The sequence below is a fragment of the Saimiri boliviensis genome, chromosome 9, assembly GCF_048565385.1.
Source record: "Saimiri boliviensis isolate mSaiBol1 chromosome 9, mSaiBol1.pri, whole genome shotgun sequence".
In the NCBI taxonomy this organism is placed as follows: Eukaryota; Metazoa; Chordata; class Mammalia; order Primates; family Cebidae; genus Saimiri; species Saimiri boliviensis.
In genome coordinates this window covers 122,617,235-122,689,151 of record NC_133457.1, presented here as the reverse complement: position 1 = coordinate 122,689,151, position 71,917 = coordinate 122,617,235, and the positions used below count along the sequence as shown (strand labels likewise).

At 49.1% G+C, this 71,917-nt stretch overlaps 1 protein-coding gene across 1 annotated transcript; it reads right to left on the bottom strand.

Moving 5' to 3' along the window:
* Nucleotides 1–35,265: 35,265 nt before the first annotated feature.
* Nucleotides 35,266–59,418, bottom strand: EDN3 (endothelin 3). Its single transcript, XM_074406721.1, is given in 6 exon segments — nt 35,266–36,042; nt 37,677–37,740; nt 37,743–37,756; nt 38,926–39,105; nt 58,182–58,470; nt 58,986–59,418. Coding segments are annotated over 6 exon segments (732 nt in total). The 5' UTR covers nt 59,038–59,418; the 3' UTR covers nt 35,266–35,909.
* Nucleotides 59,419–71,917: the final 12,499 nt, after the last annotated feature.

Here is a 71,917-nt window from a genome sequence, read left to right as displayed (position 1 = left end):
GGGGGTCTATGAGAACTCTCTATCCTATTTTTGCAACTCTTTTGTGAATATGAAATAAGCTATAAATAAGACGTTAATAAAAATAACCCAAATACGTGCTTCCTCGGCTTCCTGAGGACTGGAGCTGACAAACGTGCAGTCCCTGGCACAGACTAGGTGTTCACCAGCTTGGACGTGGCGGAGGGACACCACCCGACCATCGCCCCAGCCTGCAGCCTGTGCCCCAGATTAGGAAAACACATTGAAGCAACGCTGAAAGGGCGCTGGGAATGGAAGGAGGTTACCGGGTATGAAAGAGTACCCTTGACACGACGGGGAGGGGAGTGTTTCTTCCCTTGGAATAACCATCACAACCTTAAACACAAGTTTTGCCCGCTGGCTGCCTGCTGCATCCCTCTCTCGCCAAGGGCTGGAGCCACCACAGAGCGAGACAAGGTGGGTTTGGCACGAGACCCATCCTAAATCCAGCGAGAACAAAGAAGGCTCGGCGTCCTCCCCTGCGGCTGATCCCGCTAATGCTCCCTGGCAAGCTCAACGCTTTGTGTCGTTCTGGGAAGGTGAAAAATACCGTGCATCCATTTTAGCTATTGAAGCAGGAGGAGGCCCTGAGCGTATTTACAGGGGGAGTTGGCAAGAGAAAGGCAATTCAATTAAACAAAGGCAGAACACAGAGGAAGTGAGGAAGAAGGGTCGATGGCTGAAACGCTTCATCCAAATACAATTCTGTTCCCCACCTGGAGGCTGCAGAAAAGCTGTGTCCAGCAAGAGATTTACAGCCCTAAGCGTTGCCTCCACTGGGTAATAAACTGTGCTCTCTAATCAATATCGGCACTGGGCTGTCTGTCTGCAGCATGGATGCCCATTTAGCAAAGTCACCAAGTAATGGAAAACGCAATTGAGTTGCATAATGAGTCTGGGTAATTGCATGGACTGGGCAGAATTGTCCCGCTAAGTATATTCAGTCCAGCATATTAATTAAAAACTTGACACTTCAAGCGCCACCCAAAATGCCCCATTAATTATTCTGTGAATTCTAAGGTCAGATGTAGTGGATGAGTTACAAGACGATAACAAAATTGCTCAGCTCTGGGGCCATCACAAGAGCGTGTGTTGCACTGAGGCCTGGACTCACCTGTAGCTTCCGTGGGCGTTGAACAGGAGGCCCTCTGGTCACTGGTGCCCTGCTGGTGCGAGATCCAGGAAGAAGGACCGAGGCTGTCCCAGGTGCTGACACCAGCAGCCCCGCTAGTGACTGAGCTCCTGCGTCTCCGCTTCTGTCTTGAAGATCTGCAGGCACAGACAGGTAAAGGGATTTGCCCACAGTCAGAAGTCAGCAGATGAGGATTCAAACCCAGGCTGCGAAGCATCAGAGCCACAGCAAGGTGATTTCATGCAAGGAGAAACAAATGTTGTGCTTAAGGTAAAAAGCAGCAGTGGCATCTCTTCTGTAATGTAACCAGCTGTGTGACTTTGGGCAGGTTGCTTCACCTCTCTGTGCCCATTTGCTTGTCTGTAATAAACAGATCACCTCATCTCTGCTACTTCAAAAGAGAGGATGGTCAGCAGAACTGTCCTTTCTTCCTCATTCTGAGAGTTCTGACCTGCTCAAAATGCCCATACTTCGTCCCCAGCACCCCTCAACAACTCCAAGGGCAATGCCACCCCAGACCTCACTGCCAGGCCCTCTAGAGTCCAACAAACTCACATCCCATGACCACAGCTTGTTCCCTAGACCTATGTGCACTTGGGCATGCTGGTGGCTGGAAGGTGAGTTCATGAGGCCTCAGATCCGTCCCTGAAGTCAGTACTGTCATTCACCCATCCCACAGATGAGGACACAGAGGCCTGGGAAAAGTCAGCAAGGACAGAAGCTGGGTTCACAGCCTCCCAGGCCAGCTCCAGAGGCCTCGATCTTCACCAGTTCTGTTCTGTGCCTCTGAGTCTGAGAAGATGGGACGGGAAGAACACAAGAAGCTTCGAGAAAAAACAATTGAAACTGCACCAGGAGTCAAGGATCCGCTGCCTGCTCAGACGTGCAGCAACCTGACAACATCCATCACAATTAAAAGCACCTGCACCCTTTGACGTCACAAGGCCCTTCCAGGAATGTACCCTCCCAGCGCACTAGTGCGCACGTCTAAGATACAAGGCTCTGCTGTAACAGAACTGGTTACGGCCGCCCACACCCCAGCCTCGAGCGAGGAGGCTCCAACTCCACAGGAGGTGGGCAGGGGCTGAGCTGTGCCCTCCACTCGATGGAAATATTTCCTGGACAAAAACAGAACTGTGCCAGGGACCAAGACAGACAGACCTCCTCCACCCCGTGGAAGCTAACGTGGGGAGAGGTCCCGTGGATCTACCAGGGAAAACACTGTCTTATCTTTCAACTAGAGCAGGATCCAGTGCAAACCGGCACACACGGGAGGATCCGCTGTAGTTGCTGGAACGTAAGACCAACGTACCATATGTGTATACGTGGGAAAGTTCTGGAAAGTGCAATGTGGGGGTGAAGGAGGTAGGAGGCTTTTTCTTCCTATTGTCATATCCTTCAGTCATGATTCATTTGGTTACGCACTATCATGAGCATATATTATTTTATGCTTAAAAACAAAGTGTTTGAATTTCAAAACTTCCATGTCCAGCTCTGAAGTCAGTGGATCAGAGGGAGTTCCTGGCTCACTCCTGGAACAGACCCACTCCCCGACCTCCCTGGGCTCTGTGGGAACCACACCAGCACCAAGTTCAGAAGCTGACAGATGCCAGTCAGTGACCCCCAAGTCCGTGCTCTGAACCTGGCTGGCACTCAAGCTTAGGACAGCATAACTATTTAACTGATGGCTGCTGTCTTCATTGAAATGATGCTTACCATGTTAGAAATGAATGCCCATTGACACTGACTCTGTCACTGTGACAAAGTGCACCTGTGTTTATCCTTCTGCTGCCAAGGCTGAGAGTTCAATATTTTGTCCATTTATTTGTAACGCTTTTTTAAAGGCAGGATTTAGGTGAGGGAATGAAGAGGCCATCACTTTCCCAGGACATAGCCTTTCTGCCTCTGCCCTCTCCTGGGATCCTGCTGGAAGCCTGGTAGAGCCATGCCCCCATAGGCCTTGCCACTCAGAGGCCATGCTCTCCCAAAGCCCTGGCTTTCTAACAGCCAGGGGACACTCCTGCTTGTGCCCGGACATGTACAGCTCTAGTAGGAATGTCCCTCTGAACTTAGCAAATGCCCAAAACTTGCCACAGCTTCCAGGCTGCCTACTGCACCCCTCACTCAGCCTTCTTGGGCCGCCAGGTGCCCATTTAATGCCATGCTTTGTCCCCTCAACAAAGGTGCTCTGGTTGAACCAGTTAATTCTGTCTCCAGGAGGCTCTGTCATGGCTTTGTCTTCTACAAACTCATGCCCTGTAGGGAAGGAGAGAGTGACTCTGACATAGCCCATTCATTCATCAACTCTAACAATTTCCTGCTGAGTGTCAGGTACTGGACTGGATTTCCTAGTGGGGAACCTGGTGATGAACGCATCAGATGGGGCCGGGCACAGTGGATCACACTTGTAATCACAGCACTTTGGGAGGCTGAAGCAGGAGGATCACTTGAGTCCATAAGTTCGGGACCAGCCTAGCTAACATGGTGAAACTCCATCTCTACTAAAAATAATTAGCTGGGTGTGGTGGTGCATGCTTGTAATCCCAGCTACTCAGGAGGCTGAGGCAGGAGAATCGTGTCAACACGGGAGGCAGAGGTTGCAGTGAGCCGAGATTGAGATTGTGCCACTGCACTCCAGCCTGGGTGACAGTGTGAGACTCTGTCTCAAAAAAACAAAAAACAAACAAATAAAAACACTTCAGATGGAGCCCTCCCCACAGGGCTCAGCTCAGTGATGGTGTTGGAACAGTGGGAAGCAGGAGGGTTTCCCCAGTGCAACCAGAGCTTCAGGTGGACACCCCTGCCCTGCTTCCCGGCCCACCTCCACTGTGGTGCTAGAAGCAAAATGGTGCCCAGCACAATAGGCAGACAGCGGGCCAGAGGGAAGGGAGGGCCGCCAAGGAGCTGCAGGCACTGAGCAGCTTCCCAGGGCTGCAGCCCGGCTCCGGGGCTGCACTCACACCCATGCAGCTGCTGTTTCCTGTCTCGTATCCACACTGCCAGGGCTTAGGGGCACTCCCTTGGGGAAGTGCTCCCTGACTCCAGTCCCCCAGGCCTGGACCTTGTTTGCCCTTAACCTCTCGGGCCTCCACTTCCTTCTGTGAATGACCGGATGAAAACAGCTGCCATTTTGAATGTCTCCTTGTGCCTGGCTGTCTGCTAAGCCATCTCTGCACCTTGTCCCTGTGGGTCAGTCACCCCAGCAGCCTGTGTGGCCGGCTACACCTTTGCCCCCACAGCACAATGGGGAAACAACGTCCTGCCTGATCCCTCCACCAGGATGGGATGAGGACTGGCTGAGATGCTGTGGGGGAAAGCCTGGGCTTGCCCTGGAAAGGCCCAGTGACACTGCCTTCCTTCCCTCCGCTGGATCCGCTGGAGGGGACATGCCCGCCCCGTCTGGTTAGTGTGAAATACACCACCGACGACCTGACCCCACAGCTCCCACCGCATCTAGGATGTGGCCTTGGAGGAGTGCCGAGAGGGCTCCCCTCTAGAATTCCAGCACTGTGCCATATGTAACCCCCAGATGGAGGTCCCCTGGATTTTCACAGAGCAGCTCCAAGCCCACCCCCAGGACACCATGTGGCAGCCGCAGGGGCCACCTCCACCCTCTGGAGGAAACTCCCTGGTATTTCATGGCCTTTTGGTTCCTTGCAGTGTGAGCCCTGGTTCCTGTGAGCAGAAGGAAACAGGGAGACAGAGAGACAGGAGAGGGGAGAGAGGGGAAGAGGGAGAGAGGCAGGTGGGAGAGAGGGAGGTGGGGGAGAGGGAGGTGGGGGAGAGGGAGGTGGGGGAGAGGGAGGTGGGGGAGAGGGAGGTGGGGGAGAGGCAGGTGGGGGAGAGGCAGGTGGGGGAGAGGGGAGGGAAAGAGGAGAGGAGGGCAGAGAGGAGGGGGAGGGAGGGGAGGCAAGGGGAGAAAAGAAGGTAGGGTGGAGAGGAGGGAGGGAGAGAGGAGGGAGGAAAAGAGAAGGGGAGGGGGACGGGGACGGGGAGGGGGACGGGGAGGGGGACGGGGACGGGGAGAGGGTTGCATTCATCACAAAGACAACGGTAAGCAGAGAAGAGGAAGCCAGGCCCAGCTTGAACTCCCGCCTTCCGCAGTAGCTGAGTGTGGCGGGGGAGACAGGCAGGGGTCGTTGGAAAAGCCGAGCAGTATGCCCTCTTGCTTTCCTGGATCCCAGCAGCTCCTTGGCAAATGTTCCTGCGGTTCTTGAAGCCATCCCCAAGGCCCAGTGATAACGCCGGTGACAAGGAGGGTCCCTTGAGACCGCCCCTGCCCCGACTCCTGTGCACCACCAGTGACGCTACTTCTAAGCGAATTAGAACTGGCACCGTCCCTGTGGCTCCTGTCCTGCCTAAGGCACGGTGATGGTTCCACGGAGTGCTCACCTCAGCCCCACGGGAGAGGCTGCGTGGTCGCGTGCATTTTTGAGATGAGCAAGCTGAGGCTCGGTGAGTTCGGTGGCTGCTGCCCAAGGTTGCAGAGTGAGGAGAGGCAGGGCCAGCGTCGTGGCAGCGTGGGAGCCCATGCCTTAACGCCCCCGAGCCGCGCTCACCATCTCATTGACCGTATTCCCTCGGCCCTCGGTGGTGCCAGGCCTGAGAGTGCTGGCGTCTGTGCTCTCCGCGCGGTGACTGTCCACTGGGAGGAGCCGCAGCAGCCCCAGGATGGATGGATGGATGTGCGGGGAAAGGCAGCAGGTGGGGCCCATCTTCTGAGAAGGGGCCTCTAGAGCAGCTGCACCTGAAGCAGGAACCCGCCGGCTCCTGAGGCCCAGGCCTCGTGCAAAGGAGTTACAGGAGCCAAAACCCAGGCTGTTCGGATCGGGCTTAGCTTTACCAGGTGATCCAATCAATGCCTTGGTATAATTATGCTTAATTGAGGAGGAAATGGGCTTTTATCGCAAAAGGCAAAGATCTGATTTTGCTTTTTAATTTAAAAAGTTTTCTTCATCTAAAAGAGCAAAACAAAATCCTACAGGGGGCTATTTAGACTAAGGCAGGAGGTGGTGAGCTAGAGTGGAGGGTGTGCTCTCCAGGCACAGAGAAGAGCAGGCCGGGCCTTACCCGCTGGGTGCACACACGCAGGCCTGCCCCATGCCGGCCCTGGGCACACAGGGCAAACGAGGCACCATGGTACCGCAGAAAATGCCCAGCATCGAGGCCACGCTGTTCCAAAGTGGGCATGATTCAGGCCTGGCCTGCCCTAGGCCTGAATCCTGTGACCCGAATCCTGTGACCTGGGAAGGTCCCTGAGACCTGCTGTCCTCATCCCTCAAGTAGGGCGGCCGCAAGGATTCCACGAGGCACTGTGGGCCCAGAGGAAGAGTGGAGGGAGCCGCATGAGGGAGGGGAGCCGTCTCCTCTCCAGGCTTCCCTCCCTTCTGGCCCCACCTGCCTCCCCAGGCCTCACATGTCACTGACAGTAAGAAGAAGACACACACACACCAGGGACGTGCACTGGGTTAGATTCAGTGATGAGAAAATTGCTGCCACCTTGATCAATAAATGAGGCCATGGCTGCCAGGTACAGAGCCTGGGCAACGCAGAGCAGGAGAAAAGGGCCCGTTCCCCGGGCTCTTGAGCTCCTCACAGCCAGGGAGCATCTCGGGCCACATCTCAGAGGGGAAGAACTAAGCAGGCTCCTGCCTCTCCCCGTCTGCCAGCTGGATGGCACCATGGGGCTCCCCCAGGACTGTGCTGAGGTCCAAGCCAGCCCCAAAGCACAGGAGACATCCTTATGGCGGGGGCCACCTGTCCACATGGCTCACCAAAGAGGTGCCCATTGCCCCAGTGTTAAGACCAGTCTGTTATAGCTCCTACAAGCATCTGACCTCTCTCAGCCAGCCTGTCATGGTCCCTGAGTGAGGAATGAATGGCCTTCCGTATTCCCCATCTTTTTCCCATCTCTGCCAAATTGCCCCCAGGACGCCCCACTTTAGTTCTGTAAATGCCCACAGCTAGGTGGGGAGAGTGGCAAGCACGCAGAAACATGCCCCCTGAAGGCGCCAGCCAGTCCCCAGCACCAGGCTATTGTTGTCAGGTGAAGACACAGGACCAGACTACCCAGTTCCTTGGGAAAGTCAGGAATCCTGGGTTTTACGTAAAAACTGTGAAATGCACATGGCCAATTCAGTACAGGTTTGTTTTTCTGGAAGGGAAGAAGTTTCGGCAAGTGGCTTCCACCCGGACTCCTGTAACACACCTGCCTGGAGCTGTGGGGATGCAGAGGGGCCCAGTGAGCTGCCGGAAATGGGAGAAGCAAAAATATTTGGTAAACCAACTTGAATGACTAAAGAAATAACCTGTCACGCTGTCAGGGGAGGCAAGCCACCAAGGGGAGCAGAGGAGGGTATGTCACGGTTTGGGCTGGAGACCCTGAAAGTCTGTGAACCATCACTGGAAAGAAATAGAGCTGTCCAGGGGTACAGGGTGAACTGTGCTCTGGGACAGGGTAAGAGGGAAAACTTCCACCAAGCAAGATGCTATCAGTTCCACCATCTCCTGGGAACTAATTACTAATTACTCAGGTTAATTCCAGGGATATCAGCCCCAGAGTCCTCTGAGATCCACACCGATGTCAAGACTCAGGTGGATAAATAGCTCTGCCTCGAGAGGAAGGAGTCAGTGTCCGTTTCACTTTGGATGAAAGTTTTCCAGAGTAGCGCCCACGGTGTTATATCCATGCTCTGTTAGATAAAGCAAATTTAAACTCTCCCAAGCCCTCAGGATCATGAAGAGCTGCTGCAGTTTCAGAGGAAGATAAAGTCACCTTTTATCTTTTAGTTTTTGGGGGATAGGCTCTTGTTGTGTCTCGCAGGCTGGAGTGCAGTGGTATGATCAGAGTTCACTGCAGCCTCAAAATCCTGAACTTGAATAATCCTCCCACCTTAGCCTCTGAAGTAGCTAGGACTACAGGCATGTACCACCTTTGCTTGGCTGACCTTTTTTTTTTTTTTTTTTTTTTGAGACCAGATCTTGTTATGATGCCCAGGCTGGTCTTGAACTCCTGGGCTCAAGCAATTCTTTTACCTTGGCCTCCCAAAGTGCTGGAATTACAGGCATGAGCCACCACACCCAGCTCATTTTTCTTTTCTTTGTTTCTTTTTTACTCTTAAAGCTTCATTTTGCTTTCTATAGCCTTTTCTTGAGCTAACAAGTTGGGTCCAAGCTCAACGATCTGGCACATGAGACTCATCCAATATGCTTCTCCTGCCTGCTTCCCTCTAGCCAGCTACCGCCTCCCCTCAGGACAACAGACCCCTCCCTCTCCTGGACTCCAAGATCTCTGTTAGCACCCTTAATCCGACGGGGTTGAAATACAGGTATTTATTTGATTATCTTTTCCCACTATGATTAGCTAAGGATCTCCTGAAGGGGGTCACTGTTGTGTTCCCAAGAGCCTCATACGCAGCCTTCCATCATAAAATGCTTAGTGATTGTTGGGTGGATGGATGGTTTGATGGCTGGATGGAAGGAAGGGAGGGAGGAAGAAAAGATAAATTAATGGATAGACGAATGATTTAGGGGTAACTTGATGACTTGGCAATAATTCAGTTGGGTGGTTATCACATTTAGAGTGCAAATTCCTCATCTCTAAAAGAAAAATAGTAAGAACACCTCTGAGTTGGGGACTAATTAGCCCCACTTTGCAGATGAGAAGATGTGAAGTAACACTATCTAAGGTCCCACAGGGACTGTCTCCTGGAAACCTTCCCAGAGCCCTCATCTCTCTATGTACTGAATGAATCCGTGTCCCAAGAAGTTCAAGTCTCATAGGGAAGGAGATGGGCGGTAAAGATGGGCAGTAAGGCACATGAGTCATTTGTTTACGATCTGCCGCTGGGGTAAGGTTACGAAGGAGCAGTGCAAGATGCAACGATGGGTTTAAGGTGAGAATCACTCTAATGACTGTTTCTTTTGCTTTGCAGAAGCTGTCGAGTTTGATTAGGTCCCATTTGTTTATGTTGGCTTTTGTTGCCAATGCTTTTGGTGTTTTGGTCATGAAGTCCTTGCCTACGCCTATGTCCTGAATGATTTGGCCTAGATTCTCTTCTAGGGTTTTTATGGTGTTAGGTTTTATGTTTAAGTCTTTAATCCAAAAAATCTGGAGACAACAGATGCTGGAGAGGATGTGGAGAAATAGGAACACTTTTACACTGTTGGTGGGAATGTAAATTATTTCAACCATTGTGGAAGACAGTGTGGCGATTCCTCAAGGACCTAGAAATAGAAATTCCATTTGACCCAGCAATCCCGTTACTGGGTATATATCCAAAGGGTTATAAATCATTCTACTATAAGGACACATGCACACGAATGTTCATTGCAGCACAGTTTACAATAGCAAAGACCTGAAACCAACCCAAATGCCCATTGATGATAGACTGGACAGGGAACATATGGCACATATACACCATGAAATATCATGTAGCCATGAAAAACGATGAGTTCATGTCCTTTGTAGGGACATGGATGAACCTGGAAACCATCATCCTCAGCAAACTGACACAAGAGCAGAGAATCAAACACTGCATGGTCTCACTCATAGGCGGGTGTCAAACAATGAGAACACATGGACACAGGGAAGGGAGCATCACACATTGGGGTCTGTTGGGGGGAAACAGAGGAGGGACAGCAGGGGATGGGAAGTTGGGGAGAGACAGCATGGGGAGAAATACCAGATATAGGTGAAAGGGAGGAAGGCAGCAAATCACACTGCCATGTGTGTACCTATGTAACGATCTTGCATGTTCTTCGCATGTACCCCAAAGCCTAAAATGCAGTAAAACAACAACACCAACACACACACACACACACACACACGATGAGAACATGGTGGGGCAGGGACGGGGTGGGTGTGGGGATGACCCAGATGGTTCTTGGACTCCACTGCCAAGGTGTTCATGTACTTTGCTTTGATTGGCTCAGAGTCACCCTGATAACTGTAAAACAGTGACCTGGTCCAGTGAATTTTGTCCACAGGATCATGCCCTGAAAGGAAAGGGTACAGGGAGGAATTTCTATAAAAGAGCCAGAGGCCAACTCTGAAATTGCCCTTTTTTGAGTCTCTGTGTCTTCACTAACATCTCCAAGGGCTGTGTTGCCTCCTGGGTGGCCCACAGACCCGTATCTTTTCTGGAATGTTGAATGGTTTCCCTGTTAAAGGGGCCTGCTTGGCCAAAGATCCTTGGGGGAGGAGAGGAGAGAGACATTCATGAACCCATTGTGAAGCTGTGCTTCTTCAAGGACAGTGATAAATCATCCAGGGCCTCGAGCATGCTACATTAAGCTCTCATCTCACCATTTCTGTCTCTTGCTTCTTACATATTTGTTTAGATTACAACATAATCCCTGGAAAAGGTAAAAGGCCCTTCCGGAGTTTGTTTTTAAGATCCACAAGGAAAAACCTTCAGCATTCAAATGGAAAAATAGAACCTGGGGTTAATCAACTGCTTGACTCATGTTTGTTTTAACTCAGTGTCCTAGAAAGTCAGTGCTAGAAGCAGCTTTGTCGATCTGTCAATCCAAGCCCTGAGCTTTACAGACAGGGGAGCCGAGGCTCCTGGACCACGGAGTCCTATGGTAAACTTGGTGTAACCATGTTCTGGCAAGGTGCAAGAAGATGTTACTCAAGAAATGGCAACGTGTGTGAAGATTCACTTTTTCAAATGAATTAGAATAGGCTCAGGACTACCTGTCTAAGCAAAATCATTTCCTGGAATTCCAATAGGTTCCCTTGTGAAGGAGAGGACCCGGGGCTCCAGGCGGTTCTCCAGTGTCACACACCTGACAGCTGTCAGTCAGCTGCACATGCTGGACGTCCAGCTTCCAAGGAGTCCCATCCACTATGCTTGGCATGGAGTCAGTGTCTGAAAACATGAAGTGTCTTGCTCGAGATCACACGCCAGTCACTGGAAGAGTGGATATGAACTCCGTGACGCACAGACACATTAGTGCTCCACCCACATGCCTCCCATCCCCCTGCTGTGTGTCCCCCTGCCCCCCCACCCCTGGCTTCTGTGTGTTTACTCCTAACAGCTCACAGTGTCAGTCTCCTCTAGAGGATGATGCCTGAGCTACTGGAATGGCTCACTTGGACTGAGAGCCAAAGTGCTGGAATTATAGGCATGCATCATCTTTGCTTGGTACACACCCTCATCCCCTCATCCCCCAGGAAAGGTCAGAGCCAAGGATAGATTGATGCAGGAATGCAGAAGCCCAGCTCCTTTGTCTTGAGCCAGACGAACCTCAAGAAAAAATCTGTAAGCCAGAGTTCCCCATAGGCTCAGGCAGAGGCTGGGACTCAGGTGAAGCCTCACTCTTCCTTGGTCTCTTCCCCTTCCCACTCCAGTTTCTGTCTCTATCTTCTATCTCTACTTGACCAGTGTTTTGGGGGAGTGCCCCTTTAATGAATCACTTATACGCAAATCCTCATCTCAAGGGTTGCTTCTCGGACCTAAAACGAGCTTCAAGTTCTCAATTTCTAGTTCTATACATGCTTCCTGGCCCACTCAGCAATAGCATGTGAGCCGAATAAATACTCCCAAGGTGAAAATTATGAATTTCTTCCGAATGTAACTCTAATACCGTAGGCCTCAGTAGACTGAGATGATGATTGTAATCATCACTGTCATCATCATCTTCATCATCATCATCAATCATCACCATAATCATCTTCCATCATGTCCTCATTATCATCCTCACCATCATCCTCACCATCATCATCATCTTCATTATCAACATCAATCATCACCATTATCATTGTCATAGTCATCACCAATCATCACTATAATCATCACCCTTCATTATCATCATCAATATCTTCATCCTCCTCCTCATCACCAATCATCACCATAATCATAATCCATCGCTGTCATCATCATCATTATCAATATCATCATTGTTGACATTCCACAGGGCTCTTACTATGTGCCAATCATGGTTATAATGAAATGAATTAATTTATTGATCCTCAACAAAACCCTTTAAGGCAGGTACTATGATTATTATTTCTCCAGACTTCAAAGATGAGCAAATTAATGCTTGAAGGAGTTACATGCTTGGCCCAAGGCCACAGGGCTAGCAGGCAGCAGAGCAGAAATAAGAACAGCTCTAATCTAGACCCTCTCCACTTTCCTGTGCCTCGTCAACCTGTAGTAGGCACCCATGGGGACACATGAACATTTATGCTGAGATGTGATGCTGGTTACGAATATCAATATGTACCCAGGACCCAGTCTAGTCCCTTACAAAGTCCCCAAGTATTTCTGGATGATCCTGGAGCCTGTCAGCTTCAGTTCTCTCAAAGGACCCTCCCTGCTCTGCCCTTCTGTCTCTGCCTTCTCATGTGCATGCCAATGTCTTCCCTCTCCAGGAGGTGCCCAAGGGACTCTCAATGCTGGCTGTGGTGATAGATACATTTGCCAAAGGAACTGCCTTCCAGGAACCCCAGCTCCACAAAGCCCGGAAAAGCAAGAGTTAGGATGGTTTCCTCTCCCCAACTTGGGATCATAATTTGTCAGCTGGGCAGAAAAATGGGGCTGCTTGAGCCCAGAGTCTTGCAAAAATCAATGTCTTTTGTCCTTGGCATTAAAACGTCTCACCATCCGGACTTTAAATCCAGGCCAGAGGGCTAGTGAGGCACCATCAAGGGTGATGTCATCCTCCTTCTCTCCTCTGCTAAGTGCTCCACACAGTTTCCATGTCCCTTCTACAGAAAGCCAGAGCCCCAATGCTTTACTCATAAAAAGAATCCCCCATCCCAGGAGGAAGTGCAGAATGTGATCAAACAATCTAAAAACATTGCAAATGTTTCAGATAACCACACAGAAAGGGAAAGGTACTGACCTTAGTAACTTTGAAAATGAGAGAAGTCAGTAAGACTAAAGATAAAAGGAACTGTACAGAAGCACTGGACTCTGGCTGATAAGGTTGCCTCCCACAGTGTCAAGGGAATAATTCTGACACTAATATCTATGTTTCTGGCAACTGAATAATGAAGTAAATGGACAGTAGGCGGTGAACACCAGCTTCTCACCATTGGAGTGAGATAAGCAAGGGGTGGAGGCCAAATGATCCATGTGGTAATGGATTAGAATTGGAGACATCAGCGTGAACTCATATTGAGCTTTACATGGATATGGGTGGTTCCACATAAAAATATTTATATATCTGTGCATATACATGAGTTAATGTGCACATGTAGATCCCCTGTCTCTGTTGGCTGAGTGGGCCTACAGGCAACAGCATTCCTGTAGCAATGAGCCCACCTGTACCCAGATCTTGGTTTATAATATTATTATACAGTAAAAGGAACAAAGACTCCTTGGGAAAGTAGCTTCATGTAGGACTGGTACAAGATGAACTTGGGATGTCCTATAATGCCAGAAAGTAAGGCGATGCTAAAGCAAAGAATAAAGACCCTGCTTACAACGATGACACTACATCAGAGGGACACAGGAGCCAGCTGAAAGAACGCCCCATGGCCAAAGCTGGGACAATCTGTGCAACAAAATACGTAAAATGTTATTAAATCGTAAACCAAAGTAAAAATAAATATCCGTGAGACCATAGTGATTAAATAAACGATTGAATAAGTAAACAAATTGGAGAGCACAGATAAATCTCTCATACAGAAGAATTCCAGATTGTTTATGTAGATACTGTGCCCTCAGGGACATGGAGGATGACCATTACTTCTTAAGTGTGGCTGGACAGTGACCTTCTTCCAAAGGGTGTCATGAAGGACCTGACCTAATGTTGGAGGATAAGAGGCTCTCTTGATACTTCAGACAAGATCTGAGGACAAGAAGGAATTAGCTGACTTGGTGCACGGTGGTGGAGACACGGGGAAGCGCATCCCAGGCACACAGAACGGCGTGCACTAAGACTCCGAGGCAGGGAGGAAGCATCCTTTGAAGGAACCGTGAGAAAATCAGGGATGGGATTCAAACTACAATGCACACACACACAGTGGGCACCATCCGTTAGAACAACACATGCGTAGGCTTTCATGGGGTTCCAGAGCTCTCGGACAGACAAGCTTTATCCATGGGTGGGAGAGGTCCTACAGGCTCCTGGGGAGGGTTGGAAGCAGGCCTTTGGGACCTCAGGGTGGTGGTTATTTAATAACCAGCAGGGGAGGCTGCACAATTCTAAATGGGGGTGGGGGAGACAGGAAATCTTTCTGTAGAAGGCCATATAGTATGTATCTTAGACTTTGTGAGTCACACGATTATTAAAACTACTCAACTCTGCCATTGTATCAAGAAAGCAGCCACCATCGGCAGATGAACAGGCATGAGTGTGCTACAACTGAGCTTCATTTGTGGACACCAGAATTCGAGTTGCATATCATTACTGTGTCAAAGAATAGTCTCCTTTTGACTTTTTAAAAATCAATATCACAAGCCTTATCAGAGCATTGGTCTTTTATCACAAAGGCAAGGGACGTAGAGAGCAATTCTGGAAGCAAGCTTTGGACCCAGGCCTTGGCACTTACTACTCCAGCCCTCTTGGTGCCAAGCCAGGGGAGTCTTTGCCCTAAATTGTCCCTTTGGACGTTCCAGAATCCCACAGAATGGCACACAGGAAGAGGGGGCTGTGCTTGTGGGTCCTGCTGCCCAGGGAGACTGGGAGAGCAGCAGGGGACCATTTGCTGCTGGCCTGGGAATTCTGACATTTGATTCTACTCTATTAGGTTGGTACAAAAGCAGTTGTGGTTTTTGCCATTAAAGGAGTGGCAAAAAATGTGGGTTTTTTTTTTTCCACTACTCAGGGTGAATTACAATTTGGTTGGCTCTGGAATGGAGCTGGGGTCTAAATTTACGTCTTTAACAGTCACCCTTCACTGCCCTCCGCACACAAACACAAACACACACACACACATCTGTTCTTGATCAATCTTGAAAGAATGAGAGAGGAGTTAATTTCCCCCCAGAAGGAAATCACCAGCCACAAAATATACTGTTTATAAAGCACATTTGTGGAAATGGTGTCATGGTATGGAAACGGCCTGCCTTTAGAATGTGAAGTGTGTGATGATAAGGGCCCCCCAAACCTGCTCCTTCTCTGCACATTTATGCGGTGGCCATGGCTGTTACCCAGCAGCACAAGCCAGAATCCAGCAGCCAGGCTGTGGTGCCAGTTGTCTGGCCACTCACTCACTGAAATGTTGCGGGGAAGATATTTTGTAGAAGTGACTCACCTTTGTAATCAGTTGACTTTAAGGAGGTTACCCTCAATAATGGGGATGATCCTCAGCCAATCAGTTGGAGGCCCTAAGAGCAAAACTGAGGCTTTTTGAATAAGAAGAAATTCTGCCTTGAGATTGTGACATAGAAATGCTACCTCAGTTTCCACCCTGCTGGCCTGCCTCACAGAGGTCAGACATGCCAACTCTCACAGTCGTGGGAGCCAGTTCATTATATGTGTGTATATAGCCTACTTGGTCTGTGATTTGATTTGGCTGTGTCCCCACCCAAATCTCATCTAGAATTGTAATAATCCCCACATGTCAAGGGCAGGACCAGGTGGAGATAATTGAATCATGGGCGTGATTTCCCCCATACAGTAATAAGTGAGATCGGATAGTTTCATAAGGGGCTTCCCCCTTCACTTTGCTCTCAGTTCTCTTTCTGCCGCCATGTGAAGAAGGACATATTTGCTTCCCCTCCTGCCATGGTTGTAAGTTTCCTGAGGCCTCCTCAGCCATGCTGAACTCTGAGTCAAGTAAACCTCTTTCCTTTATAAATGACCTAGCCTCAACTGTGTCTTTATTAGCAGCGTGAGAACAGATGAATACAGTCTGTTTCTCTGTATTCATGGAAATACAGAAAAGCTCTGATGATGTGGTATTCAAAGCACCACTTGGCACATAGTAAGTATTCACTGACTGGCGACTATTTTACTCAGTAAATTCAACCACGGTTTATCCAGAGCCTGTTAAATGACTGTGCTAAAGCACTAGGGAGGGGAGTCTGGGGAAGAAGCTTACCATGGGCTCTGTCCATCATCACTCTCCTTGGATTCTTGTGGTCAAATGCTCCCTCCCTTTTACAATGAAAAAAACAAGGCTCCAAAAGTTAAGTTACTTATCCAGGTTGACACAACTCTTAAGAGGCAAGAACCATGCCAGACCTAAAGTCCACAGACTTGACCACTATCATACCCTTTTCGCTACAGCCCTTCTTTTGCCTTTCAGGAACACTGTTTTCTTGCTTCTTTGCCTAGTAGGGAAGGACAATTATGTTACCAAGGGAAACCTGAGATCAGAGAAGTTCTGCAGGATGGCACAGAGTCCAAGCTGCTACTCGACCACCCACCTTCCCCCCCAGGCCTCCATTTGCGATGCACAGCCTTGGCTCCCTAGGGTCAAGCCCCCAAATCAGGGAAGAGCATTCACATCTCCCCCACTGAGCCTTGCCTTTCCAGAACAGCAAGATCCACTCAGCCACTTGTTTCATGAAGAGAGATTTGCTGTTACTTCGATTAGAGCTGCTTTGGAATCCTTGCCTCTATTGCATTTCTCTGTCTTCAGTGCAGCCCAAGAGGCTCATTTCCATGAGCCAGGAGCCCCCACAAAGTGCTAAGATATAGAGTCTGAGCTGTAAACATGCCTGGATGTTCTCTTGCTGCTCAGCCTGCAACTGCATAGATTCTGGGCTACGGGCAGTCATGACGTGAAGTTTATTTCCACAGAAAGTTTTTAAAGGTTGTTGAATTAAACCCCTTATTAACTCTGGCTATGTTATTATGGAAACTGACTCCACTAGGGTCAGGGTCTGCCCTCTGGATCCAACACCGACTAGTAATGTGACTTGGAGCAAATCATCTCTTCTCTCTGTGCCTTGATGTATTCACTTGGCTTTTGCCGCATAACAAGCCCCAATCTTAATGTTATGAAATAAGACACATTGATCATTGTTTGTGAGTCTGGGGATCAGCAGGGTGGTTCTTCTAGATTCTCTGGACTTACTTGTCCGTGGTCAGGTGTAGTTCATTCAGATGCACAGCTCTGCAGTACTTGGCTGGGCGCTCTCTCACCTTTGAGGTTTGGCTGGCTGTCAGCAGACAAGGGTGGCTTTGACTGGCTCTCCTCCTCCTGATTCCTCCAGCTGGCTCTCCTCCTCCCAATTCTTCACCCTCTGCAACCTAGTCCAGGCTTGTTCTCATGGCAGCTAGAAAGGGTTTTGAGAGAGAGCTCAGAATCGAGCAAGCCTCCCGATGTGTGGAACTCTAGGCTGGCTATCATTCATTCTAAGCTGGTTGTCATTCATTCTAGGCTGACTGTCATTCATTCTGCCCCTTGACCAAAGCAAGCCCCAGACCAGCCTGTATTCAAGGGCCAGCAAACAGACTGCACTTGTTGATGGGAGATGCCAAAGTCACATTGCTAATTGTATGGCTACAGGGGAGAGTAAGACCACAGAGACTGGTAACCAGTCTGTCCTCATCTGTGCAGCAGCCACTGGCTCCTCTTCTTTGTATTTTTGCTGTTCAGCATTCATTTCCTCTTCCTCACACTGACGCACAGTGGTGGGAATGAAGAGCCTTCAGCAGACATGCCTGTACTTCTGTGGGATTCTTTCTAGAGGTGAACAGCTAGAGCAAAGAACACATGAACTTCAAGTCTGGGCCTCAGCTCCCGAAGACAGGAGGCTTTATTCTGACTTCTGCCAACAAAGAGTTGGGGTGCCCATGTGCCCATGCTCTCATCAGCCTCGGCAGACAACTTTCTAGATCCCTGGGATCTCATCGCCCTCTCCACCCCTCAGACAGCTTAGCCTGAGTGTGACCCAAGGCTTGCTTGCGTGGCACAGGGAGGTGCTGAAGGCTCATTCCAATCCCCCAAAGCTCACAGGCACTCTGCTCGAGGCAGCACCAGTGTCCAGAAAGGCAGGTAGAAGTGTCCACTTTCAGGACCGTTTCTCCAGGCTGATGGAGGCTCACGCTTACGCAGGCAACAGAATCTGAGAGCTCACTGTCAGCAGGTTAGGAAAGCAGAGAGGGTTGACACTAGGGCTGGAGCTGGAGGGAAAGGGGAAACTGGTGACGTTTCGAGATCATCTTCACCTTTCCCTAAAGCACGTATCTCAACCAGAAGTGACATCTTTGGTTGTCACACCTGGAGGGAGCTACAGCCATCTAGTGGGTCGAGGCCAGGGATGCTTCTAAACACCCACAGCGCACAGGACAGCCCCACCACGGAGGACAATCTGCACAAAATGTCAGGAGTGCCAAGGCTGAGAAATCCTCGCCTAAAGAAATGGCGACAAGGCCAAGCTTGTGGGCTCTCAAGTCAAAGGTCCAAAGTCCAAAGTCAGCATCACCCACTTCCTCCTGAATTTTACTCCCTTCCCCAGTTCCCACATCTGCAGAAGGGAGTCAGAGATCGTTCCATCCCTGAGGGGCCGTGGTGAGGTTCAGTGAGACAAGACAAGCTGAGCACACAGCCCAGGGCCTGCACGCGGATTCAGCAATGGACGGCGAGAGTCGAGAATTGCGTCTCCAAGCACGTACCGGAGCGTCTGCTCCCCACAGGGCTGAGCCAGCTCACGTACCCAGCAAAGGGGTGACATGGGCCCAGCGCAAAGCAGATGCTGCGCCACCCTCACGGCATCCTCAACACTCCTTGTTCTCATTTCCTTCCCCAACAGCACACCCAGCTGCCAGGGCCTGGACCAGGTGCAGATGAGAGGAGGACACTCCAGGGCCCCCGGCCATCTGCAGGGACATCCAGTGACCTCCTCCAAATCCAAGCCATCTGTCAGATGGCGGGCCCCTTGTCACCCTGGCTGCCTGGTGGCACCTTGTTTCATAGAACAACTTGGGGCTTCCCCAAAGCTCTGCTCAGCAGGGAGGTTCTAGACTTTCTGCGAGAAAACTGTGCTCTGCTTAAGCCCAAGTCAGGAGCAGCCAAGCTCCTCCTACAAAGGACAGAGAGCTGTGGCAGCTGCCAGCCATAAATCTCGTGGGAGAAGGATTTCCCTATGAGCACACAGACGCTGCCGGAGGGCCCAGCTGGGAAAGTAGCCTCCTTCGAGGTGGCGCAGGCTCTGCACGCAGCCTCTGTCCCCTCTTGCCTGCTTGGCTGTTGTTCTTGTGCCCACCCACACCCCCAGGGTGAAATCAAGTGAGGACCTGACACCACCACCCAGCCTCAGTGCTTCCAAACCAGGTCTGTTCCCTAAGGCCTGCAGAGGACACCCCAGAGCCTGTCACGTGACTGCATGAACCCCAAATTTGTTTCCCTTTTCATCTCCTTCTGCTCACTGATGCTAGGTTCTCTCCCTCAGCAACAGACACACACACACACACACACACACACACACATGCGCATGCACTTACACGCATGCACACTCACATGCACACACTCACACAAGCACATACACACATGCACACACATATGTACACACAGGCCACACACGCACTCATGCACTCGTGCACACACACACAAGCACACAAACATACACACATGCACACTCACACAAGCACACACATCCATGCACACTCACATGCACTTACTCATAATCACACTCAGATGCACACTTAAACTCTCACACACAATGCACGCACTCACACAAACATACCCCACCCCCAAATCCTAGCCGTGGAACTGTATACATGCTTTCCCTCTGTCTAGATGGCCCTCTGTCCTGAGGGGCACCTCCTCATCCTTTGAGGCCCTACTCAAGGGCTCCCTCCTCCAAGCAGCCTTCCCAGTGCCTGCTGGTATACTGAGGCAGAAGAGTGATCACAGGGAGCTTGCATCAGCTTTTAAAACACTTATCATCTCATTGAACCGTCACGAGAACTGCAGAGAAGGAAACCAGGGCACAGACAGGTTGAATTACTGGCCTCAAGTCAAAAAGCGTTTCAGTTAGGAGCCAGGGTTTGCATCCAGCACCCCTCCTCTGGGCCCCCAGGCTTAATCGCCACATGTGCTGTGGCCTCTGGAATGGATTAGCACCCCAGGGATCCTGCAATAGCTTCTCATCTCTTAGAGCCTTGACCACCTTGCAGAAGGCTTCCTGGATGCTGCTACCCATAGGATCAGCTTCTGGAAAGCGAGGACCATTCCCAGCTCACCAGGGCCACGCTCCATCGGCTCTGTGTAATTGTTACCACAAGGCCTTCTTGGCTGCAGTGTCCTTTTGAGCTGTTTGAAGGACTGGCTGGAAGACTTCCTTTTCATCAGGATCCATCTCCCCAACTGCTCCCTAGCAAACACCCTCAGTCTCCCCATGCTGGGTGCAGATGTTGTTTTTCTACAAAGCGAACTTGTCCCCACACAGCTGAACCCTGACACCCTCCCCGCTCATCAGCATCCCATCTCTTCTCTTGCAACACACCATTATTTGCAAAGATGACACCTCTGGGCTACCCAGTCTGACACAGGACATGGTCCAGTCATCCAGAGAGTCCTTCTCCAGCCAGCTTGCATCCCCGTCGAGATTTAGAGAGGCCCTGAAGTGACTTTTGCTCCACACAATGGGGCCACCATAGGGTGATGAGTGTGACACATGGCAGACACATGCAAAGATTGCAAGGCACACCCCCTTCTTCTTGGGTCCTCCTCCTCATTATTTTTATTGATAACATGTGCCCAGCACATATTGTTCTAAGCACATATATGCATTATCTCATTTAGTTCTCACAGCCATCCCATGAGAAAGTGTTATCACTATCCTCGAAGCGCAGATGGGAAAACTGAGGCAGAGATCAGTCAAAGAACTTGCCATGGCCACTCGGAGGAGTGGGGCCAAGTTTCCAGCCCAGAGCCCTCAGGCCTCTGCAGGCAGTGTTGGCAAAGATGGTGCCCATGCATGTCTGGGGCGAGAGCTGGTTCCTGTGAGTGGTAGATTAACGCTGCCTTGGAAGAAAACGGCAACGTTGCTTTTAAATATTAAAGTCTCTTCTGAATGATCCCAGCCTGCATGTGCAGCTAAAGGAGAGGTAACGTTTACCAGACCTAACTGGCTCCTCCTACTACCACCCACATGGATAGAATCTCTGGAGCGCCCCATGGCCATCTTGAGGAGCACGGCCAGCCAGCCCACTGTCCTTCACCCTCCGGCCCCAGCAGCCTTTTCAGGACAGCCTCCTTCTCCTCCTTCTAGAACTTCCACAAGAAAACAAACGTGCAAAGTACAGTGCTTGCTGAGAAGGTAACGTGCTTGGGCCCCAGGCACTCTGCCTTCCTGGTCCCTCTTCTCCATAAAAAGGATTCCCAAGTCTATTTCCAGCAGCACTGGTGTAAAGAGCGTATAATCCAGCTGCTTCCAAACTTGGCACAAGCGTGGTTCCCGCAGAGCCCAGGAAGGGTAGGATGGGGTGGATGGGTCTGTTCCAGGAGTGAGTAGCGAATTCCCTCTGACCCACTGACTTCAGAGCTGGACATGGAAGTTTTGAAATTCAAACTCTTTTTTTTTAAACTGTAAAATAATATATACTCATGATAGTGCGAAACCAAATGAATCATGACTGAAGGATATGACAATAAGAAGAAAAAGCCTCCTACCTCCTTCACCCCCACATTGCACTTTCCAGAACTTTCCCACGTATACACATATGGTACGTTGGTCTTACGTTCCAGCAACTACAGCGGATCCTCCCGTGTGTGCCGGTTTGCACTGGATCCTTCTCTAGTTGAAAGATAAGACAGTGTTTTCCCTGGTAGATCCACGGGACCTCTCTCCACGTTAGCTTCCACGGGGTGGAGGAGGTCTGTCTGTCTTGGTCCCTGGCACAGTTCTGTTTTTGTCCAGGAAATATTTCCATCGAGTGGAGGGCACAGCTCAGTCCCTGCTCACCTGCTGTGGAGTTGGAGCCTCCTCGCTCGAGGCTGGGGTGTGGGCGGCCGTAACCAGTTCTGTTACAGCAGAGCCTTGTATCTTAGACGTGCGCACTAGTGCGCTGGGAGGGTACATCCCTGGAAGGGCCTTGTGACGTCAAAGGGTGCAGGTGCTTTTAATTGTGATGGATGTTGTCAGGTTGCTGCACGTCTGAGCAGGCAGCGGATCCTTGACTCCTGGTGCAGTTTCAATTGTTTTTTCTCGAAGCTTCTTGTGTTCTTCCCGTCCCATCTTCTCAGACTCAGAGGCACAGAGCTGGTGAAGATCGAGGCCTCTGGAGCTGGCCTGGGGGGCTGTGAACCCAGCTTCTGTCCTTGCTGACTTTTCCCAGGCCTCTGTGTCCTCATCTGTGGGATGGGTGAATGACAGTACTGACTTCAGGGACGGATCTGAGGCCTCATGAACTCACCTTCCAGCCACCAGCATGCCCAAGTGCACATAGGTCTAGGGAACAAGCTGTGGTCATGAGACGTGAGTTTGTTGGACTCTAGAGGGCCTGGCAGTGAGGTCTGGGGTGGCACTGCCCTTGGAGTTGTGGAGGGGTGCTGGAGACGAAGTATGGCCATTCTGAGCAAGCCACCCCTGTCGACTGTCCTCTCCTCTTTTGAAGTCGCAGAGATGAGGTGGTCTGTTTAATTACAGACAGGCAAACAAGGGCCCAGAAAGGCGAAATAACTTGCCCAAGGTCACACAGCCCATCACATTACAGAGAAGATCCATATTCATTATTATTACAATGTTCACTTTTTTACCTGATTTTTAAAAGAAATCAAAACATTTTCAGCTGGGCACAGTGGCTCATGCCTGTAACCCTGACACTTTGGAAGAACAGATCTCCTGAGGTCAGGAGGTCAAGACCAGCCTGGCTAACATGGAGAAACCCTCTCTCTACCAAAAATACAAAAATTAGCCAGGCATGGTGACTCATGGCCTGTAATCCCAGTTACTCAGGGGGATAAGGCAGGAGAATCACTTGAACCCAGGAGGCGGAGGTTGCAGTGAGCTGAGATCGTGCCACTGCACTCCAGCCTGGACAACAGAGTAAGACTCTGTCTCAAATAAAAAAAGAAAAAGAAAGAAAGAAGAAAGAAAGAAAGAAAGAAAGAAAGAAAGAAAGAAAGAAAGAAAGAAAGAAAGAAAGAAAAAGAAATTAAAATACTTTCAGAGGACCCTAAAAGTTTCATGGCCCCTAGCCCCTGGGCTCACTGTGCCAAGCGAGGAAGTTGGCTCTGAAGCTGCCCCAGGGTTTGCAGCAGAAGGAAACTTCCCTCTCCTAAGCCTGACACCTGCCTCTCTCCTGCAGGCTCCATGTCGACCTAGCTGGAGGACAGAGCATCCCACAGTCTACCTCAATTAACCTCAGCGGCTAAACACCGCAGGGGTGGGCAGGGAAGGGATGAACTCTATACTGTCCTCCTCCGTCTTCTCTGTCCTCTTAGGTACCCTCACCCTACGCTCCTCTAGCCCCCAACCAAAGGCCATTGGGTGTCAGCTCATGCAAGTCAGTGTCACAAGGAATCAATAACTCATCAGTTCCCAGAATCTGGCTGTGAATTCCAGGCCGGACTTGGCCAGGTGGCCATTCGCCCATCCAACATTCCAGGATTCAGCAACAGTTGGCCACTTTCATGGAGAAAGAAGGCGTTACAGAGAACCTGGCACCAGGCTGAAATTGAAACCACACCAGGGTCCTCCCAGTGCAGCCTCCACTCTGTCCCCAGCATTTCCAGAGCTCTTGTGCTCCCAGAATCTGTGAGGAGCCCCCCACTTTAGCAAACATGCTCTCCCTAACAAGTTATGTGTAAAAGGAACTTCATATGAATTCCGTGTGTTCCTGAGACTTCAATCTCACATTCTTACCTGAAGATCATCCGACCCTCAGACTCTCTGTCAAGGAGTCAGCGTTGATGCTCTGTAGATCAGCTTTGAACTGCAGAGAGGCCAACGCATATGATCTATGTGTCCTCCTGCATGTGAGAAGTGACTTCCAAAATATTTATTCCAGGCCAGACTAGAGCCACACAAGAAGACTGCATTTCTGTTGCTTACTTTTTCTCAGTCCAATACAATCTTCATCGACAATCTTCAGAGGATGTCTTGAGTTTTGCTGGAAAACTTAGAAGAAAATGTCAGATTATTACTATCATTTAAGCAACGGGTTTTTGTTTCCAGGTATTTTGTGATTTTAAGTAACATTATGGCAAATATCTTTGTAATCAAAGCTTAGGGTGTGAACATTTTCAAGTTCTTCAATCATTTTGTATGAGAATGACAATTCCTAGGTATTGTTGCCAGGTTTTAAAGAACACCAAAATTCATTTTAGTATTAAAAAATTTATATTTTTTCAATTAGGGAATAATGGGATGAACCACATCAGAGACAGACACTCACTGGCTCATGGATCTCCTTGAACTAGATTACTAGATGAAATACAGAACACTGTTAAATTTGAATTTCAGATAAGTCATGAGAATTTTTCAGTGACTGTCCCATTATTACGTGGAACATCCTTCTGCTAACATTTTATATATTGTTCATCTGAAATGTAAGTTTAACAGGTTTCCTGGATTTCTATTTGTTAAATTTCCCAATCCATGCTCACAAATGGGAATTTGTATATTATCTATATTTTCCTTTCAAACATTAGCATAAAACTTCCTATCTCTACCATGTACGTGCACCTACTATATGCTAAGACCATCCAAAGCACTTGCTCTGCATTGATGCATTTCTTCCTCGGTAATCCTACATGTCAGTACCATTATAGGTAGTGGTATTTTACTTACAGCACAAAAGCATTTATTTTCTTAAAAGTTTCTGCAGGTCAAGAAATCTAGAGAGACTTAGCTGGGTGGCAGTAGCCTGAGGCCTTTCATGACGCTGCAGTCCTCCGGTGATCCAGCTGGTACATCGGTGCTGACTATTGGCAGGCGGTCTTGGGTATATCATCATTCCCATTTTACAGGTGGAAAATTAAGGAACCCAAGCAGGCCAGCTAGGGTAGAAAACAAAGCTGCCTGACTCTAGACATGTGCTCTTAACACCTATTCAATCTCATTGCAGGTTAAGAAGTCTTGGGTACATTATCATCCCCACTTTACAGGCAGAAAAAGTGAGGCTCAGAGAAATTTAGGGAACCAACCAGGCCAGCTGAGGTAGAAAACCAAGCTGCCTGACCCTAGACATGCACCCTTAATACTTACTCATTTTCATGGGGGGTGAAGAAGTTTTTCAGTGCATCATAAAGGAAATAGTTGTAATTAGTTACTTTAAAGTGCTACTGTGTGACCTTATGCATGACTTCAAGTACCATAAAAACTAAGAGAATGTTGTCCATCAGAAATCTGGTAGACCTGGAAAGAACCATTTGTAATTATCCTATTAATTTATTACATAGTACCAGATGCTTTGAAAAGGCCAGGGAAGAGCTTGTTCCTGTTAGAAGGCTGGGCACATTCCATGCAGTCGGGATTATGTTCTTAATTTGCTTTTTCACAGATAATTCAAGAAGAAGCTCCAACCCATGCCCTGTCAGAACAATTATAAACTCTAAATTTATGGAGTCCACATTACCAATTGTTGACCGAAAACCCTGCAGGTGCAGAAAATGTGACGTCCGAGGATGATTTAATTGAGGCATCAGGGAAAAATAGCACAATTTCTGCTGTTGGGGCTTTTTAAATAACTAACCCTGAGCCTCCAGGAGGCTTCCAGGAATGAACACTCATCTCCCTAATTTTTTCAACAAATGGCCTCCTCCCATTCTTCTTTCACACTCCCCAAAACTCTGAGGGGGAAATGGCTGGGCCTCAGGGACGACGGTGGGAAATGTGGTCACTGCAGCAGGTGGTACCACCTGTGGTCGGCTCCAATTCCAGGCCCACAGCTGCTGCCCAGCTGCAGAGACCCAAATCCCAAGGTTTTCTGAGGATTTTCCCACCATCTGGGCTCCGAAATTCCCATGCCCAGAAGCTTTCTCATGAGCCGGAGTGTCCCATTGCAAATGCTACCAGTGTCCTCAGGGGATCCCTTCATAGCCCTTTCTTTCCCTGAGACATTTCAAATCTCTCCACAGGGGCCCCCCGCAATTATGTCCCATCTGTCTTCCAGCAACAACTGTCCATCAGAAGAGGGGCTTCTGTCCAGACCCATCCAAGCCTGGATCAAAAAGAGCTTGGGACTCCTCCAATCATATTCTGTCACCCTTTGCTGTCATCATGGTTTTACTATTCTGAGAATTTAAGAAGCATTTAAGAGATCTGAGAAAAAGCCCTCTTCTCATCCTTCCATTGCCTTGGTTATTCACCTGTTAGCTACATAACAACCCAGGCATTCAACATAAGACAGGAGACGAGGAAGCAGTTTTCTTCCAAAAGAGACTCCAAAAGGCTGCACAAATTTTGTGCCTTCTTTTCCACATGGTTTCTCTGCCCTTGGAAAAGCTGGGCTTGCATCATTCATTCATTCATTCCACAAGCTTTCCCTGAACACAAACTTGGTTCTGGGCTCCAGAGTCTGGGCTCCAGAACCACCAAAAAGAACCACACTAAGAGCAAACATTTATCAACGCGTCTGGCCCTGCGCCAAGCCCTTGATGTGCACTGAATGCTCACGACGGCCCCATGAGGAAGGTAACCTTACTGTATCCAGGTTGCAAAAATATTAGCGCTCAGAGAGGCTCAGTTGCTCAAACAACATCTACTAAAACAACTGGTGAACAGCAGAGTTCCAGAGCCCGGAGCCCGAGCCCTCACTCACCGGCCTCCGTCCGAGGCTTCTGAGAAAACACCAGGGGCAGTGTGTGCACATTTATGCCACACCACTCCCCGTGCTGAAGGAGCAAGTTAGCAAATGTGCATTTGGCGTCATTGCCCGTTGACATCCATCAAGGTGACATTGAGTAAATTGCATGGAACAGACAGGATTAGGATATCGCAAAGTAATATTTTCTGCGAGGGCTAAACATTTCCTTGTAATATTGAAACACAAATAAATGATAGACTTGCTAGTCAGCTGTTGTAAAGATATTAATTCCAATTTTCCCCCTTGTTTTACATCCACACCCTTTGTAATATGATTTTATGGTTCCTGCTATCAAAAGGTAGAGTTTATTCCCATGCCCTGGAATCTGGGCTGCTTTTTGACTTGCTTCAAATAATAGAACATATAGGAGCCAGGCCTCTGAGACCCTCTGTCTCTGGACATAACACTTTTCTCCCCACCCCGGGCCCCTCACCCCCTCCATGAGGACAAGCCAGGCTCCCCTGCAGGTGAGTGACTACATGGCACAGAGCCAAGTCACCCTGGCCAAGGCCACGCCAGACCAGTCAGTCCCAGGTCAAGCCACCAGCTGACTGCAGAGGCACCAGTTAGCTCTGCCGAGCTCAGCCGAGCTCAGCCCAGACGAGCAGAAACACTCAGGTGATACAAAGATTTATGGAGGAGGGGGTGGTATAGGAGAGGAGGGAGGTTATTTTTTCAGCCACTAAATTTTGGGCTGATCTGCTGTAAAGCAGTAGCTTACTGATACAAAGGCTAAGAAAACTTCAAGCATTTTTCTTTCTCTCTCTTGACTAATCATTTGAATTTAGGCAAAACTTGGACCCACATAGTAAAGAACCATATGGCAGCCCGGAGCTGCTTTATCAGACACTTCCTAACAGGAACAAAGCTCAGGCTTTGGAGCCATCCAAGGGCTTATACTTGAGGACTGAAACAAATGGAATCCATTGGCTCCAAAATACAAAGCAAAGCAAAGCGAAAACAAAAAACAACCTTGTGAAATAAAGTTGATGAATGCCTCATTACACACTGTCAAAACAAAACATTATGTCAACTAGTCAACTGTGACTCTATTAATATGTAACCATATGAGTTGCATACAATTTAGTGCTCACAAGCAAAATAAATAACTTCTTCTCAGTGAAATCAAAAAATTTTAAAATCATAAGAAAATTCAAATGATTATTATCTTAATCAGCCAGGCATGGTGGCTGACGCCTGTAATCTCAGCACTTTAGGAGGCGGAGGTGGGTGGATCACTTGAGGTCAGGAGTTCAAGACCAGCCTGGCCAGCGTGGTAAAACTCCGTCTCTAATAAAATTACAAAAATCCCCCTGGGCCCCGTTGCACCCTGTAAGTCCCTGAGCTCCAGGGCCCACGTCGGTCTGTTTGCTTGCTTGCCTTTTCACTAGACCGTGAGTCCCTCAAGGCAAGGACTATGTGGTGCTCATCTTCATGCCTTCCTTCGCTCAACAAATGTTTACGAAGTGCAATCAAGCGCTAAGTACTTGTCTAAGTACTCAGATTACAGCAGCAAACACAACAGACATCAACTCCGCCCTCCCGGGGGAGACAAACAGAGGGGACAAGTTACTTTTTAAAGTGACAAAACAAGTATGCAGAAGACAAACTACAAATTAACCATGAGGCCTCCAGCCTTGGCCCTTTCCTCTCGCCTGGGCTTGGTTTTCTACTGCCTCACCCTCCCCACCGCCCTGAGCATCTCTACACACTGGGCCAATTCTCTAGAGCCCCTGGGAGGTAGAACTAGGGAAAGGAGCTGAGGATAAGAGGCTCTCTGGTAGGATTGTGCAAGATATTGTTAAGGAGGTGTTGAGAGAGAAGGTGGAGCGGCTGCAGGGGTGAAGGAGGCGAGCCAGAAAGAAAATGGAAAAATTTTACAAAGCACGTGTCATCTCTCCCTTTGCAGTGTGTGGGAGATTAAGCAGAGCCCTCAAGTCACCTTCTGGTTGCTGGACTGTGCTTCTGTGTGACTCTGCTCTGAGACTGGACAGTGGGTGATGGCCTGCCATGCCATCCTGTGATGAGTGCTATCAAACACAGAGCCATGGAGGGGCTGGACCCAGACCAGGAGGGGATGGCCAGGGGGTGTAGGGGAAGGAGGAGAGGAAAGAAAAGAATTCTAGGCAGAGAAACAGTCTCAGTGAATGTCACGAGGTGGACAGGAATTCCAGCAGCTGCAAAGAGTCTTGTGTGCCTGGAGTTTCAGGAGCAATAGACACCATGAGCCCATAGAGATAAACAAGGGCCAGATCATAGAAGGCCTCATAGCCCATGACGGAGTTACCCTCACTTTGACTTAACCACTTGAGAAATAGGAGAGTCTTAAGAACTGGCTTTTTTTTTTTTTTTTTTTTTTTTTTTAAATGCTGACTTAATATTTACCAAGGGAAAAAGCTCATCCACCACAGTTCTAAACTCAAGTCATATCTAAAACAGCCTGAGCCAGTAGGAAGTGCCTCTGTTATTCAATCACTTTGGAAAATGTCCAATAGCAATTCCAATGCATGCTGATGTTTCCTTATCTGAAACCTATACCTACAAGTAGGGCTCCCTGATTCTGGGTCCCAAGGTTAGTCAGTTAATTACCAGGAAGAAGCTTCCCTGGTTTTTGATCCTGGCAACTAAATGAATGCATACTTAAGATATTTAAGGTTGAACTTTTGAACTCCAGATACACTGACCTCAGGTATGACTGGGACATGGTTGTGATAATAATTTCTTGGGCATCCCTAAAATGACGTCACTCACTCACTGGCCACTGGCTTATCGTTGCATTGTGATTTGGGAGAAATTGTCCTCTGACACTTTCAAAAACAGAACGCAATTTTCCCGTTCAATCATCTTTCCCCTATTTATAACATTAGGCCGTTTCCTGGACCACAGGTTATAGAGAGAAATAAAGGAAGGTGTCACTGGGTCTTCTCTAGTGAGAAACACGGACCACACAGATGGTTGGGAAGAAGGATCTGAAGAAGCCTGCTGAGAGGCATTCATATTGGAGGCTGGAAATTGATGAAAACCGTGCATGACTCCTCTTGGACGAAGCATTTAATCCACGTAATTCTAGACAGGCACACTGTCCTTATCAAGGCTCTTAGGTTACCAGGTACCTCCCATGGGCCCTTGATGGGTTTTGCTGCTCATTATCCATTTTGCCCTCCTCTGGGGAAAGCATCCAAACTTCCTTTGGGTCCAAAAGCTGAGTATCAGAGCCTAGCCCACTCTTTACATGATAACCTTCAAGCCCAGTGATTGGTTCGGGATGGACACAGGACCCACGCTGGCCCAATCACAAAGGAGCCAGACTCGCACAGGAGTCAATGGGAACAAAGCTCTCTCCCTGGCCTTGGAATTTCCCTTCCATCCCCCTGACCTCTGGGCTTGAGTTCAGTCACCAATGGCCAATGATTTAATCCATCAGGCCTAGGTAATGAAACCGCCACGAGAAGCCTTAAGTAAGTTCAGGGAGCTTCGGGGTTGGCGAACACATAGATGTACTGGAGGCTAGAAACCTCCTCTCCCAGCACCTCATTCCCTGCCTGTCTTCCATGGGGCTGTTCCTGGGCCCCATCCTTTATAGTCAAGCGGAAGTTGTACACACAGTACTTCCTCGAGCTCTGGGAATTGTTCTAATGAGTTCTCAAGCATAGAGGTATAGCTTAGCTTATGGAACCCCCAAAGTTATAGTAGGCTGGGAAGAAATGTGGATCAGCTGGGGACCCCAGTGGTCTGGCTAGTGTCTGAAGTAGGGGCAGCCTTGCAGGACTGAGACCTTAACTTGCTGGCTCTGATGCTGACTCCAGGTGGAGAAAGTCAGAGTTGGGTTGAGATGTTGGGCACTCAGTTGGTTTTCCACTGACCCTTTTTGTAAACGAGGTTTAATGAAACAGGATTATGCCTGTTTATGTTCACATTACCTGTGGCCTTTTTCCAGGCACAAGGGCAGAGCAGCTGTAACAGACACCATGCAGCCCATAAAGCCGAAAATCTCTTAATATTTATAAAAATAATATAATATTTACTGATAGTAAAGTAGTATAATTGTGCCAATCTCCATTCTATAGATTCAGTGTTTGTTTACTTGTGTTTGTTCATTCAACACGTGTGTGATAAACATCTTCTGTGTGTAGTAGACTCAACCCATGGTGGGATGAAGACAGTCAGGTTCCTGGCCGCGGAGGACAAAAGCCTTTTTGAGGGTTCAGCTAGATGATCGCTCCAGTTTTCTGCAAGATGGTACTGGGAAGAATGTCAGGAGGCATAGTAGTATAGGGGAGTGTCTAAAAATAGCAAAACGAAGAACCTATCTCCACATAGACAAAGGCAGTCCACTCTTTGATTCACATTTGTTTGAGACAAAGAGCTTGTCTGAACCCTACCCTTGCAAGGCATGCAAGATGGCTCAAAGGTCACAGGTTGGCTTCAGTTCTTTGTGTCATGATCCTGGTCATCTATTCCTTGTGGCTCTGGCTTTCAGTCTACATCTTCCCTCCTCCCACTGGGCCCTGCCTCTTACCTGTCGTTCCTGAGATCCTGAGTGTGTCGGCTTTCCTTGAGCGCAGAGCTCTGCTGCCTTCTTCTCCAAGCCATTGCTCAGGAACAAAGCTCATCCCTTTACTTGGATGTCCTTCTTGCATTGCTTGGCTTGGCTGGCTCTTACTCATCCCCTCCAAGAAGTCTTCCTACCACCCCCAGACTGGGCCAATACTCCCTGTCTTGCTACAGCTCCATTTCATCTCTTTATATATAGAATTATTGCACATCAATTGAGTGCCTTCTATTTGCAAGGCAGCATGCTAGACACTTAACTCTGTTCAGAAGGGGTTTCGGGTTTTTTTTTTTTCCTCTACCTCCACCTCCTTTCTGGAGCCAATATTAATCTAACACCAAAATATCCAAAGTGGACATTTGCTACGCAAGTGAAAGTAGAGGAGGAGGTAGGGACCCTTTTCGAGCACACCCCTTCATGAAATAAGCAAAAAGCAAGCCCATGAAAAGGTCCAATTGTCCTGCCGATGGTGCAACCCCCCAGAGCCAGACTTGCTCCTGAAGGTTCTTGCCAATCATATAGATAAGTAGGAATTTACATAAGGTAGTTCCACGAGGGAGGTTGTTCAACTAAGGATGGAGGAGGAGACGGGAGAGGAGGAGGGAAGGAGGAAGGCAGAGAGGAAAGGGGGCAAGTTCAGGGTCACTGGATGCCTTTCCTGTGTCACGGGATTCTTATTCTCTGCCATGAATTTCTAATCCCTCTGCCTCTTCCATTTATCACCCAGCTTTTTGTCATTTACTCTGTACATGGTTCTGGAATGCTGGAAGGATTAATGAGACACCCCTAGCAGACGGGTGGTTGTATTCATTCATTCTGGCCTCTGACAGGGAACTAATTCTTACAGTTTCCTCACACTAGATACCACCCAGATCTCAACAATTCTGAGAATTCCCTGCCAGCAGAGAAGAAGAAATTGCATATTCAGTGATGGAAGGAGCCAAGCAGACTTAAAAGGGTCTCAGTAACAGGTAACTTCATTTGCTTAAGCTTTTAGATACTTAAAAATTTCCATATAAGAATTTTGGGATTTGAAGAACATATGTCTTCCGGGGGCAGAAAATTAACTATCCTGACAATTTCTATAAATCAAATTGTATTACTTGCAGGTATATTATAAATTCAAAAATGTGCCTCCATGAGAAATTTCTAGTTAAAACAAGAAGCTGGTGGCTACTTCAGGGCAAAGCTTGAAGACTTGACCTCTTGATACTGCTATGAAGTTGGCAGGGCCATTACTATACCCATTTCATGAATGAAGAAACAGGCTGTGACATCTGGGCATGGTGGCTCATGCCTGTAATCTCAGCACTGAGGGAGGCAGAGGCAGGAGGATCGCTTGAACCCAGGAGCTCAAGACCAGCCCAGGAAACATAGTGAGACTCCATCTCTACCAAAAAAAAAAAAAAAAAAAAAAAAAATAGCTGGGTGGAATTGTGCATGCCTGTAGTCCCAGCTACTCAGTAGGCAAAGGTGGGAGGGTGGCTTGAGCCTAGGAGTTCAAAGCTGCAGTTAGCTGTGAATGTGCAGGTGCACCCCAGCCTGGGCAACAGGATTAAAACCCTGTCTCAAAAGGAAGAAAAGGAAAAAGAAAGGAACTGAGGCTGGAGAGTTTAAGGCTGGTTTACCTGGAGAGGCTGGTGTCAAATCCAGGTCTCCAGACTCAACAGCTTTTTTCTGAGCTTAATCTGCTGGCAACCTTCCCAGGTAAACAGGATCCCATGTTCAGAAGGGCTTGACACTCATGGTTTAATATGCCATCTGAAGTTCTTATTCCTTCTAAGCCAGGGGCCCTAAAATTTCTGTAGCCAAAACTGCTCACAACTCCATCCTACCCCTCCATTCCTCCACCCAGATGCCAGAAAAGCCTGCCACATCTGGGCCTCGGAGTGCCCACGACTCCCGGAAGTCCTTGGCTGTCCTCTGCTTGGGGCCTCAGTGGCACCTGGGCGGGCTTCTGGACCCCAGGTCCGGTTAGTGCCTCCAGTGAACACGGCAGCTCCTGCCATGTGCTGCCTCACATCCTGAAGAATAAATGAGCACCCCGCTATCTCAATACATCAAAGTCAAAACTCTCTAAACGAAGTTTAATTAAGACAAGAGGCTCTTGCATTTTCTCAGATCAGGTACCCATCCAAACTACTGCTCGTCTTGCATTTCTCTTTGCTCTTTGGCTGGACCTTTTTCCAATTCCCCCCATCCAGTGGTCTCTGATTCTTGATTCAAAAGGCAGCTGGGGAAGTTAGGAAAGGAAGAAAAAAAGAAAATGAAGAAAACCACACTCCTTCCGAATATCCCCAATCTTCTCTAATAAGCCTTAAAGGTTTGCAGTTGTGATCATTTCTGCCTTGTTTGTCAAGAACTCTGAGCAGCTACAGCCTCTCCCTAGAATCCTAGGCCCTCAGCAGCACCCTCTCCCTAGACTCCCGAGACCCCAGCAGCGCCCTCTCCCTAGACTCCTGGGCGCCCAGCAGCGCCCTCTCCCTAGACTCCCGGGCGCCCAGCAGCACCCTCTCCCTAGACTCCCGGGCGCCCAGCAGCACCCTCTCCCTAGACTCCTGGGCGCCCAGCAGCACCCTCTCCCTAGACTCCTGGGTGCCCAGCAGCACCCTCTCCCTAGACTCCCGGGCCCCCAGCAGCGCCCTCTCCCTAGACTCCTGGGCGCCCAGCAGCACCCTCTCCCTAGACTCCTGACCTGCACAGCAATCTCTGTCAGGGCAACAAGGAAGTCTCCCCATTGCTAGAAAGGCAGGAGGGTGCTGGGGGAAAACCCAGCTCTCTCCAAAGGTTTCTCCCTCACTGCTGTCAATGTTTTATGCTCTTGGAATGGTCCCAAACCCCGCTTCTTTCTTAATATTCAGGCAGCCCCTCATCTAGCTCCATAATTGACTTGAGATGGATTCTGCTTCCCAAAACACAACTCCTTCCTGTCCTCTCCAGAGGTCCATGAAAAGTTGATGCACAACCATGCATATAAAGATGGTGAGGGAAAAACCCACAAATCAGAGCAAACTTTTAGATTTTTTTTATTATGCTTTTGACAGTATTTTCTGAGTGTTCAAGCAATGAATGGGTTTCTCTGAGATGCCATCTTGCCACAGTGCCAAACAGCGCATATGCATTTTAAAAATGTAATTTAAGCTCTAAGGAATATGAGTTTGGATTCAGAACGCAATTTAAAACCTACCTACCTATCTACCTGTCTATACGTATATACAGTGACTACTTTGAACAGATCCACAGGAAGGAGTTGGAGAAGAGTTTCACAATAAATAATTGCTTCTCTAAACTGTACAAAATCCTACCAGCAAATCAGCGACTTTCATTTCCTCATGATAGGTCATCATTTTTATACCTGTAATAACTTATGAAATACACATAGAGAACTTGACATTTGGTCAAGGCCAATGCTCTGTCATACACCATCTTAAATGTCTCCATAGGGGCCCTGGACACCCACTCAAATGCTGGTTCTTATCTCTGCAGCTGGGTGGGGAGATGGGCGGCCTCTCCCCTGCGCAGGCAGGGTCACGTGGCAGAGTCACATTTCCACACTCACGGTAAGCTCAGCTTGGCGGGAAGAGTGCAGCTGAAAGAGATTTTGAACTGTCAGGCGATACAATTCCCAGTTGTTGCCAATTATGTAGATAAATAGGAATTTACGTAATTTACAAAGAATTTGTGTTCATGGCTTATTTTGAAGCCATTCCCCAAAGATCCACATTTATTCATGAAAGCAAATATTCAACCTAATAGCCTTGAGCTGGGGGGCTTGTCTTTACAGTCGGCTTCCTGCAAACAAGGCCTGGGAACTCCGTTGTGTATCCGCCTGGTGTCTATAAAGAACACAGAGGGCCAGTCACTGAACAGGAACAGGCTCCATACTGCAGATACTGTCTCCTTTTCTTGTCACAAACATCAAGGTTCCGTTTTTCTTCTTTTTCCTTCTTTCGAGATACATTCTTTTGGTGGGTATCAAGCACAGCTGAAAATTTCTCTGCCTAAATCCCATAAGCTTCAAATTCATAAACTCCTGTACAGCTATGATCCGTGTCTAAAGCCGACGCCTCGTGGCCTTCACTGACGTACGCCATGCGGCCTATTCTAGGTCTGACTTTCAGGATATGAAAGTCACACGCTCCTGCTGCATGGGCATTTCGCATTTGTTACAAGATGGACATATGTTTACATTTGCAGAGAGTTAGCTTTGGAGGCCACTTATTCTGCCAGAGAAGTCATGTCAAAAGCCAGTAAGTGGCTTTCCAACTTGCCAAACCTCTCAAACACAATTTCCTGCACGAAACCAGAGCCGCGGGCGTCATGGTCTGGAGCACATCTGGGATCATTTTACCCATTAGGAAAACTGGGGTCATTTGGATTTGGGCATTCTTGTAGTAGGGGGGTATTGTTAAGTGGCGACTCTTTGGGTGGGTTTCCTGCCCCAGGCGAATTCACTTCTTGTCCACAAAGAGGTGGGAATCTGAACTGTGTGCAAGCTATGAGAGAAGCCTCCTGAGACCAGGATGCTGCAGGCCTGTCCTCCTAAGGGGCTCCGTGCTGAAAGAGGCAGCAGGGGCAGGTAGGCAGAGCGAGGGCGAGTCCACTGCTGGGCACGAGCTTTGGATGGTGGAGGTCTAAAGCCTGCTTGCTTTGTCTGTCCTTGACTTCAACCTATCTTGGGGAAAGGGGGCAAAAGAAAAAAAAAAAAGGTATGTTATGAAAGTGTAGCTCTGTGAAACTGAAAATGGAATGTCTTCCCACTGCCTCTCCAGCCTGTTCCCTGATTGGAACTGTACGTACCCTTTTACCAGTGCTTCTCAGCAATTCCCGAGCCTACCACTAGACTGGAAAGGTGTGACAATGATAACGGCGGCAGACACGGCCGCTAGGAGCCCTCCTGCAGCCTGGCCCCGTCTTTGATTATCACAAGCTAAGGACGGCGGCAGATTCCACTCTGAGAATAAGAGTCTGGGAATTACTAACTTGAATCTTGTAGGAAAGCAAGAACATTGGCTTCATAAAAGACTTTTTCTTCCCAAGTAAAACTTCTTACAAGAGCTTTACATGAGTCGTAGAGACCTGGAAGAACACTTTTCACGAGGCCGCATCAACCCCATCTCGAATTACAACCACCCCACACTCCCTATCCCTGCTGTTATCCTTTGCAATCTTGCTTTATATTGTACATACTTGTTTGCTGTCTGCATCCCCCACTAGTTAAGCTCCATAAAAGAGATCCTGGGCCTTGTTCCTGCTGTGTCCCCAACATCCAGAATGGTGCCCAGCCCCTAGCAGGTGCTCAACAAGTCTTTGCTGAACGAATGCATAAGTGAATGAATAAATGATGCAGTGGATGGATGGGTTTAATTACATCCCACCCTCACTGACAGGAGCTTTGGTTTGGGGTGAGGACGAGAAAAAGAAGAAAAAGAATGAAGAGGCCAAGTGGGACCATCTGGGTCTGACTCATGCTCTCCCGGGCTCGGTCTCTGCCACCTCGGCCCTCCTCCTCCCGCTGCATTTTTATTATGGATGCTGACAGATCCCTCTCTGGACTAGACTGGAAGCGATCTGCCACCAATTTGGAAAGCCTCCTGTATACTGAGCATGGTTTCATCTTCTCTTGATCAGTCCCTGTAGAAACCCAAGCCACCTCCAGGCCATTATTATGAAAATAAATTCCCATCCCATTGCAGATGTGCCACTGAGTCATTAATAACAACTTCTGATGGATAGAGTGACAAAGAAAACCAGTCTGCTTACAGGAAACCCTCAGGATCTCTCATACGAAAAAGACAAGTGGGTTAAAAAAATAATAAAATGAATTGGAGCACCAAAGGACCTGCTACCAAGCTGCTGTGATCCACCTCTGTCCAGAATCAGCTGCTGAAAAGAAGAAATGATTTTTTTTTTTTTTTTTTTTTTTTTTTTTTGAGGAGAAAGACCACATGTTGCTAAGGAAGCAGAGGCGAAGCGTGAGCCTGGGTAGAGCAGCCTGCGGGGCCTCTGAGAGTGGTGGTAGGCCAGCTTTCTCCAAGCCAGGTGAAATCCAAGCAGGATGTCACTGCCCAGAGCTACGAGGGATGCAAGGGCTGGTTCCCAGGACACACAGCAGGGTGGCCGGGGCCAGGCAAGTGACCACAACCGTCCACAGCTTCAGCCTGCTCTGCCCCCAGAGACGGTCCACCAAAGGTACCATTGCCTATGGGTGCAGCACCCCATGAGATCTGGGGTACCCATAGGACTAGACCAAATGCCACCCCCTCAAAACACCCTCCGCCCCGAAGGAACGACACGTCACATCTTCACCTCCTTTGACACTGGCCTCTGTTGGCACCTCTCACCTTCCCTTCCTCTTCTTTGTCTGTTTTTCTGCTGTTCTTGAATTACTGTGGGGAGAGAGCTGGTTTTAATGAATCAACCTGCCTTTTCATGTGGCTGGTTTTTCGGTGTCAAATTATGACTTCCTCTTCTCCACCAACGAGCACATTAGTGCGTTCCCCAAGGACTGTGTCTCAGGCACAGTTTCTGAAGGCTGAGTGCTCGGTGGGTGGATTTCTACCAAAGTACAGAATATACTCACCACTCAGTTATTCATCGGATGTTTAAAAGCCCAGAAGGAGGAAAAACACACCCAGTTCACACTGGGTTTTGCAGACTGCAGACCCTGGGGTCCTGCGTGCTATGGTGTCTGCCTTGTTAGGAGCCCACCTCTGTCTATGTCTCTTTTGTGCGCGTCAGGGCAGCTCACCTATGCCTGCTCCAGGAAGGGTTTTGAATGGGCTGCTCTGCCTGGCTGCGTTCATGAATCTTGGCCCAAAGTTAAGAAGGAGAGGAGTAAGAAGCATTCACAGGAATACCTGTTCAGTGAATACCAGCTCAAAGCTCCTGGCTCAAACGTGGAGTCTGCTTGTTGGTTCCATTCGACATGATTGACAAGCGTCCCTAAAGCAGCCAGGACAGACCACAGGGTCTCAAACTTGGGGGCCTCCAAGGGCCACAAAGTAATTTATCAATGAGTAACACAGGTAAATGGATATTCAACATCCTACTCAAACGTGAGATGCCTCCACTCAGTTCCAGCCAATAGTGGCCAAAGCGATGGGCGGGCTCTGAGGCCAGATGGTCCTACATGCTGGTTTTTTTTCCCCCAATAAACCTTTTGCGCTCTTATCATGTGCTGTTTTCAAAAAGGCTAAAAATATGTATTCGGCGGGGGTTAATTCTTCCATCTTTTAAGTGTTGGCAACTTATTCAGATTTTCACAGTGTGCTGTGCAGGCCAGAAAAACAATGTCTGGAGAGCAGACTCAGCCACAGCCACGGTGAAGCCTCTGCCCCGAGAGGCAGCGAGTGGGTGGGGACATGGCGCCTCCCGCCCTCCTGATGCTGAGGACCTGGGTCTTTTCTGGGCTCAGCATCTCCTTTCTCTGGCCCACAGGACGACAGCGGTCAGGCTGTGACTGAACCATCCTGCACGCTCCTAGAAGCCCCTGGCCTGGCCAAGTCAAGGGTTGATTCACGTCTGCAAATGAGTGAAGCTAGAGGAGGTGTCATACCTGCTGACGTCCAGAGTTTGGGTGCAAAACTGCAGGCAGGCCTTGTCGTATTTCCCCGCACAAGCGCAGCGCAGGTGCGGCCGCTGTGAGAGCGGCAGGCTCCCCGGAGGCAGCCCCGCAGACCTCTTGCCCCGCCGGAAGCGTCCTCTGTGGTTGGACAGTCCATAGGGCACAGTCCGTCTGCAAAGCACAGGGTAATGTTAGGTGAGCATGCCCAGGCCTCCCCACTCAGGGGCCCCCAAGGGTGTGGAGTGAGAGCTGCCACCTGGCTGAGGTCTCAGAAACGCGTGTTCACACCCTCCCTGCTACAGCTCTGGGTCTTAGGAAGGTTCTGGAGGGAACTGTGCATCCTCTGCTCTCCGCAACCCCCAGGAAGAGTTGGGACTGAGGGCATGGAAGGACATGGAGGGTCTGGGTAGCTGGGCAGCAGCCAGCCTGCTCAGAGCCCAGCAGGCACCTGGGCACATGTGCCTGCCCTTTCAAGGCCCTCAGCCTCACCCAAGGCACCGGCTGCAGGTGTGGCCTGAATGCCCTGGGACTCAGCGCTGTGCACAGGGGTGGGCTTTCAGTCTCTCTGAGACCAAACCATGGCTGGCGTAGCCCCTCCAGGGCAGGTTTTGTTCCTTGGCTCTGGAAGTACCACCTGGGCCTCCACCTCACCCCCATGGAAAGCCAAGAAATAGTTAAAAACAACCATAGCACCCTGTCCAGAGGTTTTTCTTCCTGTGCCAAGGGCATTTGGGACAACCTACACGCTGGTCCGGGTCTTCGCCCTAAGCAGACTACCTGCCTACCCCGCAGCCCGAAGCCATCCCTGGGTCTGAACTGAGTTTCTTCCATGTGCACAACAGGGCTTGCAGTCTGTGCTAATGAGAAGACAGTCATTAGAGATTCACCCTGGCCTCTGCAAGTTGCTTCCTCAAAGACACAAACATCAGAAGGAGCACTCCATGCCCTCTGAGAGGCGGGCGAGCCCTAGCCGTGCAGCTGAAGGTGGAGCCAGCCTCAAGAGGAGCCGCGCTATAAAGAAGTCTTGACACTGTTAACCAGTTTTGTTCATGGTTGGCATCAGCTGGAGGAGTGTGAGGGCGTGGTTCAGAGCAAACCCGTGAAACCTGGTTTTAACAAGTGCGTGCATCCAAACCATTGCTCCCCAGAGAACAAGGAGGTACCTGCCAGGCAGTTCAGTGGGAAGAAGTTAAAAGCAGATGCTTAACTCATTAGTTTTATTGGACTTGATTTGAGGGACAAATTACTAATAGCTAGAGGAAACATATGTGGCCAATGCTACTTTCCCATAAGCTGTGGTGTTTCTGCTAGTCTCCAAAGAGTAACCACCTTGGTTTCCATTAACCCCACAGAGTAGCACCAATTATCCATCTCAAAGGGAGTCCTGATAACCCCTCTTTCTTCTTTTTTGCTTTTTTAGACAGAGTCTCGCTCTGTCACCTAGGCTGGACTGCAATGGCGGGATCTCGGCTCACTGCAACCTCCGCCCTCCCGGGTTTAAGCAATTCTCCTGCCTCAGCCTCCCCAGTAGCTGGGGTTACAGGTGCATGCCACCATGCCTGGCTTTTTTTTGTTTTTGTTTTTGTTTTTGTTTTGTTTTGTTTTGTATTTTTAGTAGAGACAGGGTTTCACCATGTTAGCCAGGATAGCCTCCATCTTCTGACCTTATGATCTGCCCACCTCAGCCTCCCAAGTGCTGGGATTACAGGTGTGAGCCACCACTCCCAGCCACACTCTGCATTTTTAAAATCAAATCAAATTGAATTTCTTCTCATTTGAAACACACACCAGGAAGCCTTTTTGAGGCAGTGAGGGCAAATTGGGCAAGGGCGCCCCACAGTGACCTAATGCTTGAAAGGAAACCCCCACCGCCCCCATCTCCCAGCTGGGTTGGACACAACAATGTAAAACTGCCCCCACCCTATTCCTCCATTCTTGTTCTCCCCCCTAACTCCTTCCCACCCAATTTCCTCAACAAACAGAGGTGGTGGGTTCCCTCCAGGCAGAGGCAGGCTCCGCTGATGAGCCATCTGTGCCCAGGAAATGGAGACGGAGGGCAGGATCCAGCCCTGTACTGAGCTGAACCCTCTTTCAAGCCCATTTTTTCTCAGGAATGGGAAATGGGGGTGAGGGGTGCAGCAAGACAATGCAGACATTGTTTTAAGGCAGGGTTTGGCTAAAGGTATATTTTTCCAGCAATAGGGCCACATTAAATTTCTAAGTGTTGACATTAAATTCAGCCCCCCATTTCTTGGTGAAAATTACACACAAGGAATAACAACGTTCCCATTTTTCCATCAGCAGCAAGACCTGCAATTTTGAAATTGCTGTCAGCTGATTATGCATTTGCACTTGCAGAGCCACTCAACTTGAGCCAAAGCACTCCAACGTATTTTAAGGAAGGAAGGAAGCAAGGCAGCATGGCATTTGTTAATAGGTTTAGCACTTCCCCAGTCACCAAAAGCAAAATGGTGGTATGCAAATGAGCCCTGGTGATTTCAGAGAAAGTTGAGAGAGGCAGGGCCCTCTCCCATACTCTCTGCAACAGCCTTGAGGCACAGAAACCCCTCCACCAAGCCTTGGGCCTTCTGGGCATGCACTCTGGTGGCCAACCTGTGTGGGTGGGAGGGAAGCCGATGGCACAGCAGGGCCTGCCCCTGACACTGTAGAGAGTGGAACAAGAGTCCACAATGGAGGCCCACCTCCCACAGGGAGGCTTCAGTCAACCTGATAAGCTCTTAAAGGAGAAAGTGTTATGCCCCCTATCTGGACAAATGCGGCTTCCAAATGCCTTGCAGATCCAGCCTTGATTTCGAGTCCTGGGCACCTGGCCACTCCGTACCGGAGTGTGGTGGAGACCCAGTGCCTTCTCTGCTACCCTGATCCATCCCACGCCAACCTGCCTTCAACGGTTCCCTGTGGATGCCCCAGGCTGCTTCCTCCAAGCTCCTCCCCCCCACAGCCTGTAAGCAGCTGTCACCTGCAGGCCTGGGGATAGGTACCTGGAACCCTGCTCATGCCCAAGTGTCAGGCCCTGGAGGATACCTGTGCAGGCCCTGGAAGTGGTCTTGGGGATGAGTGAGTAGGGAATTTCAGCCCCTGAATACCCAGAACATGCTCTTGAAGAGGGTACATGTGGCTTTGAGTCCCACAGGCTCTTGCAGTGGGGTGGGGGGCATGGCCAGAGTGGCATCAGAGGCAGTCCTCTAACCCACAGAGCCCGTGGTTTGGGTGTTTCTTACCCATGTCTAAAGGCAGATTACCAGATCCCCAAAAGGAGAGGGCACGTCTTTTATTTCTTTGTTACCCACCATGGGCCGCACACAAGGCCAGGCAAATAGACTACTGACTGAGCAACTGCCAGTTCATGCTGAGATCATTCTAGTCTGGGAAGACTGGATTCTTTCACCCTAAAGAGTTCAGTAACCGCAAAAATCACTGCAAAGAATCTCCAACATTTTTAAGCATCCACTATATACGTAGTAACAATGTGTCACAGAGACACCGAAAGGGATATCCCTATGTGTCCATGCCTTCAGGAGTTAGATGCTGTTGCACTACGAAAACAGGAGAAGGAAAAAAACGCCAGTAGGTACAGGTATGTGCCAGGTACACACAGGTCACATGACCTGGTAATACTGTTCTTACGTTATGTGATGATCACTTTGCCCTCTCAGCAACTTCCTGGTTGACAAAAGGGTGGTTGGACAAAGCAAAGGAGATCCTGCGTGGAAAATACCCAGCAGAGAGTCCGCTGCAAGCAAACAGTAGCTACTGCTGTTATTTATCTGGTCTGGGAGGTCAAGTGAATGGTATCAGAAAAGTCCCATCTACTAAGCTGGCATTTGAGATGTTTGCCTTGGCAATAAAGAAGGGTAATAAAGAGCCCAAGGCCACAAGGTCCCTCCTTGGACACCCTTCTGTGGGCAGATTACCAGCTCACAAGCACTTACGCCCATATCTCATGAGCATTTACATTTTATTTGTGTCCTGCTTCCTCACTGGCTGCTTACTGAAGAGTGAGCAGGAAAGACTTAATGGTAGACCGTGGATGTGAAGTTAAATTGGCGAAGAGCCTTTGACTAAAGAGTGAGCAGGAAAGACTTAATGGTGGACCGTGGATGTGAAGTTAAATTGGCGAAGAGCCTTTGACTGAGCAGTGGTTGTGGCCTGCTGTCCTGTAACACAATGGGGTCTTCAGAATGCAATCCTTTATACAGGTAGGCAGTTTTTTCCATCTGCTCCTGTCCCAGTTATAACACTCCATGCAAGAGCTCCATGCAAAAAAGCAGGTGAGAAGATTAATCCAAATACCCTAGGAAAAACAAAATACCCTCCAGCACACCTCCATTTGCAATCTCTGGTGGTGTGTGTGTGTTCGTATAATAAATTATCACTCAACTTATGTATTCAGAACATTCATTATTTGATTGGTGTAGTGGCATCAGAGTCTTATTTGTGAAATGTTTTGTATTTGTCAGGTTTTCCCAAAAATCACGTGTAAGTGTTATTAAATATTACATTCCCAAATTTCCCATATTCACTCTTCATTTGCAATACCACATTGAAAACACCTTATTTCACTCTACAAGAAGTTTTTAAATAAGGAAAGCTGACTTTTGTTTTAAAAATTCTGTTTTTAAGTTCTGTGCTGCGTTTTCATAAATGAATTAACAATTCTCCATCTTTCTGATCAGGAAGCTAGCCTCTGTATCTGAAATTTAAAGAAGAGACAAAGATATTCTCAAAGGCCAGTCTGGAAACAGCAAAAGGAGCTTCACTGACCAGATTCTAACTTCTTAGGAAAGTTTATCAAACTATTGAAAACCCAGTTTTCATTCCAGCCCCCACAACTGAGTAGCATTCAACAAATATTTGCTAACTGCTTTTCAACATGCAGGCGCTGGGGTAGACGCTGGGTGACACTTATAAAAAGACAGACAAGGGGCAGGGAGCTGAACCCATGCAGTTTTAATCCAGTACCGAGGTTAGCAAATTGGCATTTTTGTCAGCTTTTTTCTGTCAATGGCGTTTTTTGCTAAATCCGAAAATTTCACATAAACATCCCAATTTCCAGCTTTTCTTGAAGAACTGGAAGTTATGCTAATACCAACCTCATATTCCAGCATGGCAGCCGAGTAGTGATGCCGGAGACTGGGCATAAGCCTTCCATTCTTCCCCAGTCCACGCCATTTTCAGTAATTTTATACCTGGCCCCCTTCACTCCTCTTTTTTGTGTGTCTGGCCCTCAGGAGCATCTGAGTTTACAACTCCTAGTCTAGTGGCTGATTCCATAAAGCGAAGACAGGTCAGATGACACATGAACAAAATTAGTACCTGATACTACTGTCCTCTTTACAAATAGAGATGTTGTTGTTTTCATTTAAATAGCCCAGCTGGTGGCTTGAGTGTCCCTCCAACCAACAGAACGTGTTCATGTCACACTTAGGAGACATGTCAAGTTGACGATCTACTTCCTTGGTTCGAATTTTTCCTTCCGAACTGGGAAGGCAGAGGCAATATTGCCTTTTGGCCCAAAGGACATACTGTACAGAAGACACGGCTCTGTGACTTGTCCTGTGGCCAAGATGGGGAGAAACAACTCTTTCCCACTGGCAGACAGTCAGGAGGCAGCCCCCAGCTGCCGGGCACCAGCAGTCATCGGATACCACCCCCTGCCATTCCCTGGAGAAGCAACTTTTAGACCCTCGCATGCTTTCTAACTGCAACTCAATTTCAGATTTTATTACATTCCCTAGAAGGCACCACTCATCAACTCTCCCAAGCTTAGAAATGCCTGCCCTGGCAGGGAGGAAAGTGTCAATCACCTTCTGTAATCTGAACCAGTTTGAATGTGGCTCTAATGAGTAAGATAGAGTGAAACAGGAAGATTAATCCAAATACCCTTAGAAAACAGAATGCCCTCCAGCAGCGTACCCACAGTATGGTCTCCTGTGTGGAAGTGGCTGACTATTCAAAGGCCCACGAAAGTGACCCTTCGCTTCAGCGGACATCCAGTGGATGCTGCTACGCATGAACAACCAACCCTTGGAGACAAAGGGGAGGGATCGGACCAGGAACAGCGGCACCTGCGCTCCACGGACTGAGAAGCAGGCAGTTCTCTGGAGCCCGAGGCCAACATTGGTTATTTTTGTCTCCTAGAATCCAGTCTGCCATCTTCTCTTTGGAGAATTATCCCCCTCCCATTGTGTGAGGTCCCTGGGGGACAGTCAATCGCCAGGCCTCACCTTCCTCTGCCTGAGGACTGATCAGGAGACCTAAACTGGGCCAGTCGGACCCCTTCTCTCCCAAGACTCCTGAGAGGAGCAACTCAAGATCAGAAAACACTCTGAAGCTGTGATTTGCCAAGCGGCCCCGCCCCACCTTGTCCACTGGGCACACTCTCAGGCCCCCGGTCCTACCCTGGCCCCACTCCTTTCAGAGCCTAGGGCTTGTTTTTGCCTCCAGTCTGGGAGCGAGCCTGCATCCTTCCAATGAAGTCCTCCCGCGCTTTGCCAGCTAGACTGGGTTTCTGTCGCTTGTGACCAGTGAACTCTGGCGGACCCTGAACCTCACTTTAACGACATGGCAACCACGGCCTCTTGAGTGTAAGAGGAAGGCTTGCAGTCTTTTTTTTGTTGTTGACCAAAAAAACAATTCTCTTCACCGCCACAATGCACAAGAGCATGTTCAGAATCACAGCAAACCCAGCACACTAAGCTGGCTGGAGTCCCTTCCCCCAGGTGTGCACACTGTGAAATGTCTGTCCTCTGCAGGTGGAAGCATGACATGCCCCTCCTCTCCCCCAGCAGTCCACTTCAGCAGGTGGAGGCAGGCATGCTATCCCTTCCTTCCCGGGAGGCTCAGAGCCCACCCCCGACACTCATTTGACCACCTCAGGAGTTTCGTTCTCTACTGAACTTACTCCTCGCGCACTTATCGAATGCTTAGGAAAGTCTGCTGTGGGCCAGGCCTTATGCCAGACAGCCCACGGGGTGCTCTTCCAACCTCCAGGAAAGAAAACAGGCCAGGAAACACAGCTCCTCAGTGACCTCATTATACAAGCAGAGAACACACACAGGCACTTTCTGGTTCTAAAGACTATTATACAAACCTTACGCTTCCTAAACATGGGAACAGTGAACCGGCAATTCATAGCTTTACTTCTGCTGCAGAAAATTCTCACAGCTTAAAGTTGGGAGGACCCAAGGCAGATCGTTCATCCCACCGCCCCACGAGGTGGGAAGTCCATCTCCTGCAGCCCTCAGAAAGAGCCCATGATTTTAGAATATTTGGAAATGTCAAAAGCAGTGAGCAATGTGCTGTGGGTTAATTGTTGCCTTTTCAAAAAATACGCTCTATGTTTCTCCTTTCCCCTCAAAAAACCTTTGGGATTATCCAGGACTTGACTGAGAATTTTAACAGTATCACACACCTTTGCAAACAGAATATTGACCCCTACCAATCAGACCACTGACCCCTACCAATCAGACCTAAGAAAGAGGGCCACTACCTTCATTTCATTTAAGAGATGGGGTCTGGCCCAGGCACAAACCCCTGGCTCAGCAACAGTGAGACCTTGTCCAGACACGCTGCTGGTCGTGTCTCCCCCATTCACCTCTCTGTCCAGGGTAGCTGACACCATGTCTGGCTCAAAATAGGTGCTCAGTCAGGTCCCAATATCTCAACAACAAATATCTGTTAAATGAATGAATGAATGAGGTCCACATAAGCCATCACTTTCCGGCCCTACCCGGTGGCCCAAACATGGCATCCTTGGCTGACTCAATGGATCTCCAGTTATTTTGTCCTTACCCAGCCAGTCTTTAAGGAGTTTTCTTAGAAAACCTTCTAGATTACTTGTGGCCTCTAGATTACTCGAAGTGGAAGCATTATGTCTTGGCAATAACTCCTGCAGGCCACATCAGCACCGTGGTAGACAAACCAGGCTGCATAGATGGCTACGGTAGCAGAGGTAAAACAGACGCTTTACTAGGCTGGCAGACCCAGGCTTCTAGGCCCAATGACTCACTCACAGGAAATGTGGGCACCTTTCCTCTGGTTCTGAGAAACAAAAGGACTGGCTGGATCTCTACAGGGTCCCTCTGGCTCCAAACTCCACTCAGAGATTCTCGAAGGCCCTCACCATCCCTTGAACATCCTTAAAAGGCTGAGTTACTGCAGAAGGCCTTAGACCTTTACCCCAACACTAACATCACAACTCAAAGCAGGATTCCCCGCCCCACCCAAGATAAGTGGTTCCCAGGATCTCATAGACTGCATTTAGAGAGCCTTAAGCCAAACTGTTAGGGTGCCTGGAGTCCTTTCCCCCAGGTGTGCACGCTGTGAAATGTCTGTTCTCCCCAGGTGGAAGCGGAGGTGGAAGACATTTTCTGATCTCGAGTTGCTCCTCATGTTCTTCACCATTGCACATTCTTCCATGGCCTATTATCATAAGACCGAGTTTAAAAATAATCTCAAAGTCACAGAATTTATTAGACCATCAGCTCACTGGACCATAGACCTATGGTACCCATGCACTTAAGGATATTTGGAGGAAGCATTAGGGGGGTCAAAGGAAAGGAGAACAGCAGAAAAATACCTCTGTTTTTGTTATATGGTGTGTGATTTTCAAGACTGACGGCTGAAAAATAAAAATCAGAGAAACAAACTCCTCCAAAGCATGGGGAATGAAGTCGTCTATGGAATCCGAGAGACAGCAGGTTTCCCTCCGTCTGGTACAACCCAAATGCATCAAATGAGTGAGGCTAGAGTTTCTCTCCCCAGCCCCCAGTGACACTGGTGAACTCCAGGCCGAAGTAGGCCTGAGAAATCCGTAGCTGCCTGGCCCAGCCTCATTATAACTTTATTCAAAGCTGCAGACAGACAGGGCTCAAAATAGTTCCCGGCAGTGGAAAGGGAAGAGGGAAAACAGGGAGCAAGTATTTTTGTAAGAATGAATGTATCCCCAGAGAGAAATGCCAACACCATTATACACACCTTTGAATAATCTAAAAAAAGCAAGAGAAGACACCCTTGCTAATTTTCAAGAGATATCAGGTTAAGGATGGAAAAGATATTCATGAACAAGACTTATGCTCACCATCACAATGGCAGTAAAGACACTCTCATGCTCCACCTAAGCTAACTGTCTGTGTCCTTGTGTCATGCCCTTTGGGTAGCTCTGTCCGAGGTGTTGGACCCAGAGCAACTCCATCTTGAATAGGGGCTGGGTAAAATGAGGCTGAGACCTACTGGGCTGCATTGTCAGAAGGTGAGGCATTCTCAGTCACTGGGTAAGACAGGATGTCCACACAAGACACTAGTCACAAAGACTCCCACTAATAAAACAGGATGTGGTTAAAAAAAAAAAAAAAAAAAAAATATATATATATATATATATATATATATATATATATATACATGGCTAAAACCCACCAAAACCAAGATGGCGGCCAAAGTGACCTCTGGTTGTCCTCAGGGCTCACTATATGCTAATTATAATGCATTAGCTGCTGAAAGACACTCCCACCAGTGCCAAGACAGTTTACAAATGTCATGGCAACATCAGGAAGTTACCCTTTATGGTCCAGAAAGGGGGAACCGTCAGTTCCAGGAATTCATGAAGAATACACCCCTCGTTTAGCAAATGATCAAGAAATAACTGCGGTAGACTCAGTCAGGCAGCCCATGCCACTGCTCTACGAAGCAGCCATTCTTTTGTTTCGTTACTTCTCTAATAAATTTGCTCTCACTTTACTCTGTAGACTCGCCTCCAATTTTTTCTTGCTCAAGATGCAAACACTCTCTTAGGGTCTGGACCAGGACTCCTTCCCAGTAAAAGCTCCAATAGATTTATCGCTTACCTCAAACTACTGAGTCTCTATTCGAGACGCAGGCTTTATCCTCAAACAAGACGCCAGGGCTGGGATTAGGGTGAGGCAGGTGAGGCGAGTGGAGCAAGCTGAGGGCCAGATCCTGTCTTTATTAAAAATAATATTTGGTCGATTGTGAATTTTCTGCACTCATTTTGGTTTTCTGATAATAGTGCATTACATTTTACTTATTTTTTCCTACTGAGTTTTTGGTGCCTTCTGAAAGTTTGTACCTGAGAGAGCGCCTCACTCACCCCCAGTCTATTCTCAGCCCTGCAAGAAACCCATGGAAATCAGATTTCTAAAAATCCAGAAAAGTTACAAACACCTCTGCTGTCTCATGTAGTTGCTTCTGACTCTCAGCAGAACTACTTTATACTCCCCAAGCCGTGGTGTGAGAGTGTCCACCAGCAGGCCAGTCATGCTACTGGCCATGTCTGTCGGCACCTTTCTCATCAATGCATATGAAACTAAGCTGTTTCTGGTTTTCAAATTACTGAGCCAGGGAACAGGGCTCCCTGACTGTTCTGCTCCTGAGTTACAGTTTATTAAGAGCTCCCACCACATGTGCCCTGAAAAGGCCATAAAAGGAGGGGAGGCCAGTGCTTCCAGACGCAAGAAAGTCTCCAAGTTCTCCCAAAGCTCTTAGCCTTCACACTCTGAGGTGGGGCAGAGAAGAAAGACAGCCCATGCTTCGTCCTGTTGGTCTGTTTTTGGGATGCCTCGGGGGTGAGCTGGGATTCAGAAGCACCCAAAGCTCTGCTGGACAAGCAATTCATGCACATGTGGCTGTCCTCCACTACACTCAGCCACGCTCTGTGATTTATTTTCCTTCTGCGTACAATCAATTTCTATCCCAAAAGGGGTAAGAGTGTGCGTGTATATGTGTGTGCATTTCTGATTTTGAAGAACACTCTTTCAACTGAAATGTGACAAGGAAGGAGAACAGGTCACTTTCTCATGCAAAACAGAGACCATCCACTTCCTATACACTGGAACTCAGGGCGGTGGTGTAGACAGGGTCACCCTTTACAGCTCCCCCTCTGAGGTTTGGAGCTGGAATTATAAAGCAGAAGCATTGTTTGCCTCCCAGCTTCCTTTGTTTTAAATTCTTGCAGGAATAAACATCACCAGACACATCAGAGCCTTTCATCTGCCTTCAGATTTAAGGCCAAGTTCTCACTGCAATGGCCCTTTCATCTAGCAGAAATCCAAATTCTCCCTCAGGGTCACAAAGAGTCACAACCTCTTTGTACCAAGTTTTCTTCCTACAAATCAAACTGCCTTCCAGCCTCAAGTCCCTCTGTCTCCCAAGTGGAGATCAGTTGCATTCCACCAAGTTTGTGTTTTTATTCCTGAACCACTCACCCCTCATGCTGACGCTGGGGCAGAAAATGGGGCTTTCTGCCTGTGCGTGCCCAACAGGAAAGTCCTTGTAGGGCTGACTTTTCCAAGCAACTGCAAAATTGTGCCCTAAGTCCCTCCAATTTTAAAGAAGTATTTTGCCGCCTCGTGTTCTAAGAAATACGCCACTCCAACTCAAAATGGGTACCAAAAGTGTGCCAGTTTCTAAGGAAGAGAGAGAAATGGTTACGTGAGGGGGAAAAACCCCTGAAACCATGATCAGTCAGAACCTGAAGCTCAGGATCCCTTTTAGTCTGGCCAAAACCCTCTTCTTTCACATGGCTGTCTCAAAAGCGCATCATGAAATGATGCTTTATAAACGGATGTCTGTAGGATTTCCTCAATTGCTTCCTGGTGACTCCCGGTTGCTGACACCCACTTCAGGTCCTGCGCAATGCCAGGTGAGGTTGGAAATGAGGCTCCTGGGGTCCCATGGGGTCCTCAACTGCAAATTACAAGGCATTATATCTACTCTGCTGGACATACCAAGGCCAGGAAGGCCGCAGGTGCCTCACGGGGCTCTTAGCATAGGTGTTTAACAAAGAAGTACAAAACAGATCATTCCTCCTGTCCTGAACTGACACCCCAACCACCCCAGTCACTGCCCCTACCTCCTATTTCACTGACACAGCCCCAGACCCATGCCCTCAATGAGCGCCATGCCCCAATCCTGAAAAGTTCCAGTGAGTTACCAAGGGGAGAGGGAAGCTACAGAAAGCAGAAAGGAGGGGCTGACAGGGCAAGACTGAATCTCAGCCCAGCCCAGCAACCTTTGAGTCTTTATCAGGCTACTTATCAGTGACAGCAGACAGCCTGCCACACCTCTTCCCAGGGTCTATAAGCCATCTGCTAATTGAAGCTAACAGACCATCCTGCAGGGGACAGGGTGTACAAGCGTGCTCTGGGGCACTCCAGGGGCTAAAATCAGAGTCAGATGGTCCAAAGAGGTGGACCCCAGCAGCACTTGGGAAAGGACTTTCTATTCACCAGCCAGCCTCCTCCAATCACAGAATGGAATGTGGCAGGAGGACTGGGTCTGGCCCAGGAAGGTTTCTGCGGGGCTGGAGGTTGTATTGTTATCATTGTGGCCACCGTCTTCAGGGACGCTGAGTGTTTACTAGATTGTAGGCGCTGTGCTAACCACGCCCTGTGTACTTTCTTATGTCATCCTGAAAACATCTTTCCTCATAAAGTGCTATCTATTCCCCCACTCTCTAGATGGGGACACTGAGGGTCTCAGAGGCATCATCGCCTAAGTGGCAGATCCAGATTCCAGCCCAGGTATTTGAGCCCAGAATTTGAGCTCTTAACCCCTACAAATGGATGTGTTTCTCCTCCATGTGGCAATGTGGATGAGTGGGCCCCAGGCCCTGTTTCTCTCTAAACCCTAGGAGTCTCTGAACCGAAGTCTGAAGCTGGATCTGCAAGAAGAGATGGAGTTGAGCAGACCCATCCCTTCTGTCTGCCTTGCTCCCGTAACCACACCAAGAAGCAAGAAGACAGGAGGAGGCATGGAGCAGAAGCCAAGAAAGGAAAAATCCTGCACCAGGAATAGAGTTCATGGCCTGGGAGTCCCTCACCTTCTTCCCCAAACTCAGCCCCCTCTGTCCCTGCATCTATGACATCAGGATAGACCTTTTGGTTTGCTTGGAGTGTACACTCAACCAGCCCCTCTTACCTACAGAGAAACCACGAAGGCTCTGGTAGGCTAAAGGAGACTCATGTCCTTCTGTGTAAGCCAAGGCTACATTTCCAGAATAAAATTTAGGACATGTGATAGACAAAGGATTTGCGCTTTGCCCATGTGTTAACATATGTCTACAAAAATAATCTTGCAAAAGGGCAAATATATGATTATATAGAATTATATATATGAATCATCACTATCAAAAACAACAAAACCCCAGCCCTAACAATAAAACAAGACCCGATCTCTAAAAAAAGAAATTATTTTTTACAAAATTAGCCAGGTGTGGTGACACGCATCTGTGGTTCCAGCTACTCGGGAGGCTGAGGTGGGAGACCTGGTTGAGCCCAGGAGCAAAGGGCGCAGTGAGCTGTGATTGCACCACTGCACTCCAGCCTGGGCAACAGAACAAGACACTGTCTCAAAAAGACAAACCCCCCTGAATCAGCCATGGTTGGGGAACTATGTCTTTTATTCATTCTTGGGTCCCAGAGCCCCACCCAGTGCTGACCCAGGTGAGGCACTCAAGGAAAACACATTGAATAAATGAAAGCAGGAGTCACCTAGGATGGCATATTAGTCACCTAAGAAGCCCACATTGGGAATGTTCCCACAGCAGGAGGCTTACAGGGCACGCGTCAGGGCCAAACTTCTGGGCTGGCTGCCCAGTTCCCTACTCACAAACTGTAACCTTGGGCAAGCGACTCCGCCTCCTTGGCTCAGCTTCTTCCTGTAAACTACAGAGACAACAGCATCCAACTAACGGGGCTGTCACGCAGATGCCATGAGATGATGTGAGGTCACGATCATGGTCGACATCCTCACCATCCATGCATGGCATCATGATTAGTAGCAGATTAAACATGACTCCTTTCCAAAACCGTAATAGCCAGAAGACTGGCCATCTGCCTCAAATGGCCACATCTCCAACAACAATACTGCCAGGTATGGCTCACAGGTCCGGGTGATGCCCACGCTGGAGTGCAGTGGCGTGATCTTGACTCACTGCAACCTGCACCTCCCGGATTCAATCAGTTCTCCTGCCTCAACCTCCCCCTAGCTGGGATTACAGGCACCAGCCACCATTCCCAGCTACTTTTGTATTTTTAGTACAGGCAGGGTTTCACCATGTTGGTCAGGCTGTTCTCAAACTCTTGACTTCAAGTGATCTGCCTGCCTCGGCCTCCCAAAGTGCTGGGATTACAGGTGTGAGCCACTGCGCCTGGCCCAGGGTGACTTTTATCAGGATCCCAAAACCATATTGTGGTGCACAGCTGGGTCCACATGGGCAGGAAGTTGGCGTTCCAGATCCAGCCGTTCTATAGGAGTGTTCTAAAATGTGGAATGTCTCTTCTTGAGACCATGCCAAAATGCCTTTCTTGAAGAACACAGAAGGGAAAGCCAGAATGAGACGCTGCCCTTTTGCAGTAAAATACATTAAAATACAAGTTTAAATGTTTTGTTAATTCTTCTTTTTTCTCTCTCCTTACGACTGGGCATCTTGGTAGGAGCTGACCAGACTGCTGGGATTAAGAGAGACCTGGCAGGTCGCTGTCCTGGAGTGGCTGATGTCTGCATCTGCCAGAGGGGCACAGAGAGGCAATGGCAACTCCTGGCCCAAGGCTACACAGATAGTCATGACCAGGACTCCAGGGCAGCACTCCTGGGTTCTGGAGTCTTCTCCGCAAGTGGGGACTGTAGATCCCAGATTTTCCACCATGGTCAAGGTTTGCAACATCCTGCCCTGCTCTTTTCATAACTGCATTCCTACTTACCAGCCCATGTGTGTCGTATTTTGGTTTGGAAAACACAGTCATCATCCAGCATCACAATGCCTCCCTCAAATGTCCTTAGAGGAATGAACAGATGGCAAGACCTCTCAGCTCATGGGGTGGGAAGGAACACAGTAGGGCCCTTTGCTGGGTGCCCCACAGCTTAGTCAACCACTGGATGGACAGCTTTTCAGCCTTCAGCCAGGCTCTGAGGGGCTGGTCCTCTGTGAAATGTGGTTCGAGCTGATATCCCTGTTATGGGTCACTTTAGGTGTCAATTTGGCTAGGCTACTGTGCCCATTTTTGACATGTGATTAACATTTAAATCAGTAGATTTTGAGCAAAGCAGCTGATCCTCTGAAATGTAGTGGGCCTCATCCAATCTGCTGAAGGTCTTCACAGAAAACACATGTTCCTGAACAGAAAATAATTCTGCATAGCTGGGATTATAGGCACGCGCCACCATGCCTGGCTAATTTTTGTATTTTTAGTACAGACGAGGTTTCACCATGTTGGCCAGGCTGGTCTCAAACCCCAAATAATGGGGCTGTCGTGCAGATCCCATGGGACGTCCCAAGATCAACTCTCTTGGGAATTTTCAGCCTACTGGCATGCAGATTTCTGGTCTGCTAGTCCCCCTAGTAGTGTAAGCCAAATTCTTAAACTAACTCTCTCTCTCTCTCTCTCTCTCTCTCTCTTTCTCTCCATATATATATATGTTTCTGGAGATACATTGCCCATAACTTCTGTCTTATCCTCCAAAAAAGCCCATGGCCCCCAAAGAGCAACCAAATATTTCCTTTGGCATAATCTGCACACACACACACACACACACACACACACACACACACACACCCTACTGGTTCCGTCTCGCTGGCGAACCCTGACTCCTACAGTCCCCAGCTACGTGGTAGAACATTCTGTTTCTTCAGTCTGCTCACAGAGAACAGCCACAATGTACAAGGACATCAGCACACAGACCTCTTGTTCACCACCTGTCCCCTTACTATCTTATTCTTGGCAAATTTTCCATGACAATAGGATGGGACATGTTTTTCTCTGATTTGGGACTTTGCTTTTGCGGGAAGGGGTGGGATGGTCTGGGGACTCTGTGGGGTTGGGGGACCTAGCACAGTCGGCAAATGGAAATCACAGCCTCCCATTGATGAGCTGTGACCCCAGCAGCCTTGACAGGCCAAATATAGATTTGGTTCCTCTTTGGGGCCATGGAGTTTTTGGAAGACATCACAGAAGTTATGGGCAACATCCCCAGGAAGAATTCTCCTGCCCACACCCATCTCCAGGGATGTGCAGGTCCCCTGAAGAGCAGCCGTGCTGCTGGAGGAAGAGGCCTCCTGCGTGGGAGAAGGCACCGGAGTTTTAGGAGCTCAGTAACAGCAAAGATGAGCCGGAGTACCCAGGCGGCAGGACTCAGCCAAAAGTCAACCAGCATTTCCTGAGCACCCGTGCCAGGCTGGGTGCTGACAGAAAAGGGTGACCAAGCTCAGGTCTGGAAGGACAGAGGCAGGGAAGAAAGAAGGAGGGAGGGACAGCGAGGAATCTGACCTTCTTTCCAAAAGAGGCTTAAGAGACGAAGTAGTCTCTTGAGACTGAACTAGACAGTTAACTTTCCCCGGGAGCTGCGGAATGGGTCTCGAAGTAACTCCCAGCACTCCTCCTCCAGCATCTTAGCTCCTCGAATGTAGCATAAATGACCGTACTCAGAGAAACTTCCATCAAAGATAAAGTAGGAGCGTTGAGTCTATCTTCATGCAGCTGGATGGGCCATGGGAGGAAAGACGCTGAAAGGTGAAAAGCACCCAAAGTTCAAGACCCCCGATGGAGGCACAAGAATGAAGGCTCCTTCAGGTGCCCAAAGCAGCCGCCACTGGGACAGTGAGAAACCACAGCTGGTGGAGCAGTTGGGAGAGTGAGGCCAGTCCATTAACGGAGAGGGCATGACAGCCAGGAGACAGGAACTCGCGCGAGGTGGGGTTGTGACCAAATGGTCACATTTCTAGAACCGCTGGAAAAGACTGTCACCTGCTTCCGGTGCCTCTTTTGCTCAGTTCAGTCACTTTATTAGATTCCCCCGAGTTCCTCAGGGTCCAGGTTCCCTGTCACTACAGCCCATTTTCTCAAGCTGCAGTCTTGTCTGAGGTATTTTAAAGATGGCAAATAGACCTATCTACGCTTCCACAGGGTTTCAGGAAGGAAGGGAAGAAGGGAAAGAAGGGAGGGAGGGAGGGAGAAAGGAGGCCATTCAGTAAATTCTGCCTCATAAAAATTATTCTGCCTGTCTAATCTCCAAACGCTCAAGTCTGGCTATTGTCATTCTTGTTTCCAAGTAGCTCAGGAGACGCATGAACACCAGATTTAATCCTTCTTTCTTCGTGTTTAAATTGAACCAGGGTGAGGAAGGAGGGGAAGAGGTAAATCACACTTTAGGGGGAAGTTATCAAGTTGGCTGTCCTGGAAAAAGTCAAAGAGCCGCAGCTTCATTTCAGGACCAACTCACCATCATGAGACAGGACTTCAGACAGATCGCAGGGTGTATGAGACAGAATTGCAAACAGATCGCAGGGTGTTGGTTGAGACTCAAGTCATCGCTTCCTCCCCAGCCAGTGCTCTGGGGCTTGGGGAACGGGCAGCGAATGAGACGGTCTCCAAATCTTCTCCCGCTGCCGCCACCCCAGGTCCCTGCCTGTCATTCCATTAGCTTTCTTCTTTCTCCTTCTAGAGTCACAGCTGGGGATTCTGGCCAAGACAAGAACTCAGTTCCTGGTGACTGCCCAGTGCCTTCCATTCTACGAAGCGAATTTGGTCAGGACTCAATGCCAGTGGGCTAAGAATCAGAAAGGGCAGTGCTAAGGTGCAGGGGCTAAAAGGAAAGGTGACTCCCATCACTGTCTGAGGATAGGGGGCAATTGATGAAGGACAACACGCATGGCTTCTACCTTCCCCACAGAGGGAGAGAAGCCGGGAGGCACCCCTCATCGTCTCTGTTTCAGGTGAATGCAGCCCAGCCAGCAAATCTGGCTATCATACTACAGAGTGGGACCCAGGAGAAAATGCAAAGGTGCAGCTCTTGGTTCAGAAGGTATTAAGGATTTCAAGACAGTAACAGCAGGACATTAAGCCGAGCCAGAGTCCTGAGTGTGGGTCCCTGTGCAAGTGTCCTGCTGGCTCAATGTGAAGTCACCCTGCCTGCCCTTCTAACATGATGGGGTGATGTTCCAGACCTATCCCGGATGTGATTAGAGGTCTTGTCCCCAGGTCGGAAAGACCTTCCACCCCGTCGAGTTTACTACCCTCCGCTGCACTTCATTTTTCAGGTGCCCGTGATACAGGTAGGTGAGTGAGCTGCATGGAAGCTGCTACCGAGGGCTCAGAGTACGGGGCTTGTGGATAAAGGAACCGTGAGGAACATGAATCAAGGTGGCTCCGGACACAGTGGCAAAGTAGCCTTTACAGGCTTCCAGGGGTTTGCATTCACAACCATCTCTTAGTTCCCAGCTAAGAATCCCTATTAGGGTGCAAGCTGGGGTCCCAAGAGATCCCACAAACACCCAGAGAACAGAACTTAGAAGCGTCTGGTCCAAGTCCCAGATCTTAGAGATGAGAAAGCAAATCCCAAGGGGTTGGTGACCCAAGCCAGGTCAAGCCCTCTGTATGGCTTGCAAGATGACATGTCTACAGAAGGGGTTCCCTGAACACTGGGAGTCACCAAAGCCCCCCATGTCACAGCTACACTCTCTCCACATGACCCCAGGAGAAAGCTGACTTCCCCACAGGACAAACCCCAAGCCAAATTCAGGATGGTGCAGTGTACGTCCTAGGAGAAGAGAGCTCCTGAGGACTGCAGGAGCGAAGGAGAGGCCCTCTGTGGCCATGGCAGTGGGCGACCAGAGCCAGCCTGCAGAAGGTCCTGGACGAGCTGAGGAGAGGTCACCCTGCCTGGGCGCCCAGGTGGGCCTTCCAGGAGGAAGGGAGCCTGTCCCAGGAAAACTCCCCCCCCGAAGTGAACTGCACAGGTTCTCTCAGGCTCAGCTAAAGCCGCCCTTAGACTCCCTGGAGAGCAGTACGCTTTCAAGGGGTTGCGAACCCCTTGGATCCTGGTGGGGTCAGCAGCAAGTATGAGCCCCCTTATCCCCTGAGGAATGAGATAAACTTTCGGGGCTTCCTCTATCTCAGAAAAGAAGCTCAGAGAGACTTCTCAGGTATCTAATCCCTCTGGTCAGTTCCCTTCACTCAGAGGGAGGACTCCCCCTTCCACAGGATCAAGCTCAGGATTGAGTTTCTCTTGGGTCAAGCCCTCGGGGGGATGTAGGTCATACCGATGACCTGCAGAAGAGACCTGGCAGGAGGCCCCAGCAAGAGCTAAAAGCTGTGCCAGGGCAGGCTCTGGGCTGACTGAGCAGGGCTGGGGTGGAGTGAGGTCCTCCTGGGAATGCACAGATGTGGGCCAGGCCTGGGAGCCACGTTCCCCACCGTGCAAGGCTGACTTACTCGGGTGTGTTGATCCAAATGATGTCCAAATGGCAATAGTAGACACACTCCTTGTCCTTGTAGGTGAAGCACGTGCAGCGCCTGGATCGGTGGTGCTCAGGGGTCCCCTTGGCAGCCTGCTCCTGCCCAGGGCTTCCAGGACTTGGACCCTGCAGAGCTGTGGGGGCCACAGTCCCCTCGACAGGGCCAGCCCCAGTCTCCTCACAGTCCCCCTCAGATCTGGCTGCAGTGGGGGCCTGGGACACTCCGCGCCTGCCAGCATCCCCAGACTGGGAGCAGGGCACCAATCCTGTAGGAGGCAGATGGAGGGGCTTCTGAGCTGAGTGTGCAGACCCCTCAACACCCGCCACCCCCAAACACCTAGGAGGCGGGTGGAGCAGACAAAACGTCTGCAAAGTTTCCAAAGCTCTGCGCCGTTTCTGAAAAATATCCAAGCTATCTGCGTGTTCTGTGAAAAGCCTGCAAGCTATCTGCACCCGCTGAAAACTTTGCAAGCGTTTTGCACAGCCTCTCAATAGTTCGCCAACTTTCTGAAAAGTCCCCAGTTTCCTGAAAAATTGACCAAGTCGGCCCAGGCAGCAGGTCTCCAGCCCGTGAGCGAGCTGCAACCCCCAGAGCCTGTGGGGATAGTAGTTGCGTGCGGCTTCTGCTCCCCAGCCCGCCCCCAGGCGTCTTCAGGAGTGCAGAGCCCAGGCAAGAGTTTGCTCCGTGCAACGCACATCTTCTCGGTGCCTTGGATCCCCCGCCCTAGGTCCTTTTGTGTGCACTCGCGCCAGGAGAGGCGCACCCGCCCCGTGCGCTTACCTGCGGCGGAGGTCACGGTGAGCCCGAAAAGGAGCCACAGCCCCGGCTCCATGAACCCAGATCAGGCGCCGGAGCACCGTGCCAGAAGGACGGCCGCTTCTGGCCGCGAAAGGGCACTGGGGCCAGGCACAGCTGGCCTCGCCCTCCAGCGGCGGGGGTTCGAGGCTGGCCGCTCACTCGCTGCGTCTCCAGCTCCCGCCAGGAGTTGGCTGCCGCGGTCACAAACTTTCAAAGCGCGCTGCCCATCCCTGCGCGGAGCTGGCCGGCTGTGGGCTCGGGCTTTTCTGCCTCCTGCAGCACCCTCGTCGCCTCCCCGCCCCCCAGAGGGGCTGGAGCTGCCTTGCGGAGCCTTTGAACCCGGGCACACCGGGGGTCGCCTCCCAGGCGCTGGGGGGAGCTGGCCAGGAGCGCAGCGGCCCGAGGCGCACCCAGGACAGCGAGGGGCGGGGGCGGGGCGGCGCGGTGCGGCTGGGTGGGGTGGGGTAGGGTGGGGTGGGGGCCGGGACAGCTGCCAGCTGCCGGAAGGCCACGAGAACGCGCGCACACACGCACGCGCGCGCACTCACTGGCGCACCCCCGCCCGCCAGTTCGCTGCTCCGGAGTAGCAGCCCCCGCCATCCAAGAGCAAGAACAGATGAAGAAAGGCTGTGCAGAAGGGGGTGTTACTTTTCTATCAGGGGCTGAGGGAAAGACACATTTCTCAGTGTTCCCCGAGTGACACCTTCCCCTCAGAGAGCCTGCTTGCCAAGGCGCTCGGTGTACTTTACACTCCTGACTCACGCCGGGCAGGCTCCCTACCTCTCCCAGGAGTTCAGAGCCTGCGGGTGGGGCAGGGGCCCGGGAGCAAAGTCAACAAAGATCCTGGGTTAGCGGTCCTGTGGTGTCTGGGGCTTCCTCAGCCCTCTGCACAGGTGAGGTGGCTTCAGGTCAGAGTCTGGCTCCTCTCCCTAAAAGCCAAGTTCATTCACACAACCGTCCCCACCATGGGAGATGGCCTCCCAAGAGCCCCCTGTTTCCTTCATAGCCTTCCAAGTCCTATGTGTGGGTGGCTGTCCCCATCTCCACCTCAGATAAGAAAGTCTGAGACTGGGAAGTCCTCCTTACTTCTCAGGGCACTTGTGTTCAAAGGACCCTCCTTTCATAACAGATGGGCTTGGGGTTAGACTGGGGGCGGTGACTTACATCTGTAATTCCAGCTATTTGGAAAGCCAAGGTGAGTGGATTGCTTGAGCCGGGGAGTTCAAGACCAGCCTGGGCAACATCGCGAGACTTCATCTCTAAAATATGGGGCTGAATCCTGTCCTGCCCCCTACCAGCCTTAACAATCAGCTTCTGAAAACTAGAAAGCAGCTGAAGTAACTAGAGCAGCTTCTGAGGAGAGTCCAAAAAAGTGCTACAACATCCACCTGGCTTGAAGGCTCGGGACACCTGTCCTCTGAACACAGCTGCAGTGGCTGAAGGAAGCCCTAACAAGCCCACTTGGAGAGATCACGTGGAGAAACGTACGTGGAGAGAAACTGAGGCCTCCCAGCCGACGCCCAGTGTCAGCCACTGACCTGTGAGTAAATGAGCTTTCAGATGATTCGAGCTCCCAGCCCTCAAGATTTCCAGCTGAGGAACAGCGGTCCCACTGTCCAAATTTCCCACCCACACAATCCGTGAGCATGATAATGGTTGTTTGACAGCATAAACTCTGGGTAATTGGTATGGAGCCGCAGTTACTGCGGTAGCACTCAAGCTTACAGAATTGATGCTGAGGCTGGAGTTCTCCATCCCCCGACCCCCCTCCCATCCCGCCTAGCCCTTGAATCCAAGTCAAGGTGCTGAAAGAAGTGGAGAGTGAAGGACACCATCTTTTAGAGTTACTTCCCACCAAGCAGGACAAATGCTCTGGGGAGGGGAGAGGTTGGTTTTTTTTTGTTTGTTTGTTTGTTTTTCCTTGTACTTGATGCTTTGAAAATAAGAAAAAACCAAGACTCACAGTATCTTCTGTTCCTACTGGGCTAGGATTTGGATCACTTTAATATGGTCTTTGTTTGTGCAGGCTACTGTAACAAAATACCATGAACCGGGTGGCTTGTAAGCCACAGAGTTTAATTTTTCACATTTTTGGAATCTGGAAGGCCAAGATCAAGGTGCTGGCAGATTCAGGCTTTAATGAGGGCTCGATTTCTGATCATGGATGGTGACTTCTCACTGCATCCTCAGATTGTGGAAGGGTCAAGGCAGGTGTCTGCGGGTCTCTTTTCTAAGGACACCAATTCCATTCATGAAGACTGCACCCTCATGACCTCATCACCCCCCAAGGGCCCCACCGCCTGACATCATCCCCTTAGCAGATAGGATTTCAACAGATAAATTTGGAGAGGACAAATATTCAGACCATAATAATTATCTCTTTCCTTGGAATTAAAATTTCCATCTCCAACAAAATAAAAAGTTCTTGGATTGGGGGATGGGTGAAGGAATAGAAAACACACGAATCAACTAGAAAGAGAAAAGGAGGAGGAAGAGGTTTCCAGGTACCATGTTCAGACACAGGCAGTATCACGGCTGCTTAGACCACTCTCTGGGCCTATGGCCTTCAGAAGCTTGAAGCCAACCACCACATGGGGACTAAAAATCAACATACCCTGGATGAGCCTCTCAGGCACCAGGAGGTGCTGGCCAAATACAAGGACAGAGCTGACCCTGCCCTCAGGGTCTTCTACTCTAGTTGAATTAAGGAAGTTCAGGGATAGATTGCCAAGGATCCAGGATGCTGAGAACATAAAACGCTGCACAGAGCTGAGAGAAGAAGACAGTGTGTTCATCTGGGTGGTCAGAGGAGGCAGCATTTTCCTTGGTCCCTAAAGCAACCCGGGTGTCATGATTTCAGGCGGCAGCGTGCGATGACACTCACCGACACCAGCTCTCAAACGAGAGAGCTCCCTTTCCTGCTCTTCTTCTGGCATTTTACTATGGCCAGGGCAATGACTCCATCAGATGTGTCTAACAGCTCTCTAACAAACTCCCGTTTTGTACAAAGGGATAGCAGGCCACAGGCTTGGAGCCTTTGTCAGGCGATGGAATCGAGCTTACTGTGCATGGTAGTGATTGATATAAATTTCCTTTCTAAATTAATATACTTAAGTCAAGAAAAGGTGACGTCAAATATGAACTAGTTCGTTGTAAAGCCAGCTTGGAGACTTGGCAAGATCACAAGCCTCCTGGGTTCCGAGCTAAGCAATGTGCAAAGGAAAAGTACAATTCATGTAACGCAGTGGCAAGCTGGTGGTTTCCATCATTGTGTTGTGACAACTCAAAGTAAGTTATACTAACATTATCCCCATCTCACAATTTAAAAACTAAGGCTCAAAAAGGTCAAAGAAACCAGCCTACAACCATGCATCTATTAAGTGGCAGTCAACCAGGATTCAAAATTGACTCCACATGATTCCAGGGACAGAGTTCATAACCCTTGAGCAGTGCCGCCTTTGGAACTCATACCCAGGGTTTTCATGGTTCCTGTTTTCTTCTGTGTATCATTGACAAGTCACTGCCTCTCCATCTGTCTAATTTCCATCCCAGAATCTCTGATGGAAGATCATGTAAAGGAATGATGACCTCTGGATAGGACACGAATGAATGGGCGCTCTTCTCCCCGGAAGTCTGCCAATATTCCTTGATCCCCTTCACTGCCTCAGCATCCAATGTGCCTCTAGGAGAAGTCACGTATCAGGACACTGCTGGGACTTAGCCAAGTGCACAGCTTGGTCATTGTGTTTATTTTTTCTCAACTATTTCCAAGTCACCAGATGTGCGACTGTTACTTTGAGACCTTACCCCTTACGTTTTGATTCAAAACCCAGCCGTTAAGAATATTGCAATTTATCTCAGATAAGCATCCCCTCCAGTTGTCTCTTTATGTGCTTTATGATTCTTTGAAGATTGTTTTTCCTTTAATTTAAGAGATTTAAGGGAGAGTAACATAATACGCTACGTAGTTTTCCATCATGCTGGAATTTCTTCTCCCCACCCACCCACAACAGCAGGAACTCTGGACTTACTCAGAAATCAAGTAATTAAGTGCTTTTCCATGTTGCTCCACTCTTAGCTGTGCCTCCCCTCATCGGCACGTGGTTCATTCTAAGATGCACTGGAGGAAGTGCCAGGCTCCAAATCCCTTTCTTTGTAAATGACATACATTGTATATAAAACTCCCAGTGAAATGAAATGATCACAATGCATTTTGAACTTCAGTGCTATCAGTAAAATGTGGCCAACGCCTGACAGAAATCAGGTGATCCCAAAAGGAACAAAAATGATTCAAGAGAGTCCTGAAGTGTCTTCCTGTGTTTTCTGCTGTAGACATTTGCTGTTGTTGGCCTGCCAGTGTCCCATCCCTCCAGTTCTGGGTAACGGGCCACATCGTCCCCTGTGGAACTGCCCCTCCCCTTCTCTGTCCATGTGGTTTCAGAGGGTGCTCCACGGCCAGGCTTGTGACTATGGACTAACTAATCAGACCATCACGTCATCTTTGAGATGGGAAGAATAATGCTACTCAAAGACGTCCATGTCCTAATCCTCGGAACCTATGAATATGCCACCTAACTTGGCAAAACAGATTTTCAGGGTGTGTTTAAAGACACTGAGATGGAAGATGACTCTGGACTGTTGGGGATGGGGGAGGGGTGGGCAATGTAATTTTTAAAAAATGTTTTTATAAGAGAGAGAGGGAGAGCCAGAGTCAGAGAAGATGTGACAATGGAAAGAGAAATTGGTGTGGTACGAGGCCATGAGCTGAGGAATGCAGGCAGTGTCTAGAAAATAGAAAAGGCGAGGGAACGAATTCTCTCCTTCAGTGTCCAGAAGGCATACAGCCCTTCCAACCCGTTTTTAGATTTCTGACCTCCAGAACTATAGGAAGATAAGTTGGTATTGTTTTAAACCACTGAGTTCATGGTGATTTGTTACAGCAGCAGTAAGAAATTAATACAACTTTAAATACAGTGATTGTCCAGAGATAGGCCCATGAGCCAAGCCAGGCTGCTCAGAACCCAGGTGATTCAGTTCTGGGACTTCAAAAAGAGACTCTTGTGTTTTTCTGGGGAGCTGCTGAGAAAATCAGATGGAAGCTTGAGGGTGCCAGCAGTACCTGTCATCATGAGGTGAAAGGTCTCTTTGGGAATGCTGCCAACACAGAGACATCAGCAGAAAGTAGAAGTAGGGAATCGAAGGTAAGTCATAAGCCCTGGAGCCAACATGGCTCCCTAGACCTTGCACCTACATCAGCCACGACATCTCCAACTTCAGTGATGCCAGTTCAAGTCCGCTTTCTTCCACTTGCAGTCGAAAGCATCCCGATGTGTTTTGTCTCAGCTTACTGTAATAGTGGAGTTGGTTGTCAAGAACATGGATGCTGCTGACGGTAATTGTCTCCAGAAGCATCAGCGGAACAGCTATGTTGGTTCATTGATCAGGGAATGAGAAGGGCTACTGAAATAAATAACTTAAAGTTTTTCTAGAAAGTCTGAAATTCCACAGTTCTAGCAGGCAAGACCAAGTGATAGTTCAAAACCATGTCTGGTGGGAGTAAAAACTTTGCAGGGAAGAGAGGAAAAGTGGCTATTTGAACCCCGAAGCAGCACGTTATACAACCATCCAATGCAACGCTAACCTGGAGCCTCACGCCCATAGACGGACCACTTCCTGATGGAAGGGCACAGAGATTCCATCTCTCAGCAGCACCCAGCCCTTGGGAGGAAAGTGTAAAGGAAATCTATTTGTTTTTGGAATCTCTTGCATTTTGGTATTTCAGCAATGCCTCTCACTCATACCTTTCCCATCCCTCCTAGGAGCCCTGACTCAGACTACGTGCACACACACACACACACACACACAAACATCGCAAACAACATGTGTGCACTTTAACTGGAGCCTTCATTGGCTTGGCTAAAGGTGGGAATTTCAAGCATCTTAGCAGATAAATGGGATAGATGCTTTTGAATAAGTTAAGTCAACATCACAAACACACCTGTGTGTTTTACTAACCTTGAAGTGGCCTTGACTTTTATCAGAGGAATTTTTCACAAGCTGTATCCCTTTAAAGTTCATATAGTGATGCGTTCCTGTGTCCACCAAAGGCAGCCAATCACTGGACGTGGAAAACTTGCTTCCAGCAGCTGCCAAATACCTTGATCTGTCTGCAGAATAAAAACATTCACATAAGCACTCCTTCGTTCCCACCTCGTTGCACGAAATCCTAACCAAAGCCACTTTAACTCCCAAATGCTGCCCCTTCTAGCAAGTTCTACGTCATTTGCCTGTTTAAGAAAATAATACGTTGAGATCCTCTTGTAGCTGCTAAGATATTTAGACTTGCAGGAAAGCGTAATAGCCTCACTCGGGCTTTGAAGTCAAACAGACAGAGGTTAAAATCCTGACTTCCCCTTGTCTAGCTGGGTGACCTTGGGCAAGTCACTGCACTTCTTTGAGTCTCAGTTTCCTCATCTGTGAAACGAGGATAAACATTGTTGTACAGATTAAATGACAGTGAATCATCGAATATAGGACCTGGAGCAAAACAAATAAACACGAAAAAAATGTTACCCGGCAGTGGTAGTAGCTGTAGTAATGACAGTTTCGTGCAAACCTTTGTCTCTCACCAAATGGGAAGTCCTTTGAGGATGGTGTATGAGTTATCCATTGCCACATAAGGTGCATTACAACCATCCCTCAAGCCACAAAGCATCTAGTGACTAGGCAGCTGTGTGAGCCTGCTGGACTTACTCATTTGTCTGGGGTAGCTGCTGGTGGATCCGGGTTGACCTTGACTGAGACAAAGGGAATTACTCGCCTCTACTCCCCAAGCGTCTTTTCCTCCAGCAGGCCAGCCAGGTATGCCCTTCTCATGGCAGGAGAAGGGGCTGCAGAGATGAAAACCCCAACACGCAGGCCCCTTGCAAGCCTCTGTTGGCTCCACAAACACCCCAGTGGCCAAAGCAAGCCCCATGGCCAAGCTGCTGTGACTCGGGAGGGCACACCACAGCACACGGCATGTGTAGTAAGAGCCGTGTGGAGAACTCGGGCTATTTGCAATCTACCGCAAGCAGGAAATGAAGTCCAACCGCAGCCTAAAATGCTCTCGCGGTCCTGAGAAATCCATTTGTACATGTTGGCTGAGTTGAACGTGAATCTGGGCTCCAAAGCCACCACTATTAAACATCAGAAGCAAGTGGATCACCTGAGGTCAGGAGTTCAAAACCAGCCTGGCCATCATGGTGAAACCCCATCTTTAAAAAATAAAATAAAATAAAAATAAAAAAATATAGAGGAATTTATAGAGTGCAGGTGATTCATTGTTGTTGAGGTTGTGGGTTCCCTCCCCCTCAAAAAAACGAGCTTTAGTTCCTTACATGAAACTATTTAAACTTTTGTTCCCAGTGTCAGAGAAAAAAATATATTAAACATTCTGCATTTCCGAGTGTGTCACCTACTTTTCCTCCTCCCTCACACCTGGGAACAGTTCAAACGTGAAAGAGAGGTAAGAAAATGAATGGCCAGAGGGCAGTGAAACGGTGGGATGGAGGAGAAGGCCACTGCGGGAAGGGAGAACAGAAATCAAAGCAGGCTGCCTGATTCTGGAACTTTCCAAATCTAGAATAAACAATGGACTTCACAGAACTTTTCAAGCTAGGGCACAGATGCATTTTCTTCTGAAAGAAATGTCACGCTTGTGTTTTTAATGAGCCAAAGCCGCCTTCGCAGGACACAGTTAAACCAAAGAGTCATGCAATCGAGCCTAGAAGTCATAACTCAAGGTCAGAAATGCAGGAGGGCAGGGTTTGATCTGATACCTTCTCAGAGATGTAGAACCCGGAGACAGCGAAATCTCCTGCCGGAGCATGTGATGGATTGAGAAGGAAATGAAAATGGTGTGGCTTAAAAAAAAAAAAAAAAAAAAAAAAAAAAAAAACCTTAGGATTAAACTCTTAAGTTACTGAGATGTCAACTCGTATCACTGTGAAAATCCACGTAAATGGGTTTTGTGTTTGTTCCTTTTTTCCTTCAACTATTTATTAAGTGTCTACTGGGATCAGACACCTTTTCTAAGTACTAAGATTACACCTGAGAACAAGATGGGCCTCCATGAGGCCTCCAAGAAATAAGACAAAACAAAGAATTAACTAATATGACATTGGGCTGGAGAAACACTATGAAGAAAAAGACAGGAATGGAAGGGGCAGAGACAGACAAGTGGGGTGAAGAAAGTGACCCCATTCTGAATGGCGTGAAGAGGAAAGCCGTTTGAGCAGAAACCCAGAGAAGTCAACCAGTGCAGTCACGGAAAGCATTCCAGCCAGGTGGAATTGCACGGTAGGAATGGACTTTGCGGATTCTGGGAGGAGCAACAAGACTAGTCTATGAGGGGCTCTTCGCTGCACCGTAAACTCAGGTCAAGGACAGCTGCTTGGGGAAAACTCTGACCCCCTCAGGCTAGGTTGAGTCACCCACTGCTGATGCTCCAGGGAGACCCCAGACTTGTCCTTAGAGCACCCTTCCGCCTTCTGAAGATGCCTGTTTCTCTGATCCTGTTTCTGGGCTGATCTGGAGTGTGTCTGTCTCCCCTGCAACATTACTAAAAGCCTCAGGTCACATCTCCTGTCCACCGCTGTGGCCCCAGGACCTAGACCGGGGCCGGACACATGGCAGATGCTCCACAGGTGTGTTCGCTGCCTCCCCCGCGTTCTCTCGCTTCATCCGCACAGTTCTACCTGTGTGAGTGCTGCCTTTGTCCCCATTTCCTGAATGCAGAAACCGAGACTCAGAAGGGGAGGTGGCTTGCCGGAGTCACTCAGGTAGGCAAGGGGTGGGGAGGGTGGTAGGAATCATGATTTTAACTCAGGTCTTCTTGGCTCCAAAGCCCAACCAGCATGCCTCACCCTCTGGACAGGCGTTTAAACAGGCATGAGCACATCACCCAGTCAGAGCCAGTGACACATCAGCAACATCGGTTGGAGCTTCCAGGCAAGAGACACCACCTGCCCCAGTGGAGAGCCTCAGGTTGAAGGCGAGGCTGTGGAAGATGGATCAGAGCCCGGAGGGGACCAGGCCTGCAGGGGCATCGTCGAGGGCACCGCATCATGCCTCACCTGAACCAGACATGCATCCAGACACCCCAGTCCCTGTGTTCTAAGCCCATTTCCATCTCTCTTGCACTTGGAACAACAATAGTTGCTAATTGATACAACATGTTAGTGCTGGTCATTGTCATCAGCACCAGGGTGGTTGTTCTCATGGAAGAAATGAAGGCATGAAGTGGTTGAAATATGGATGTATTGCATGTGTGTTACCAGAGCTGCTTATACATCAGTGTCCCAGAAAGGTCACCCTTGGTTTTCTCTTCTGCTCAAGTCCTCCAGTCTTCATATGTAGCTCAGACACCCTGGTAGGTCAGCTGTCCCCACTCCCTTCTGTGACCATCGGGACCCAAGTCAGCCCAGGAGGAATGAGGTGCCTGGCAAGGCTTACAACCAGAAAATTCTAAGCCCACATCTGCCTTTTCCTCAATACCATGAATAAGTAATGAATTCATGCCAGATGCTGAAGTCAGGCATATGATGGCAGTTAAGCCCACAAGAGATGACCCATCAATCACCAGCAGCTCAGAACAGAGTGCTTGGTGCCCCGAGACATGCAGGAGTGTGACCCACTCTTTGCACTTTAAAAGCCTGTGGTTTACCAGAGAGATAAAGGAGAAGGCATTGTCAGAGAACAATGCAAGACAGATACAATCAGAGGCTAGGTGGTGCTCCCAGCCAAGTCAGGATAGTGGCAACTGGTGGATCCTCAGAAGTGGGGGAACCTGTTCTTAACAGCCTCCCCCAGTCTGGGTCCTGCTGCTGCCATCACCCTTTCCGCCACCATGATGTCTGGCACGGCCAGGGATTACCCCCGCCATTATTCACTTAACATTTTTCTTTTACCCGAAAACATTTTTTCTTCAAGATTTTTGCTTTAAAAAGAGACAACATCAGTTATCCAAACAGAAACCATGTGCTATAAATAGAAAGTATTCATAATTATAAGATTAAATAAAGACAGGCACAGTGGCTCGTGCTTGCAATCTCAGCACTTTGGGAGGCTGAGGTGGGAGGACAGCTTGAGGCCAGGAGTCAGAGACCAACTTGGGCCATATGGCAAAACCCCATTTTTATAAAAAAAATTTAAAAAATTAGCCAGGCGTGCTGGGGTGCACCCATAGTCCCAGCTATATAGGAGGCTGAGGTGGGAGGACCACCTGAGCCAGGAAATTGATGCTGCAGTGAGCCATGGTTGTGCCACTCCACCCTGGGCAACAGAGTGAGAACCTGTCCCACAAAAATAAAAATACATATAATGGGAGCACAGAACACCATCATTAACATTCTAACAAGATAGGACTATGGGCAGTGGAAGTCCTGGCTGGCCTTCTCTTTCTGTGTTGGGAAGATGTTAAAGACATGCTGTCATCAAAGGGGGGCTGTCTTGGGGGCAACCGGGGTTGGAACAGAAGGAAGCAGCAGCCTTATTATTATGTGACTTAGTATCGGTGTCGTGTCCATGCACCTTAGAACATTATCTCAGGCTCCACACCTGAGCTTGCCTGCAGGGTAGCTGGTGGCAAGGGCCTGTGCATCTCAGCTTGAGCTCAGATGCCACTCAAAGTTTTCACTAAGAGCACATTGCTTAGTTTCTTCCTTGGAAAAATAATCACCATCATGATACTAGCTAGCTCGCTAAGAACTTCTTCGGAGGATGAGACGCACAACCTAATAATTCCACAAATATAAGCCATTATTATTTTTGTTACAATAACAATGATAAAAATATTTGGAGACCCACCCAGCCGCCCCGCCCTCACTGCACCTGACTGAGTGGCTGGCCCTAGTTCCGTTCTGTGGTTGTGCATCCAGCAAACACCGAGCGCCTCCTTGGTATCACACATGATGCTGACAGGCCTTGCCCCTAACCTCCAGGAGCTTAGATTTTACTAGGGAGGCAACATTTGTCTGGCCAAGGTAAAATGACAAATGTAACAGTGGCTGGAAGGACAAGTCTAAGGTGTTACTAAAAGCCTCATGTCACATCTCACTGAGGAATGCAACCTTGGTCCCTCTCCCGGTGCTGAGAGGTGAAGAAGAGAACAGGTAAGAGGAACATCCTGCTGCACAAGAGAGCAGGTCCGGGCAGCCCGTGGAAGAGCAGCTCCCAGCACCTGGCTGGCTGGTGGGGCTGCTTCCGAGACAGGACCCAGCTTCAGGCCTGAGGATTTCCAACCAGTGTCCCTCCACTCTGGTGAAGGCCAGGCAGGTCTCTCCAGGTCCTGGCTGGTCACAGTTGAGGGTGTGGCCCACTTTCAAAGGGCTGCCAGAGTGCTGCCCGGCTGCTGCCCCGGTGAAGCGGTGAAGCGCTGCCACCATCCCTCTGTTCCCATCGACCCGCAAAGCTTCTTTCCACCAGCAAGAGATTCTTGCTCACTGTAAAGCATCAGAAGCTGTCAGGCATTACTTGTGATCAACTCCAAAGCAACCCTAGTTTGCAAAAAAAAAAAAAAAAAAAAAAATCACTACTTTTGCAAAGTAGAGGAATTATTTATAAAATGAAAAACTTTGTATCATGTCTGCTGCAAAGAGACCAAGAGTCTGGGGGCAGCTCTGGGAGCAGTTTTTCTCTCAGCCAAGAATTCTACTTTGGCTCTCAAAGGACACCTTAGGAGCAGCTTTCCACCACAGTGATTCCTGAGTGTGATGCAAACACAGGCAGGACACAGTTTACCGTCACATGGCCAGATAGGAAACACAGGAGGTGGGTTTCTGCAGATTTATAGATGAACCACAACCCATTATGTTTAAAAGCCACAATGTCTTGAGTCTCCGCTATGTGCCGGGAGCCACACTAAGCTCTTCCATGTCTGATCTCATTGTATCTTCATGTCGACCATTGGATAGGTACTCTTCCCATCCCTTTCTGCCACCTGGGCAACTGAGGTGTGGACAGATTAAGTACCTGACCTTAGGTCATAAAGCTACTTAAACAAGGGTGTGAGGGCCAGAACTGAGGTCTATCTGATACTGATTCCAGGCATTTCACCACCGTCTGTGTTCCCTCCTCTGTGGTGGCATGTCATTCCCCTGGCACATCCCCTGATGTACATGCCCTCAGTACCCTCATATCCTCAGAATCCTGCAGTACCTGGCAGGTGTTTGCACCCAACTGAAGCTCATCGATTGAGTTTGCTGAACTGAGCAAACCTCTGCAAACATGTGAACACGAAGTGGCTGGTGTCGAGATGTGCCCTAATAAATGAGGTTTATTTTAAACAGAAGTGAACCCAGCCTCTTCTCTAGAGGAGAAGCAGGAATCCCCTGCCTTGGAGATCTGTGTGCCCATCTCTACCTGAATAACCAGAATAAGAAAGAATAGAGCCTAGTGAGGGAGTAGAGACTCTACCAGCACGTGGGGGTCTATCCGGGGTGGTGGGGGAGATAAGTGTGAGCTCTGTTCCAGTCTTGCTGATGGTCTTCAGCCCATTTCTTCCTCTGTACACAAAGTCAAGGGAAGATGCATTTTGCAAAGAGGGAGGCCTTCTGGCTTTATTCAATCAGCAAATTTACTAAAGACCAGATCCCACCCGTGAGCCAGGCCCTGTTTTTGGCACCAGGGAACAAGATCCAAGCCCTTGAGATGCTTATAGTTTTGGTTGGGGAAGAGCAGCAATGAACAGGTAAATAACATGGTAGAACAAAACTACAGACTCTGAAAGTTTCCATAAAGGGACTGGACAGGGTGAGGCCACATGGAGTAACTAACGGAGACCGTTTACACTGGGTGGTCTGCGAAGGCCTCAAAGGTGGTTGAGCAGGTCCCAAGGATGGGGGGAAGCCAGGCATTTACATCCCTTGGGAAGA